At 39.1% G+C, this 72,089-nt stretch overlaps 3 protein-coding genes across 3 annotated transcripts; all 3 read right to left on the bottom strand.

Moving 5' to 3' along the window:
- Window positions 1–27,190: 27,190 nt before the first annotated feature.
- LOC110887836 lies at window positions 27,191–27,739 on the bottom strand. The gene has a single exon (XM_022135402.1). The coding sequence runs from the start codon at window positions 27,737–27,739 to the stop codon at window positions 27,191–27,193; it is 549 nt and encodes a 182-aa protein (XP_021991094.1).
- Window positions 27,740–37,530: 9,791 nt separating this feature from the next.
- On the bottom strand, window positions 37,531–38,834 carry LOC110887835. Its single transcript, XM_022135401.1, has 2 exons — window positions 38,671–38,834; window positions 37,531–38,596 (listed from the first exon to the last, which is right to left on the bottom strand). Exons 1-2 carry the CDS (start codon window positions 38,832–38,834, stop codon window positions 37,531–37,533), a joined length of 1,230 nt encoding a protein of 409 aa, XP_021991093.1.
- Window positions 38,835–42,002: 3,168 nt separating this feature from the next.
- LOC110889702 (probable serine/threonine-protein kinase PBL8) lies at window positions 42,003–48,108 on the bottom strand. The gene is made up of 6 exons (XM_022137262.2): window positions 47,565–48,108; window positions 46,230–46,573; window positions 45,987–46,122; window positions 44,726–44,862; window positions 44,494–44,617; window positions 42,003–42,684 (listed from the first exon to the last, which is right to left on the bottom strand). Exons 1-6 carry the CDS (start codon window positions 47,617–47,619, stop codon window positions 42,191–42,193), a joined length of 1,290 nt encoding a protein of 429 aa, XP_021992954.1. The 5' UTR covers window positions 47,620–48,108; the 3' UTR covers window positions 42,003–42,190.
- Between the last annotated feature and the right edge of the window lie 23,981 nt (window positions 48,109–72,089).

The following is a 72,089-nucleotide window of genomic DNA, read 5'->3' as shown; positions in this document are numbered from 1 at the left end:
AATAGGCTTTGTTCTTGGTTTAATGAAGTTACACGTAACATCTAGTTATATTCAGATTTAAACAATGCCCGCCTCAACTGAGATAACGGACATCCATCAAGCTCAAAAAGAAAACTTGTGTTTCCCATAGTCACAAAAGATTACGGTTTGTATTTCGCATAGCCACCGTTTCCGTAGTAAAAAACGGTTGCGGTTTGTATTTCGCATAGCCACTGTTTCCGTAGTAAAAAGCGGTTGGGTTTGCACATTCAATCTTCAATACTTCATTAAAATACCACTAGTAGAAGAACCCGACACGTCTTCATGTTACGGAGAATGTTCTAGAAATTGAAGGAAAAGGAAAAGATTTGTTGAAATCGAATTTGACAATTATGACAGCTTATTAAAAGTAGCAATCACCTCCAATCATTTCCTGGTCAAATCACACACTATAAAGTTTAAAGTTATCGTGTGTTGTAGTTTGGAAAGATGACCGAATAGAGATATGAATAACAAACTGTGGAGAACTTGTTTGTGTCGGGTTCTTCTGCTAGTTACTCGATCAACAGACTGATCGGTAACGTTACTCTACTTGTGCTCCGATTTAAGCGGCGTGTTCCGATCAACGTTGTTAAAGGTGATGAAGAGTTTAGAACCCTAGAATGATGGTGTTTTTACTGGAAAAAACGTGATACTTGAAAAAACATGCTTATATACGGCTCGTATACAGTTATACGGCCCGTATACATTTGGTAACATCAAAAACCTACCAAAATAATTCCATTGAGCCGTATACGTTTTACAAATCGTATAAACATGTATACGGCTCGTATACGGCCCGTATATTCCTATTCAAAAACATTCTATACGGGCCGTATATTTTGTATACGGCCCGTATACACTAGGGATGTGAAAATAAGATATAGGGTATGTGGGAACAAAGGGAGCCATATTTAATTGAGGGAATATATTCAGTTTTCTATTTAAACTATTTTAGAAAAATAGGACCACACTATTTGCGTGGGGAGTGACTTTTGATTATAACGTCAAGTCTCTTTAAAGAAAGAAGTTACCTTAATCACCTTCTTTCCTTCAACAATCTAAACTTATTATGGAAGTTATCTGTAACAGATACTCTCTTATAGTACAAGTTTCAGTTTACATACATGACTCATTTTCAAAAAGTTTTTAACTTGAAATGGTTTTTTAAGTTTTAAAGTCTACTTTGTGATTTTCAAGTTTTGGTTTTTGCCTAGAAAGTTGTAACCTTATAGTTTGTGGTCATGATTCTTATGATCACCATGACTCTCTACGTTAGTGACATTTCACCCACCTTTAATTCACCATTCAAAACCACTACTCTAAGGGTGTGATCTTGACCCAAACTACAATCCCCTTATTTATCTTTATTTAAAGGAAAAGGAAATGATTTCTTGAAAAAATGGAAATGAGGACCATGGTTGCCATGGTTTAATCTATGCAAAACATGATGGATGAGGCAAGGGGATGATTTAGCCTTTCATTCATGTTCTTAGATGACAAATTCTCAATCATGATTCCCACACCCTTTAGTCTTGTGAATTTATATACCGACTATTTGAAATATCTTTAATTTTTATTTCAATGATTGTTTAATAAACTTGTTAGTTATTAGACTATAGGGTGTGATCATGACCCTTATGACCCTCCAGGTTAGTGTCATGTATCTCACATCTAATCCATCATCTAAAACCACTACCCTAAGGGTGTGGTCATGACGCAAACCACTAGCCCCTTATTTATTTTAATATAACTTTGTCTAAAGAAAAAGGAAATGATTTGTTAAAAAATGGAAAGGAGGTCCATGGCTGCCATGGTTTAATCCATGCAAACCATGGTGGATCAAGCAAGGAGATTATGTAGCATTCCATTCATGTTCCTAGTTAGCGAATCATGTCCAGTGAAAGTCTTATGTAATCTATATCTATAAAAATACTTCTTTGTCTATATCTGTCTGTTCTATATATCTATACTCTATACGAACTAATAAATAACTAAATTTTATGTTGCCACATGGCACCCTAAACAATCTATTATTTTGAACGGAAGCTTTTCTACAATTTAGAGATTTATTAAATATAATGATAACTAATTAACTAAAGGGTGTTGCTAAATGCACTTCTTTTTTTTAATCTTTACTGATTACACTCTCCCTTTGAAGTTTTCAGATAAATAAAATCGAACATTTTATTTTGTATTTTTAAAATTGTTTCCACTTTAAGTTTTTAAGCAATTTACAAAAGATAACTATAATATAGGGGTAACTTTGTAGAATAGTAACCAAGTTTCAGAAGTGTTCCAATTAGGTCACTCAAGTTTCAAAAGTGTTCCAATCAGGTCACTCAACATTCATTCTTCCTTAAAATTAAGGGTTTTTTCATCCATCTCATAGGTACTTGTGGTTATGTGGATTTTTGTTTCTTTTTTCTCTTTTATTTGATGCTAACGTCGAGTGATGACGTGGATTGTAACTTGTTTTTTTAATTTTTAATGTAATTAAATGGTTTTTATTTTTAATAAATATAAATTCATATATTAAAATAATTCGACCCCAGCATCTTATGCTTCATTTTTTTCTTGACACGTGGAAAAAAAGACATGGCTTGATTTGAATGTTAAGTTATCTAATTGTGACAAAAACGACACCAGTGACCTAATTAGAACACTTTTAAAACTTGGTTACTATTCTGTGAAAACAATTTTAAAAAATACACTTTTAAAAATTGTGACAAAAACGACACCAGTGACCTAGATTACACATTTATACCTGATTAGCCGACGCGAGGTTGGGAACGCTACCGAAGTTGAATGATATGAGTATGGTCCCACGCGTGACCTGAAAGATTGGGAGAATGATTATAACTAGGAACAGTTTGCTCATAAGTGATCACAAGCACGAACCGAAATGGTCAAATATGTGTAAACGCAAACCGGGTAACGGGAGCGTGGATAATAATAAAAATAATGAAGCCCGGGTAATGGGTGATAGTTAAATGTGAGCACAACCGGGTAACAGGAGCGTGAATCATAAAACGATAAACCCGGTAATAGGCTGTAGTTGAAAAGTGAACAATTTCATGAAGGGAACGTGGATGATTCAAGTTTAAGTACTTGAACATCAAACGGGTTGAATAAGTGTTCACGCAAACCGGGTAATGGGAGCGTAGAGCACAATATCAATAAGCACGGGCAATGGTTTATAATCGTAGGAGAATAATCCTACGAAAGATTGCATATGATTTAAGCTTAGAGCTTAAACATCGCAATGGGTCAAATAAATATAAGCGCAAACCGGGTAACAGGTACGTGAAACATCGAAATTAAGAATCTGGGTTAGATATGTTAATATACGATTTACAAATGATTAAAACCAAGTTTGGATTGATTCGGATGAGTTTTGGCCGAGTTTGGCTGCAAAATGGTGAAAATGGCAAAGCTGGGAATACCCAGCTCAAAGAAACAAACTTTCTGGAAAAATTGACGTGTCGTGTCCCATGATAGGCATGACAGATATCGCTCGCGTGACGTGACGCTCCGATCAACTTAAGCTCGTCGCGTCGTGCGAGAAGAGTAAAACTTGCAAAAAAAAAATTAAATTTTATTATTTTGTTGTGTAGGATCGTTTAACAGGTTTATTCCTTGCATATATAAATGTTTTGATTGATTAACATGTTATAGGTATTTCGAATCAATACACTTGGTGAAGCCGTGAAGGTCAAGTCACAAGAAGAACCAAACACAATCAAGATGCTCGCTTCGGTTTTGTTAAATTAAACATTGATGATGATGACTTAGGTCTTTTGTTAAGTTTTGATGTATTTTTAAAATCAAAGTTTTTAAGTATTCACATTTTGGATAAATTGTGGAGATATGAAGGTATGACTAGTACGGTCTTAGAAAGGGTTGGTTTGGTTTAATCGAACCAATACCACTAGATGTGTTCTAAAACCATTATACCCCTTTTAAGTTTTAAATACTGTTACATTTCATTTAGTTAATAATGTTAAATGTTAAATTTTAAATTAATTAATTAATAAGTTTCAAAAGTAAGGGGCTGTTTGGTAGCCTCTTAATGACCATTCAGATGCTACCTCTTAATGCTTTAAAACCTCTGAATGAATAAGAGGTAACCTCAAGTCTGAATGGTTAAGAGGTAACCTCTGAATGGTAAATCATCACATGTCACATTCTTCTACTTTCTCATTGGTAAAATTCTTAATGGTTCCATTAAGAGGCAGCCTCTTAATGATCCTTCAGAGGCTACTAAACAGCCCCTAAATGTACGTGATGAATTTGTTACATTTGTATTTGTACGCTAAAATTTTGCTACACATTTACACAATTGTATCTGTACAATAAGATGTGGATAAACAAATTAATATTCTCGTCATATAAAATATTCTTTTGATTCATCACCAACAGGATGCTCGTTAGGCGCCCATAGGTGAGATGGAAGAGAGAGTGGGGGAGGAGAAAAGAAGGGAGGCTCCTGTGCCTCTCTCAACTCGTCCGAAAGGCTAGCAAGTTTGTTTATGTTCAATACCGAAAAATGAAAATTGAGACTAATAAAATTCATGGGTAATTAACATAAAATCCAAAATGTAAATTAAATTTTATAAATATTGGAATCTCATCCAGAACAATGAATATGTATTAATTAAGTTTTTTTATTGTCACATGACAAATCTAGGAAAATTGAGCATATGCCATATATATCTGTCATTCACATGCACTAAATAACATATATGAGTTACTAAAAAGTGAACGTTAAGAAGAAGCACAATTGTTACAGTTGCAGCTCGTGGGGACAAAAGCACAAGTGCCAAAGGGTTTGTTTGGAATATTGCAATTTATTTTATAACAGCAAGGCATGTCTGAGCATGTTGTGGGATCGGAAGGCACGAGACAGCACTTGCAGGTAGAGCATGTCTGAAATGGACTAAGCCTCCTCCTCCCCGCCAACATTGCGTATAATTCGCTCCTCCCCAATGGCACCTGCACTGGCACTGGCAGTGGCATCACATCTTCACTCATGTTTACTCCTGTGACACATGATGCATGTATATTATGTATATAAAACATGTATTATGTATCACATAATCAAAGTGTAGAAAAGAAAGATTAATTAAAGAAGGTGTGGTGACTTGCCTGAACCTGATTTGCAGATGAAAAGGATCAGCACCAGCAAAAGAAAATGTTTGGTTGAAATGTGCTTTATGGCTGCCATGCCAACAATTATCAAACACAAAGGGAGATAGAGATGAAGAAAAAAATATGAATGAGTTTAATTTTGTGGGAGATACATATTTATATGTAAAAATAGGTAAAAACTTTTGAAATAAAAATGGTCATTAATGTGTGTAGGAATTTAAAATAGTTATTAAAGATGAGACCAAATGAGTCAAAAACCTAATTTAGATGATACGTGATGCTGTTACTCTTTTGAAAATTGTTATTGAATTTATTTATTTAAATGAGTCATTAAACGTATAATTACTTATGAGCATTAAACGTATAATTACTTATGAGTCATTAAACGTATAATTGCATCAAAACGCGTTTTGACTCCACTCGTAATTTTGCATGTAAGAATTTCCGAATTTAAACGATAAGAATGGTTCGGTGTTCGATTTGTAAAAGATGTCTAGATTCAATGTTGGAACAAGAATGGAAACTATAAATCATTGACAATCTCGCACAAAAGGAAACACAGCAAGCAATCAGCAAGGAAAAATCGAAGGTGTTGAGGTGTTCACGCGTGGTTTTTGGGCGGCAAACTCAATTCAAAAGATAATGCTTATCGTACTGAGAATATACATTGCATAAAACCCTGAGTCTTGCAGTAAATCTGCTGGTGGTGCAGTGGTGTGCGTGGACTTGATAACCTGGTAGACCCGGGTTTCACCCCTGGGTTCTATAGGTTTTTGGTTATTTATTTTTTTTTTCTTTTTTTCATTTGAATTGAAAAGTTACAAACTCAGTCCCTATAAATATACTAACCGGACTAACTAAGTTATAATTAAAAACTTATTTAAAACAACTAACTAGTTTAAATTAAATGTTAGTTTTAAATTTGCAAATAATTATTTAAATCAGCATGCCTTTGTCCCCCTTGCGTTTGACACGTTCGGCTCCTTGGCGCCGGAGGCGGTCCGATTCTTGGCTAGAGTTCAGCGTGTTGTCCACAACAACTTTTCGACCCCTCAGGGGTGGGGTTTTGTTTTTAGTAGATTAGGATTTTCTATTCAAAAGGGGATGGCGGCGCAGTTTGTTGCCCGTCTACCTGCTATCCTTATGTAAATTTGACTTGGTGATTGGAATGAAAATTTATTCATACGTTTAAGATAAAAAAATTATTTAAATTAACTAATTAACTAAATAAATAAATACATATATAAGTAACATCTTTCGAAGGTATTCGCAAAAATTTTCGAGGTTACAAAGGTGAGGATCCGGATTTTAAAAACGGGTCGGATTTTGTGAGCCCATTTTGACAGATGTTACATGTACAGAAAAACCATGATAGAACTTTGTGATTGATTGTTGGCAAGTTTACATGCCGTAGAATTGAGCTATGAGTTCTTAATATTGGGTTGAACTTTATAGGCAAATCGAGTGAATCTTCAGAAAGTCAAGCAAGGATGAACGCACGTTTGAAGGGAAAGCTCTAGGGTGCGTGGCTATATACTTCGTTATTTCTTTTATTAGTTATTGTTACTAATTGAAAGGAAAGATTGTGAGAATGATTATAACTAGGAACAGTTTGCTCATAAGTGATGATATTCACAAGAACGAACCGAAAGGGTCAAATATGTGTAAACGCAAACCGGGTAACGCGAGCGTGGATAATAATAAAAATAATGAAGCCTGGGTAATGGGTGATAGTTAAACGTGAGCGCAAACCAGGTAACGGGAGCGTGAATCACAAAACGATAAACCCGATAATAGGCTATAGTTGAAAAGTGAACAATTTCATGAAGGGAACGTGGATGATTCAAGTTTAAGTACTTGAACATCAAATGGGTCGAATAAGTGTTCACGCAAACCAGGTAATGGGAGTGTGGAGCACAAGATCAATAAGCCTGGGTAATGGTTTATAATCGTAGGAGAATAATCCTACGAAAGATTGCCGATGATTTAAGCTTAGAGCTTAAACATCGAAATGGGTCGAATAAACATAAGCGCAAACTGGGTAACAGGTACATGTAACATCGAAATTAGGAATCTGGGTTAGATATGTTAATATACGATTTACAGGTGATTAAAAACAAGTTCGGATTGATTCGGATGAGTTTTGGCCGAGTTTGGCTGCAAAAGGGTGAAAATGGCAAAGCTGGGAATACCCAGCTCAAAGAAACAAACTTTCTGGAAATATTTACCTGTCGCGTCCCGCGACAGGCATGATAGATGTCCCTCCCGTGACGTGACGCGAGGGAGGGAGATCAAAGCCTCCGGTCAACTTAAGCTCGTCGCGTCGTGCGAGAAGAGTAAAACTTGCAAAAAAAATTAAATTTTATTAATTTTTTGTGTGGGATCGTTTAACACGTTTATTCCTTGCATATATTAATGTTTTGATTGGCTAACGTGTTATAGGTATTTCGAATCAATGCATCGGGTGAAGCCGTGAATGTCAAGTCACAAGAAGAACCAAACACAATCAGGATGCTCGCTTCGGTTTTGTTAAATTAAACATTGATGATGATGATGATGATGATGATGATGATGAGTTTTGATGTAATTTTAAAATCAAAGTTGTTAAGGATTCACATTTTGGATAAATTGTGGAGATATGAACGTATGACTAGTACGTCTCAGAAAGGGTTGGTTTGGTTTAATTGAACCGATACCACTAGTATATAAAAAAATGGAGCCCGGTGTCCAAAGCTCTTGTTTTTCTTTAAATCTCAAAACCCATGAGCCGGCCTAGATACAACATGCATACACCTTTCAAAAAAAAAAAAAAAAAAATACATCATGCATACGTGTCAATGTAATAGAATTAGAAGATGTGTTCTAAAACCATTATACCCCTTTTAAGTTTTAAATATTGTTACATTTAATTTAGTTAATAATGTTAAATTACATTTAATTTAGTTAATAATGTTAAATTTTAAATTAATTAATAAGTTTCAAAAGTAAATGTACTTCTTGAATTTATTACATTTGTATTTGTACGCTAAAATTTTGCCCGTCATAAAAAAATATTCTTTTGATTCATCACTAACAGGATGCCCGTTAGACGTCCATAGGTGAGATGGAAGAGAGAGTGGAGACTCCTCTGCCTCTCTCAACTCGTCCGAACGGCTAGCAAGTTTGTTTATGTTCAATACCGAAAAATGAAAATTGAGACTAATATAATTCATGGGTAATTAACATAAAATCCAAAAAAGTAAATTAAATTTTATAAATATTGGAATCTCATCCAGAACAATGACTATGTAATGATTAAGTTTTTTATTGTCACATGACAAATCTAGGAAAATTGAACATATGCCATATGGTATCTCATATCTGTGACATGTACTAAATAACATATATGAGTTACTAAAAAGTGAATCGTTAAGAAGAAGCACAATTGTTACAGTTGCAGCTCGTGGGGACAAAAGCACAAGTGCCAAAGGGTTTGTTTGGAATATTGCAATTTATTTTATAACAGCAAGGCATGTCTGAGCATGTTGTCGGATCGGAAGGCACGCGACAGCACTTGCAGGTAGAGCATGTCTGAAATGGACTAAGCCTCCTCCTCCCCGCCAACATTGCGTATTCGCTCCTCCCCAATGGCACCTGCACTGGCACTGGCAGTGGCATCACATCTTCACTCATGTTTACTCCTGTGACACATGCATGCATGTATATTAGTTAGAAACACACCTACAGTTTTATATATATATGCATATAAAACATGTACTAATTAAAGTGTAGAAAAGAAAGATTAATTAACAAGGGTGAGGTGACTTGCCTGAACTTGATTTGCAGATGAAAAGGATCAGCACCAGCAAAAGGAAATGTTTGGTTGAAATGTGATTTATGGCTGCCATGCCAACAATTATCAAACACAAAGGGAGATGGAGATGAAAAAAATATGAATGAGTTTAATTATGTGGGAGATACATATTTATATGTAAAAAGTGGTAAAAACTTTTCAAATAAAAATGGTCATTAATGTGTCTAGGAATTTAAAATAGTTATTAATCGATCTAAAAAATTAAAGATGAGACCAAATGAGTCAAAAAAACTTAAATTAGATGATACGTGATGCTGTTATTCTTTTGAAAATAGTTATTGACTTTATTTATGTAAATGAGTAATTAAACGTATAATTACTTATGAGCATTAAACGTGTTATTTTTTTATTTTTTGAAAGGTAAACTTCATTAACAACCAAGTTGTGTCAAACCGAGGCAACAAAAAAAAAAACAAAACAGGCTACAAATTTACAAATTTACACCAATCGTCCCAAGACGTGACAATTCCTTTGTTCCTAGACGTATACCACAAAAAACTAATCTTCTTAACCTCACCCAAAATATCAGTGGCGGATCTAGAAAACTTTCATAGGGGTAACGTCTTAAAAGAAAGGGGTAACGAAATCGAAAAAACGTTAAAAAAATGTCGACTTTTTCCAAAATTTACACTACCGCCGGATCGCCAAGGGGTAGCGGAGGCTACCCCTTCTTATATGGTACATCCGCCCCTGCAAAATATACTCTAACTTTACCTCCTTTGAAGAAACACTGGTTAAATGACCGGAATCAGATAAACCAGGGGGTTAGGTTCTGCATAAAAGGGGTGGTTTCTACTCGTTCGGTTCAAGGAAAATAGATCTTCTCCTCTTCTCGATAGCTGCAAAACAGACACCGTTAGACTCACCACGGGGAGAATGGGGGTTCTCTCCATGACCACCCTCCGACGTGAGAAGAAGTATCGGTATATGAAGAAGAAGAAGAAGAAGAAGAAGACGACGTATAAGTGAAGTGAATGTAACTTGAAGATTGTACCTGAATTATTCTTCTATTTATAGCCGGGGTTTTGGCGGGAAAACCTGTTATTGAAATACTGACGGAAAATGCTAACTCCGTAAGTGGTTATTTTTCCCTCCGTTAATATTTTAATCGAGTGTGAGAGCACACGGATGGCGATCTTGATCAACGGTTGGGGTATTGCCACGTGGAAAGTGGGCAAGTGGAGGTTTCTCTTCAATTCCATGCCATCATCGTGACTTCAAGAGAGCCTGGGATGATGACACGTGGCCAGACGGTTATAGCCGTCTGGTGGTGCACGATTGAGCCTTCTAGAAGATTACAGCTGTAATCTGGTGTGGCTTCTTATGGTATGGCATCAGCAAAGTAAACAATACCCAAGTTTGGGTATTATTTATGTGGGAGTGCTTATTGGGATTTTTATCCTTTCCTGTTATGGAGAGAGGCGCAAGGATTCATTAGTTTCCTTTTGGCGCGCAGGCGTTGCTTGTTGTTTTCCTTCTGAGTTCTCTTTGTTGGACCAGTGCGCGGCCGCGCAAGGTCTAAAGAAGGCTAAAAGGATGAAGTTGTGGTATGGTCCAAGTACTCGAAACGAGGTTTTTGGGACCTTACCCCTTCAAGTCCCCCTAGTCTAGTGTTGCTCTTATGCAAATAAGTTGAGCACTGGACTATGAGAGAGATGTGCTTTTTGCTGTAGAGTTTTTGGCGCGAAAAATGGACTATGAGAGAGAGTTGCTCACTATTCTTATTTTTGAAAACCTTGACTTTTGACAAAAATATAAATCGTTGTGAAGAAGTTTGAATTATATTTTTTTCTCTAAACTGTTTACCTGAGGAGTGTTGTAATCATGAGCTGACTGTTGCTCACGTCATTCGAGAGTGGAAATATATTTTGTATTACCGCTTCGTCTTCTCGTTAAACAGTGGTTCTGAAAGATTGTGCCGATTGTGTCAGAAGGGTTTTAATGTGATGTGACGTTTGCAGTGGCAACGCCGTTTCTGAGTCAACTGATTGGACACTTAATCATCACACTTCTTCTTCCAATGCTGACACCATCTTTCTCCAGCCTATATATTCGTTGTAGTTATGCATATATTTTTCAATTTGGGAAAAATGAAGGTAAGCGACAGATCTGATGGCGAAGAATTTCCGAAGTCTTGAGGACCATCGAAGCTGCTGACGCTCTGCTTCTTCTTTCTGGCTCAACGGTTGATCCTTCCTTTGGTAATGGAGGTTTTCATGGTGCCATCCTTCCTGATTTTTCAAGGGATCGGAACCTCTCCGACCTTGTAAGTGACAATGATGTATTGCAAAATATATCCTTTATTCGTGTATATTTTGTATATTTTATCGTTATTTATAGTTTCTTTTCATTTAGAATTGCGTACGATTGATCAAAGTTCGATTTTCCAGGTCTCGATGCATGAAGTTGCTAAAAAAAGAGCTAAAACGAGCTGAAATGCTGAAACATTAAGTCTTGGAACAAATCTAAAAGTGTTAGAATTATTTTGAAGAGTTTTGGGGTGTTAGAGCTGGATTTTGAAGGCAACATTCTGTGAAAATATGGATGTGGCGTCGCGCCATGGCTAAATGGAGTCCCAGTCGCGTAGCGCTACCATGTAACAAGAAAAATCTGAATATTGGTTCACTCGCGCTGCATGACCACTAAAGAAAGTCCCCGTCGCGTAGCGCGACGGGGTGGCAGTTCGAAAATTATTTGTTTATTATTAGGGTTTTGGTATTTATGGGAAAAGAATCATCATTAATCAAGGACTGACGAACGAAAAAACCCTAAGGCAACTTTTGGAGCAGATTTTACATCTTTCGGAGTGATTTAGCTTGCGGGAATCATATGGTTGAAGCTTGGAGCGTGGAAGTGAAGATTGTTCGGGTTTTATCTCCCGGTTTTCTTTAATTTCGTGTTTTCGATACTTTTTCCAATGAATTCTTGTGTTGAACTTGATTTGTTTATTATAGATAACATGTTTCTTGGCTAAAACCTTTGTTACTACCTAGAAAAGATGATAGTTTGATGAAGTTTGGATATTTTAACGGTTATTATTGTTTGTTTATGGATTGATCTTTAAAAGTAAAGTGTTCTAGAATTTCTGATTTGGTGCGTATGCGTATTTACTTTTGATTGTTGATTATTTACTGTTTCACATATATTTTGGTGAATGTCTTTCACATAATAAATTTGTGTTGATTATTTGCATCCTTGCGGGTTCGGGTGATCTTTGGGTAAATCGACCGATAACCTTAGAAACAGTAATTAAAATACGATTAGAATTAAATATTCTGCTTAACTTGTCGCTGAGAGGCTCGAGTTAGTTATTAGGTCTCAGTGCAATATATAGCTAGGATAGATTTTGAGAAAAGTTGGTTTTAGTTCCCTAATTGCATTTGTGTCTAGTAAACCAAGTTAGAACCTAGAATTGCCTTAGATTGTCGCGCTGAGAGGTAGATAGTCGTATTAGGGCGCTTTTAGAGTCATTAGAGGACTGAGAGGAAGTCTAACAGTCGGTGTTCATAACAGCCTTATAGGGTTTCCTAGGTTTCTTCCTGAGAAGGGTCGGGAAGTCTTAGCATTGAAATACCTTAAGGTTTAGTATTTTACGATCCCGGCTCCATACAACAATAATACCGTTAGAAGTCCATTCCTAGTTATTCTGGATTCAAGTCTAGGTAGTCGTTAATCTCATCTGAATCAAACCTTAGTCTTCGTTCGTGTTTTAGTTTAATTTCATTTAATTTCAATTTTAGGATTTTAGTAACCCCCCCCCCTTTAAAACACAACAATTGTTAAGTCGTGTCAGTGTCTAGTCTAAATAGAGTCGGTAACGTAATTAATTAGAGTCCTTGTGGGTTCGACATCCAGACTTACTTTTCTTTGCTAGAGTCGACCGGTTCACTTGCCGGTGAGTAGTTTAGTCAAGTTAGGGAGTCTAGATTATTATTACTTGAGTCTAAATAAGGGTTATTTTAGTTTATTTAGTTGAATTACTTTTTCCACATCAGACAACAATGGAGGAGTTACTAGGTCGTCAGCACATATTGTAACTCGATCGTTTCCGGCTGATCGGAGGGGGAGTTGTTCAATTGTATACCAGCGGCGTTGCCATGTGGTTTTTCCGGCTGAAGCTCCGACCTGTGAGAATGTGGCTGTTGTTGCTAATGTTGACGGGGGAAATGTTAACCCTTGGATTATCGATCCTCACCCTCTGTCTAAGTATGGTGAAGTTCTTCATACTCCGTTTGGGGTATTAGATATGTTCCCCGGTGTTTAGCTTTTTTAGTTTGTAACTAATACTTTTGATGCACTGCTGTGCTTTGTAAATGTTTGTTAAAGTGCTTTGTTGCACTAGTAACTTTTTGATGCAATGTGATGCATATATGTTTGATTTTTGTTGCGCTTGGCGTGCTGGTTATAAGTAATGTTTGAATTACAATATGTTGCATGTGTATAATTACTTTGTTTAGGTAAAGCGAATGAGAATGGTATTGATCTCACGTAGGTCTGGGCTGTGCGCGGGGTTTATGCCCGTTAGACCGTTTATGAGGTTTTCAATGTTTCACCATGTTGTTTTCGCGCGTACTAAAAGGAATTATATGCAATTTGTAATAAACAATAAAATGTGTAAAGATAATCTTTGTATTAATAAGGTGCAGGGGCCGATGGATACAAAGTAGAATAGAAAAAATACATTGCCTGTTCAAGTTTGGTCTTCGTGGCATATAGCGTTGTCTTGATTATATGTAGCACCTGCGCAGCTGCTGCGCGTTCCATGTGCGGGGGACGGGTGTTCCGTCGATTCTTTTCAGGGTGTATGCCCCTTTGCCCAGGACCTCATTTATAATGTACGGCCCTTCCCATTTTGGCGCTAACTTGCCCGACTTTTCTGCATTGGAAGCTTCGTTCTCGCGCAAGACCAAGTCCCCTGGAACGAAAGTACACACGCGTACGCGCGCGTTGTAGTACTTTTCAAGTTTGGATTTATATCTTGCTTCTGCAATAGCGGCGTTTTCACGCCTTTCTTCGAGAAGGTTTAAATCCATTCTTCGTTCGTTTTCATTGTTTTGTTTCTCCATGGCAAGCATGCGCAGCGATAGAAGGCCGATTTCAGCTGGGATTACCACCTCTGATCCGTATACAAGACTAAATGGGGTTTCTCCCGTACTGGTTTTTGGCATGGTACGATGAGCCCACAAGATGCTAGGGAATTCATCGACCCATCCTCTGCGCGCCGTCCCCAGTCTCGCCTTTATGCCATCAACAATTTGCTTATTTATACTTTCGACCTGCCCATTTGCTTGTGGGTGCGCCACAGAAGAAAAGTTGTGCTCGATCTTCATTTCTTTGAACCACTTCTGTAGGTCTTCTGAGGCGAAATTTGTTCCGTTATCTGAAATGATGCGCAAGGGCAATCCGAACCGACAGATGATATGTTCCCATATAAATTTGCGGATTACCATCGCTGTGGTTGATGCCAATGCCTTAGCTTCTACCCACTTAGTGAAGTATTCAACTGTTACAATAATGAATTTCACTGCGCCAGGCGCGTCAGGGAATGGACCAACGAGGTCGATGCCCCATTGCTGGAAAGGCCAGGCGGATGTGACTGGAACTAACGGGTTTTTTGGTCGTAAAGTTTTTGGCGCGTGACGCTGACAAGATGCGCATTTGCGTAACAATTCCACCGCATCCACGTGCATTCCGGGCCAATAATAGCCGGTACTCATTATCTTTTCTACCACCATGCGCGGTCCGGTGTGTATTCCGCAAAGTCCTTCATGGATTTCTCTTACCAAGTACTGTGCATCTGTTTTGTCTATGCAGCGTAGAAGCGGACCCATGAATGACTTCCGGTATAAAATACCATCCGCCATTTCGTAATTGATTGCTTTGTTTTGGATCTTTCTAGCTTCCGCTTTCCCTTCCGGTAGTTTGCCATGCTGTAGGTACATGATGATTGGAGACATCCAGGATGGGTTGCCGACCTCGATAACATTTACTTGTCTGAGAGGGACGGATGGATTGGACAATACCTCGATGCGTACCTCTTTTGCTAGATGTTTAAAGCTGGTGGCAGCCAACTTGCTCAGTGCATCCGCATGCTTATTTTCACTTCTGTTAATGTGAATTATCTTGAACGTTTGAAATTGACTGATAAGCATTCGGGCTTACTCTAGATATAGGATCATAGACTCGCCCTTTGCATCATAGTGACCATTAACTTTCTCGGCCACTAATTTTGAATTAACGTGAGCTTCAAGGTTTTTAGCTCCCATTTTAAGTGCTAAACGGAGGCCTGCGAGAAATGCTTCATATTCTGCCTCGTTATTTGTACTCTTGAAATCTAAGCGTATTGCATACGTGAGCTCATGATCGTCTGGGCTAACTAATCGAAGGCCTGCGCCCGCTCCGTCATCGTTTGAAGCTCCGTCGGTGTGCAATGTCCAAACCCTATCGTCAAAGACTGGAATAGGGTTTTGGATCGCCTTGCATTCTTGTACTTTGTCTATGGGAACTTCTGTGGCGAAGTTTGCTAGCACTTGCCCCTTGATTACTGGTCGAGGTTTATATAAGATATTGTACCCTCCCAGCTCGATGGCCCATTTAGCCAATCTCCCCGCAACGTCGGGTTTCGACAGAATTTGGCCTAGATGATAATTAGTGAGAACCGTAATAACATGACCAGAGAAGTACCAGCGTAATCTTCGTGAAGCATGTACTAGCGCGAGGACTAGTTTCTCTATCATCGAGTAGCGCGTCTCTGGGCCGGTTAGCATCTTGCTTATGTAGTATATTGGGGTCCGAACACCCTCTCTTTCCACCATTAATACCGCGCTAACCGCTACCTCTGCTACGAATAAATACAAGATTAGCGGCTCTTTTTCTCGCGAAGCTGTCAACGTTGGTAGCTGGATTAGACATTCCTTCATTTGCTTGAAGGCTGCCTCCGCTTTTGGCATCCACTGAAAATGGCATTTCTTGGCGCAATTGCGCAATGTGCTGATGAACGGGTAAGACTTCGCCGCGTGATTTGCCAAGAATCTGTTCAGCGCTGCTAATCGTCCTGCGAGTCTTTGCATTTCTTTCACTGTTGCAGGTGACGGCATCAGCTGGATGGCCTGTACTTTCTCCGGGTTGACTTTAAAACCGTCTCTGGTTACAATGAAACCCAAAAATTTTCCCTTTTCCATTCCGAAGGAGCACTTTGTTGGGTTGAGTTTTAGATTGACGCTGCGCAAAGAATCGAACGTGCGCTGAATGTTTGCGAGCATGGTCTCTTCTTCTTGGCGCATGATAACGTGGTCATCCATATAGACTTCTACCGTTTTACCAATGTCTTCCCCGAAGACTGTATCCATTAAGCGCCGGTAGGTAGCTCCTGCATTGCGAAGACCAAAGGGCATTTTCTTATAGCAAAAGATGCCTTTGTCTGTTCGGAAGGCTGTCTTGTCTTCGTCTTCCTCTTTCATCTGGACTTGGTGGTAGCCCTTATAACAATCCAGAAAACACTTCCAGCGGAAGGACATTAGAGAGTCAACTTTCTTGTCGATTTCGGGTAGCGCATAACAATCGTTAGGGCAGGCTTTGTTGAGGTCTTTGAAGTCAACACACATACGCCATCCACCATTGTGTTTTTGAACCATTGCTGGGTTGGCAACCCAGGTCTGGTATTGTGCTTCGTGCAGGATCCCGGCGTTGAGTAACTCGGTTACCTGCTCGGTCATTGCTTCTGCCTTTTCTGCGCTCAGATTGCGTCTTCCCTGCGCGACGGGTTTCGCTGAAGGGCAGACGTTCAAACAGTGTTGCGCTATTTCTCGAGGAACCCCAGTCATGTCTGTTGGGCACCAGACGAAGATGTCTTTATTGTTTGAAAGTAATTCCTTCAATTGTATCTGTATTACCGGTGAAATGGCGTGCCCTAGTAAGATGGTCTGCTCTGGGTACTCTTCATTGAGAACACATTTTTCCGGTTCGCTTGATGTTGAGGGTTTGGCAACCTTTGCTGGTGGTTCATCATCCACGTACATGACTTCCTTGCTGGGATACAGAATTGCTACTCCGGTTTCCGTTGGAAAGCCGCAAGCAGCGTGTGGTATGGAAGTAATCATGCTGAATTCTCTCTGCGATCGTCTTCCCAGCAGTACATCGTGGCGTGATGTTGCTGGCATAAACATGAAATTTACTGTGACGGTACGCGAATGCTCGCCATCTGAGAGTGTCACAGGAAAAGTGTCCCAGGGGAAAAACAGCTTCGTTGCAGAAACCAGTAAGAGGGAAATCAACTGGTTCTAAGCGTTCTTTATCCTCTGGATCTAGCTGTTTGAAACACTGTTCATAGAGTGACGGTACCCCTTCATCCTTGTTCTTGAATCTAGCATCATTTCTCGCACTCCAAATCGCCTAGCATCCAATTCTAATAAGACCTTTAAGGATCTCCTTTTTCTTTCCTTCCACTCCCACATGGTTATGAATATCAATAAGATCCCTGAAGGAAAAAATCACCATATTTTGACACTTGCACCACAAAGTAATATGCGTCCACAACATCGACGCAAAATAACACGATGTAAAAAAATGATCCACGCACTCATCGCCTTCTTCACATAACCCGCAAGTTGAGATACCGTTACCAATGTGTCGCCTTTTCAGAGCATCTAGCGTAGCAATTTTGTTCATATCCGCCCTCCAAATAAAAATGTTACACTTTTTAGGAATCTATTTACACCTCTCGGGAACAAACGTATCAGTCCGAATCCTGCATTTGTCAAGAAGTCTTCTAACCGAATGAACACTGAACTCTTCCGCACCACCATCTATGGCCCCATACCACTTCCATTGGTCATGATTTCGATTCACACTAAAATTAAGCAAAAAAGTGCATAAGTCCACCAACTCATTTATCTCTGTTTTCGTAGAAATAGGTCTCCTCCATCTCCAAGAAAGACGGTACCCATCAGCCTCATTTCCCACACAGGTACTAACTTTACAACTTTTACTTTCCTCAAGCTTAAAAAGGTTAGGAAATACCTCTTTGATAGGCCCTGCTACCAATCTATTGGTCCGACCAAAAGTCAGTGTTGTCGCCATTGCCAACCGAAACTTTAAAAAAATTCCTTAATTGAATGTAACGCCCTGCTTTTTCATACTTTCCATAATTAGAAAGCTCGACTTGTAATGCTATTTTTGGAAATCTTGTATTATTGTAGTCGTCTTTTCGTTGTAAAATCCGAGACTTGGATCATAAATAAAATTCGTATTTCTTTAGATTCACCATCTACATATTCATACATGTTTATACGTTCGAATTCATTGTACATCGAATCCTTATTTGTAATTCATACTTATACGATACTTATTCACGATGCATGTCCATGCTTGTCCTTAAATTTTTGATACCTAAAAACCCCTAATAATATGCTTATTTATACAACGGTTAATCATCTAATATGTGACATATACTTGTCACTTACAAACATGTTACATACTTGTACATTACACTCTTTACCTAGTTAAATCATGTTTTATTTCATATTTCACCTTGTTACAAGTTAGGGGAAACATTGTTGCATATTATTACACAACTTAATTAACAAAATTACTCATTATAATGTTTTTTAAAAAAATAAAAGAAATATGGCAGCCCCAATTCAGCAAAATTCAGCCCCATATAGTTGGGTTTTGTGGGCTAGTTTCAAGGTGTAACCCCTTCTAAACACTTCCAAAGCCCAACCCATTGAAACCCTAATCCTTCCCCCTATAAATACCACTTATAACCAGCCTCCCTACCACTTTTGCAACACTAAAAACTCTCAAAACATCCTCCAAACCGTAGCTGAAAGCAAGGGTTCGAGCAGATTGACACCCCTTCACGAAAATGAGCATAACTCACTCAATTCTTATCCGATTCACTCGATTCTTTTTCCTACTACTTTGTATTGACCTTATCTACGTTTCCATGGGTTTTTCACAGTAAATAAGTCCCTGGAACTCCGGCAAAAAGGCTCCAAAGTCCACTGATTGTTTTTGTTTTCATGAAATCCTTGTTATTTCTTACCAAACTTGAGTCTATCTCATCTCAAACCTATGTCCTAATGCTTACAACCTCACTTATGGTTGGTTAAGCTTAAAAACAAGGTTGAGGCACTATAAATCAGAGGTTAAAACCTCAAATACTTTCTGTTTTGTTAGGGTATTTAACCCACAAATCATGTCAAGCTTAGATCTTGATGAATGAGTGATTATGGAACAACTTGGGTTGTCCTACATACAATCCTCACATGATTTGATGATTTCCCTATAGTTAGGTTGTTTATGTTATTGTGCTAATCCTAGTTCGTGACCCTCCTTGGTTGTTTTTACATCAAGTGAAGTGGTGAACATTCAAGGGGTTCCTAAATGGAAGCATGTTCTTCCTACCCCATACATGACATCTATGATAACACGAGGTGCCTAAATGAAGATCCTAATCTTCTACCTCCTACTGGAATTATTGGACTAAATAATATGTAGTACTTAACCTAGATATATATATACACTCATCCGAACCTTTGATGTTGAACTTGTGTTTATATGTTAAAGTAGTAGAACATCACCTAAGACCTAAACCTTGTTGTGATTCTTATGGGTGCTCAACTCATGAAAACATTATCATAATCCTTGTGGTTACCAAGTGTCATACAAGTGTTAAGTGTTGAAGATAATTATTTTCACATGCTATTCACATATCTTACTTTTATGTTGTTTTAAATACCGAATCTCGACTCTAAGCATACTTGAACTTTAACCCTACACATTCAATCTTCTAACCTCATCAACTCGTCAATAATTGGATAATTGGAAAGCATATGCAAACTTTGTGAGTATACTCGTATTCCCCCTTTTTACTTTTATCACTTTTGGGGTGTAACATGTTTTATCTATCAACAAACTTACACATGAACATTTTGCTTAAACACATGAACATTCCTATAACATGCTTGTATATGTGATGGCTTGATGCTTTAAACTTGGATTAATCTTATGTGTCGAATTTATCATTAACTTCGTACGAGCCAAACCGTGACATATGTAGCGCTATAGGATTAACGACCCGCCTCTTTATCTTCGGTTATGTCATGAGCATATTGCGTTTCCTTGGTTTGATATGTTAGACACATACCATGTTTAGATGTTTATCTTGAATCACATGCTTGCTATGAGGAATTGTTTAAAGCTTAGCTCTTGCTATGTATGTATCAAACTTGTATACTCGCCTTTGCTTTTGCATTGAATTGTATTTTTAAACTTGTTACAGGTTGATGATGACGATGCTATGAAAAGAAGTAGCGTTGATGCCTAGATACACATATAGACGTTTAGGTTTAATATGTTGTATCAATTTTGCTTATGTTGTTATGTATTACTTTTGGAACTTGTTGTATTTTGAATTTCTTGTAATGTTGACAATTTATCTTATGAAATGAAATCGGATTATTTAAATACTTGTCACAATTATTAGCGTTATGATGTCTCGAGCAATCTTCACACTTCGTCTCATCCCGATGTTTCCGCCATTGGTTGGGGTGTGACAGATTGGTATCAGAGCCATAACTATAGGGAATTAGGAAAAGTAGGAATGCTTTAACCTAGTCTATAGTTCTAGAGCCTTATTCGTACGCTTTGCTTGAAACTACTTGTAAGCATATGTGTCACTTATGTGTTAACACTTAACATGCTATACTTATTTTTATTATGTGTTAATACTTGTTTCATCGTTTTATCCTTTATGTGTGTTCTTGACATACTTTTTATGCGTTAATATTCGTTTCATCAATTCACTTTTATTGTGATATTCTTGACATGTTATACTTGTTTGTTTAATCTTTAATATACACTTCCCTCATGCATTTTACTCGATTTTTTTTCTTAAACTCGAAGACACTCATATTATACGAACGAGACGAGTTTACCAAAATAGGCGTGAAACCCACAATTTGGTAAACGACTCTCACCCCGCTTGATTCTATTTTTCGCACGAAATTCACCATTAAGTTAGGAGTGAAATCCACATCTTAACGGAAATTTCAAATTTAAATTCTAGTGGACGCTCGTCAAAGTGTTGAAATTAAATTTTGACCCGACGAGTACCAACCACACTTAGGATACGAAATCGCCAAGTTAGGGGTGAAACCCGCACCTTGTCGACTAGTTCCACTCCTTGATTTTTTTAATCTCTCCAAGTCTCGAAATTTCGATTGATTTGGGACATGTAGTTACCGGAAGGGTAAATACCATTAATCGACTTGTCGGCGAGAGTATTCCACCTATTAGGCCAAAGCATGCTCCCCAAACTCAAAAGATTTTTCGACCACTTTGGTTAGTCAAAGTTCCATTTTGGAACACTCCAAACTTTGGTCAAACATGTGTTCCTATTGTTCATTTTATACGATGCAATCTTTCAACCTCGAGTTACCTTCGATTTCTCTTTTCACACGCACAACATATTGAACCTTTTCGATACATTTATATATGCATGATTTTCATATAATTTAAATTCATATTCCTTGTAACAACTAGTGGAGACGTATCATCGAGATTGGAGTGATTTCCTTACCTTGACGATTAACTCCACTCCCCTTTCTAAAAAAAAAACGACCTCACCAACGAGTTAGGGGTGATTCCCTTACCTAGGTGATCGTTACCAAAACGTCTCTTCAAAATATCTTATTATGCAAACTCGACCATATTTTATACCCAAATTGTTTAATGTTATTCAAAATACCCACTCATACCGATTTCAAAATACATTGTTTTATCAAACGTACTTCTTATTCTACAATCTATTTTCACTCAACTCATATACGCGAGATTCATAATCATGTCTTAAAACGTTTTATTGCTCGAACTTCAAAACCTTACGAAATGCTACCTATCAATTTAATCGGCTCAATGAAACTCTTGCCCATGAACTTCATATTCGACTTAATCACTAAAACATGCTCACCTTCTACTTTTAATCAAAATCCAACCAACCTTTCTCAAATACTTATAAGATCTTATAGAAGTTATATGATTGTTTTACCAAATACCCTTTTTAACATCAACAAATCATTTGTTAATTTTTTTTTATCACTAAGTGCTTTTGCTAAATTTCCCTTCTAAGTCTAATTTTGATTCGACAAACTCAACGTTTTGTTTAAACAACTATACATGTACATCGTCATACACGTTTTAGTCAATATCTCGCGATAACACCATTTATATCGTTCGTATCTACATACTTAGCCCTTCTAATCCGCAATGTCTCAACGTACACCATACACGCAATATTTATTTTTCATACCTACACCTATGTTCATACGTTTTATGCTTGTACTTATACACATACTACTTATACGTTTTACGTTTCTGCTTGTACACATACTACTTACATGTTTTGTGTTTATGCTCATACATACATGCGTATTCGTACTTAAACTTATGCTCATACTTTCATCCTTACTCATGATTCATACATTCGTACCTATACGCGAGCGTAACCCGAGGGATTCGCTTGCGTGGGTCCCACACATACTTAAGCATGGACCTGCTTATATACTATATCCTTGTACGTGCACATTCTAAATTTTTTTTTTGTATACCCCGATTCATACACAACTAGTACAAGCTATGCGGATCATGCAACGATCAAAATAATCACGGGTGCACACGGGGTTATAGTGATGGGCGTATGAGAACCATAGAGTGTGCTACTGCGTATGGTAATACACAGAACGTGACATGACCCCGAAGACGAAACGGATGTAACATGGTCAAAACATGGTGGATACGCCGCTGGTACTTCCTATATATAAGTGTTTTCACCATGTTACCAAACTTTCGTAAAACGTGCCATGAGAAATTCAGTGTTTTACAGACCTCTTGGACCTAATACAAGCTTTAAACAACTCACAAACGCATTACGTCCGATTATCCATGACGAGACTTCATCTTTAACATGCAACTTTCATCTATCAAATACCCATATCATTCATATACTTGCATTCATTTAGTGTCAATTGTTCACCCCATACTCCTATTATTCTCCATTATCCTTTCTTTCATATGAACCCCGTTCGCAATCACGCTTGTTTAAACATTCAAATCCTAACTTATCTCATTACCTTTAAAACCGTCTTCCTATTCTTTACTCTTATGTAAATGTACTTAGTATACCTTTAACAAATCTTTTCGTTACTCTCAATAAACAATTTTTACGAAAATGTGATTTTTATACTATCCTTTAGACTCCCCATGCAAACTACCACACTTTTCATCAAAATACTAAACGCATTATACGAAAGTTATACTTCTTGGATATCATATTTTAAAGATACCTCTCCATTCTGAGACATTCAAACTTATTTAAACTCCTTTGCCTATGCGCACGCATACACGTTTTACCTATGCTTAAATGCCTCAACTCATTTTAGTCAAACAAATTCCTATCCTATCGTTCTTCAAAATTCCGTACTTTTCTAAACGTTTCAAAACTCCCAAGTCTCGATTCTTTTAGCCAAAATGCTTTTTCTCCAAGGTCTTCCTCTTGAATAAATTTCGGGACGAAATTTCCTAAAGGAGGGGAGACTGTAACGCCCTGCTTTTTCATACTTTCCATAATTAGAAAGCTCGACTTGTAACGCTATTTTTGGAAATCTTGTATTATTGTAGTCGTCTTTTCGTTGTAAAATCCGAGACTTGGATCATAAATAAAATTCGTATTTCTTTAAATTCACCATCTACATATTCATACATGTTCATACGTTCGAATTCATTGTACATCGAATCCTTATTTGTAATTCATACTTATACGATACTTATTCACGATGCATGTCCATGCTTGTCCTTAAATTTTTGATACCTAAAAACCCCTAATAATATGCTTATTTATACAACTGTTAATCATCTAATATGTGACATATACTTGTCACTTACAAACATGTTACATACTTGTACATTACACTCTTTACCTAGTTAAATCATGTTTTATTTCATATTTCACCTTGTTACAAGTTAGGGGAAACATTGTTGCATATTATTACACAACTTAATTAACAAAATTACTCATTATAATGTTTTTTAAAAAAATAAAAGAAATATGGCAGCCCCAATTCAGCAAAATTCAGCCCCATATAGTTGGGTTTTGTGGGCTAGTTTCAAGGTGTAACCCCTTCTAAACACTTCCAAAGCCCAACCCATTGAAACCCTAATCCTTCCCCCTATAAATACCACTTATAACCAGCCTCCCTACCACTTTTGCAACACTAAAAACTCTCAAAACATCCTCCAAACCGTAGCTGAAAGCAAGGGTTCGAGCAGATTGACACCCCTTCACGAAAATGAGCATAACTCACTCAATTCTTATCCGATTCACTCGATTCTTTTTCCTACTACTTTGTATTGACCTTATCTACGTTTCCATGGGTTTTTCACAGTAAATAAGTCCCTGGAACTCCGGCAAAAAGGCTCCAAAGTCCACTGATTGTTTTTGTTTTCATGAAATCCTTGTTATTTCTTACCAAACTTGAGTCTATCTCATCTCAAACCTATGTCCTAATGCTTACAACCTCACTTATGGTTGGTTAAGCTTAAAAACAAGGTTGAGACACTATAAATCAGAGGTTAAAACCTCAAATACTTTCTGTTTTGTTAGGGTATTTAACCCACAAATCATGTCAAGCTTAGATCTTGATAAATGAGTGATTATGGAACAACTTGGGTTGTCCTACATACAATCCTCACATGATTTGATGATTTCTCTATAGTTAGGTTGTTTATGTTATTGTGCTAATCCTAGTTCGTGACCCTCCTTGGTTGTTTTTACATCAAGGGAAGTGGTGAACATTCAAGGGGTTCCTAAATGGAAGCATGTTCTTCCTACCCCATACATGACATCTATGATAACACGAGGTGCCTAAATGAAGATCCTAATCTTCTACCTCCTACTTGAATTATTGGACTAAATAATATGTAGTACTTAACCTAGATATATATATATACACTCATCTGAACCTTTGATGTTGAACTTGTGTTTATATGTTAAAGTAGTAGAACATCACCTAAGACCTAAACCTTGTTGTGATTCTTATGGGTGTTCAACTCATGAAAACATTATCATAACCCTTGTGGTTACCAAGTGTCATACAAGTGTTAAGTGTTGAAGATAATTATTTTCACATGCTATTCACATATCTTACTTTTATGTTGTTTTAAATACCGAATCTCGACTCTAAGCATACTTGAACTTTAACCCTACACATTCAAGCTTCTAACCTCATCAACTCGTCAATAATTGGATAATTGGAAAGCATATGCAAACTTTGTGAGTATACTCGTATTCCCCCTTTTTACTTTTATCACTTTTGGGGTGTAACATGTTTTATCTATCAACAAACTTACACATGAACATTTTGCTTAAACACATGAACATTCCTATAACATGCTTGTATACGTGATGGCTTGATGCTTTAAACTTGGATTAATCTTATGTGTCGAATTTATCATTAACTTCGTACGAGCCAAACCGTGACATATGTAGCGCTATAGGATTAACGACCCGCCTCTTTATCTTCGGTTATGTCATGAGCATATTGCGTTTCCTTGGTTTGATATGTTAGACACATACCATGTTTAGATGTTTATCTTGAATCACATGCTTGCTATGAGGAATTGTTTAAAACTTAGCTCTTGCTATGTATGTATCAAACTTGTATACTCGCCTTTGCTTTTGCATTGAATTGTATTTTTAAACATGTTACAGGTTGATGATGACGATGCTATGAAAAGAAGTAGCGTTGATGCCTAGATACACATATAGACGTTTAGGTTTAATATGTTGTATCAATTTTGCTTATGTTGTTATGTATTACTTTTGGAACTTGTTGTATTTTGAATTGCTTGTAATGTTGACAATTTATCTTATGAAATGAAATCGGATTATTTAAATACTTGTCACAATTATTAGCGTTATGATGTCTCGAGCAATCTTCACACTTCGTCTCATCCCGATGTTTCCGCCATTGGTTGGGGTGTGACATTGAATGCCATCAATTATCCTCTTATCGAGAACCTGCACAATGTTGTTCCACACGCCACCAAGCGATTTTTTAACAGGAAAGGAATCTCCGCAACTCCTATTGCCGTGAAGAGCCTCAATAATATTATTCCATAACTTGTTTTTCTTAATAAGGAATCTCCATCCCCATTTTGGCCAAAAGAGCCGTATTTATGTTTTTTTAACTTACTTAAACCAAGACCACCGTTCTTGATAGGAAGAGAGACTCTATCCCAAGCAACCCAATGTATTTTCTTCACTGAACCGTAACCACCCCAAAGGAAATTCCTTATCTTTGCTTCTAAATCACTGATAACTTTAATCGGGGCTTTATACAAAGAAAAGTAATAATTGGGGAGGCTTTCCAAAACAGCTTTGATGAGAGTAATTCTACCACCGATCGACAACATATTCGTTTTCCATTTAGCAAGCCGAGCGTAAAAAATATCGTAATTCGGTTTCCAGTTGTTAATTCTATTCATGTTGGCCCCCACCATGAGGCCAAGATATTTAAAAGGGAAAACTCCTGCCTGACAACCCACAATCTCCGCCATACTAGATAACACATCCAAATGAACACCGATAGCATAAATGTTAGACTCATTGATATTAATCTTAAGCCCCGAACAGATATGAAAAACCCGGAGGATACGCACCACATTCTTAATATTTATATCTGACCATTCCCCAAGAATTATAGCATCGTCCGCATATAGTAAATGAGTCACACTAAGGCCATTCGGAATTTGAATCCCCGTGAAGATATTTAGACTTCTAGCTTTGTCAAACATGCAAGAAAACATCTCCATAACTAAGATAAAAAGAAAAGGAGAGATAGGATCCCCCTGTCTTAACCCTTTATGGCACTGAAATTCGAAAGTCGGGGATCCGTTCACCAACACCGATGATCTAGCCGATTCCAGAATCCCTTTAATCCAGAAACACCACTTGTTCGGAAAACCCATCTGACCCATAGCTGAGATAAGGAAGTTCCAATTAACATTGCCATATGCTTTCTCGAAATCAATCTTCAAAAAGAACGCTTTCTTCTTATTTTTCTTACCCCAATTAGTGATTTCATTTATAAGAAGCAGACCGTCGAGAATTTAATTGTCTTTGATGAAAGCCGACTGAACTTCGGAGATCATAGAACCAATAACCTTTTTAAGCCGGTTGGCAAGGACTTTAGACACCACTTTACTTATAATACCAATAAGATTGATAGCACTGTAGTTGTTTAGCTCAACAGGATCTTTTATTTTTGAGACCAGAGTTATAAACGAATGTCCGCCTCCGACACTAATCTTCCCACAGTCAAAGAACTCATCCATAATATCTTTGAAGTCTTTGTCGAATAAATACCAGAATTTCTTAATAAACTTCACATTAAAACCATCAGGGTCGGGCGCTTTATCATCCCCACAATCATTAACCGCATCTTTTATTTCGGCCATCAAAAAAGGCATGGTTAGCAACTCCTTCTCCTCTTGCTTAAATTCCTTAGTGTTTTCACATAACAGGTTAGGCCTAACCCGATATCCGTCACTAAAGCGCTCTCGAAAGAATCTCATCACCTCACTTTTAATTTTATTCGGTTTAGTGATCCAGCTACCATTTGATTTCAGACCTGGGATCTTATTGGAAGCCCTCCTCATATTAACATGAGTGTGAAAAAATTTGGTGTTTTTGTAGCCCTCAAGCACCCATTGATGTCTGTCGTTATGGACATGCAAAAACCTAATTAACCTAGGTAGCTAGGGTAAGCAGGGTATCGAATCCAGATGAGTCTGTGGTTAATGCTAATTATTATTTGTTTGTAAATATTTGAATTACTTTGAGAATTTGCTAGAAAACCATAAACAATAACTTTGAGATTGTAAAAACAATTATAGAAAAAACGTGGTCACTCCGGGATTTTGATTCTGTAATTACTAATAACCTATTTTGATTTTATTAGATGCTGTTGATTAAATAGTAAATCTATCACCTGTTCCAATTACCTATGCAGTTCAAAATCTTAATATTAATTGATCAGATAAATACTAAAACAAACATACATAGAAATCATTCAATCAACAAAAGCATAATTGGATTCAAAACATAATTATAACTCTGACTGTCACTCAGGATTTGTCTATCACACAAATAATATAATCATGTAAATAGTCGGTTGTCACCCGACTACAAATCCAAATCTCAATACAAAACAGAAACTAGAATTAAAAGTGTCTCACAAGAATCATTCACCCGAAGTGTCCACAAGAGATTTAGCTGCTCATGATAGGTTGTTGATCTTCAATAGCTTCGTCGAAAGTTGAACTCCTTGTCGTCAAAGATCTGATGAACATCTTTTTCGTTTGTGAATTAATTTCCCCCAAAATCTGCCCAGCCGCCAACTATCTCAAAAGGTCGGCCCACATGAATTGATGTTAAAGCCCATGTGATGTTGGCCCATGTGATGTTGGCCCATGTGAGAATGATAATGTATTTGACTTTGTTTCCAATCGGCCCCCAAAGACTTCACGTGTGCATGTGCGAGTCCCAATCCTCTTTTGCGATGAGGTGATGATGATGTATGATTTGTTGACTAAAGAGATGATTTCCTTCAATCCAACTCCTTTTTTTCTCCCTAGGCTCGTTGACGTGTCTGCTATCAAAACCCAAGATTCACATGTGCGGCCCAACAACCCTCTATTGTTGTGATGATGTGTGTTGGCTGCCCCCTATTCGGCCCAACATGGATGCATGTGCTTAGAAGTCCAACAACAATGATGATGTTCTCCAAAGCCCAAATGGCCCTTGCACGTGAGTATTGGCTCCCAATGTTGTCTCAAAGTCTTGTCTGCATGTATAACAAGAAGTCCACCGTCAAAAGATGATGATGATGTTCGCTAATGTTGATGATGAATTGATATTATGGCTGCCAAGATGTCACGTGAATCCTTTAGTTCAATCTTGGATATCAGTTGCCACCTTGTATTAATGATACCCATTCAATATATATTATATTCCCCTTTTATGGTTAGGGTATTAAACCCTTTAAATGCTGCTCACAGCTCAATCCATGCACTGACGTATATTGTCTACCATAAGCTACGTTCTCAAACGTAAGCTACGCTTTATATCTTCTGTGAAGATGACGGCTCCCTCAATTTCTTCAATTTCATCTTTCATTTAATTACCACTCACCCCTTGAACTTCATTCATGCACCTTTTTCTTGTATATTCAAGTTATTTCTCAACCCGAACAAGTCCCGAATGATGTGATTCACTTGATTATTATTCCTGGTTGTTTCACTTCATCACCAAACGTTATAACTTCACCGAATTATGTGATTCACCTGTAAAACCACATACTTGCATAGTAAACATATTCAACGCGTATAATCACGTAAAACACATTAAAACACGTTATCTAATACACATTAAGGCTCGTGTTTCACACTCTCCATCACATCCCCACACTTATCATTGATTGTCCTCAAGCAACCATTACAAACATTACTCACCTTATTAACAAATCACCATTAAATTCCTTACCGAACTAACAATTTAAGGTCCCAAGTCATACCCATCCCATAGACTGACACAATCGAGATTGACAATCTGACAGATAAGTGATTCGCATTTAAACAATCTAAGACTTGCCTAACTAACACTAACATGCTTATATTACTACACACATGCCACACGCCCCTCACAATAATCACTCCTCTCGGTTTTAATCAAGACTAGCGTGTAATGTGCTAGTATAAATTTCACTCAAAACCAAATATGCTACTTTGTAATCATAAGCTTGTATAGCAATCACACCTCCACTGTATCAAATAATGTAACACATATCAAAAGGACTTTCGGGTTTTGGGTTAAAGGTAAAGGTAGGAGTATATTTTTGGGTTTTTATATTTATTTGGCGAACACAAAAGAATACCAAACCATGGCAACTTATTCACAATAACACTAACACATGGGTTATTTTCGACCCATTTATATAACACAACATAATAATACTTTTATTTTTTTCTTTTTCTTTCTATTCTCTTTTTTTTTTTTTCATTTCATTTTTTTTATTTTTTTTAAACAAATATCTAACACATAATTGTCATTCATGGTTAGTAATCAAACGGGTCAAACGAGGTGTACCAAACGAAAGGTATAAGGCTCAACATAGTTAACTAAGGTGGGTGGAATCAACAGTAAACAAATAACACAATAGAAGGGATCCTAATGCCTTTATCATTTATGTGTAAACGTTTAAGCACAGTCTCGATACGTATCACAAGTTCTAACACAAAGCAACATATGGCCTACTCTCAACAAATGAACATGTATAGTAATTCAATTAACAATCTAGTAGGCTCAAATATCTCACCGAACAAAAGGAATATAGGTTGCCGACACGTAGCATGTGTAATTCCTAAAGCATGTTACCCCTAGTTAGGCATCTCTTTTTAATTATTCTCTAAAACAACTGTCAGATATACTCTCATGAAACTTAAAGGGACAACCATGACTAGGGATCTAAGTTAGTTTAATATCAGTAGGAACCCTTTAGCAATTGAAAGTGTCAGTTTTCATGAATTTCAAGCATACTCGAGACAAAAATTTTCAATTTTTACCAATTTCAACCAATTCAAGCATTTAAGATCATCAATCCTACCAACCCTCTCTCGAGTTACCGCATCCCCACACTTGGGATACATTGTCCCCAATGTATGGTGCAATTTATAGTCATAACCCGAGAGATACCACCCTACAAACAATGAACGGCTAACACCTATACGACTCGACACATAAAACCACTCCTAACACAAAGAAGTTCACACCGCCAAATACACAAAAACAAATAAAACACAGGATAGATAAACACATGCACCTGATCATGTGTCTGTAATGATGCAGTTGTTGTGCTTTAACTAGAACATACGCATCCAGGGATTCTCTGATATCTCACTGAGGATGTTGCCAAACATCCCCCAACATCCCCACACTTGATTCATTGCATCCATGAAGATGGAACGTAGAAACCTGTCAAAACACAAACACACCAAAACGAAACCAAACCAAAATACAATACTCTACATCCTCGGGCTGCCTCCCAAGAGCGCTAAGTTTAATGGTCTTCAGCCAGATCGTACCTGATATGCTCAAGGTGGTTCAAATGGCATCGTTCGTGCAAAGCACACTTGTGCTGGTGAATGGTTAGTATCCCACTGCCATCCTTCACTCCATATGGCATCCAAATGATCCGGGTTATTGAAATCTATCGACTGTGAGAATTCACCCTTAATTTTCCTCGTGGGCTTCTTCTTTTCCTCCAACTGTGAGAACTCACCCATATTCACCTCAAGTGGTCTCTTCTTGGATTTGGTTGCATCCTTTGGTGACTCCTTTTCTAACTTGACTGAACGCTTTTTGTTTCTCATCTTGAGCCACCACGGTGATTTGACCACTTTATCCTTCACAACCTTTTCATCTTTAGACCTGTCAATCATAGCAACACTCTCTTTTGGGACATCCTCATTAATTGGAGGATGACACTTATTAGCAATATTAGAATAAGCACAAGTGTGAGACATAAAGTTTAAGGAAAACTTACGTGACCCGAAGACCATATTTACTGTATTAGCATTGCAATCAATGATAGCCTTCGCAGTTTCCAAAAATGGCCGACCTAAGATAACTGGCGGTTGTCCTTCAACATTGGATGGCGTGTGGTCCACAACTAGGAAATCTTCAGGGTAATAACAATCGCCTACTCTTATAGCAATTCCTCTCAGCATCCCCCTAGATGGTTTCCTTGACCCGTCTGCAAGCAAAATCGTGGTGTCCACCTCTTCAAGCTCACCAAAATCATATTCATCAAACACTCGACCTGCCAATATGCTTATGCTTGCCCCATGATCCATCAATGTCCTATCAGTCTTGAACTCACCCAACTGGACTGGGATCATAGGCCCATTCTCCTCTTCATCTTCAACACTTGTAACCAAACGGATTGCACCACTTGTCATATTTAAACGGACGGGTGAATCATTATCATCAACTATTACCCGTGCAGGAGTTACTGCCTCTACATCTGATTCTTCAATGCAAACCTCATCTTGGGACTCCGCGATTGACTCGGATATTTGAGATTGTGAGTCCACTTGATTGTTGCTTCCTAACCTCTCGGACTCTCTTTTAACCCGCTCATTGCATAGTGCATTTATTACTTCACCTAACTTGACTACATCTTCATAAATCTGATATATATCAGGGATGTCTTGGGCGTAACTTGATGAGTCATATTCATTAAAATGACCATTGCCTCCATAACCAGAGTCCTCAAAATATTTTGATTTTCCATTACAACTCCAATCTGGCTTGTACCGGTGACCATCATCCATCTCATAACCACTGTACTCCCAATTTGGATCATGATTGTAGTCCATATCATCGATCTCTTCTTGATATCTATGTTGATAAGAATAACCCTGGTAACCCTCATCTTTTTTGTTTTTGCATGCGTTGGGACCATACCCACTCATCAAGTTCAGCCTTACTCTCGAACATTGGGCATATGAATGCCCAATGTCCTTGGCACCCACACCTTGTGCATGAAACATATTCTTTATATTCCCAACTCATATTTCCTGCACAAGTAGCAAACGAAAAGCAGTACCGAACAAAAAGAAAACAAAGACAAAAGTGAAAGAAAAAAAAAACAAACTAACTAGAAAAGGCAAATACTTTTTGGATTTTTTTTTGTAAAACGAAAGCAAACAAATAAAACTAAACTAAACTAGCACTAAGCGCACGACTCCCCGGCAACGGCGCCATTTTGATGTCTGTCGTTATGGACATGCAAAAACCTAATTAACCTAGGTAGCTGAGGTAAGCAGGGTATCGAATCCAGAGGAGTCTGTGGTTAATGCTAATTATTATTTGTTTGTAAATATTTGAATTACTTTGAGAATTTTCTAGAAAACCATAAACAATAACTTTGAGATTGTAAAAACAATGATAGAAAAAATGTGATCCCTCTGGGATTTTGATTCTGTAATTACTAATAACCTAGTCTTGATTTTATTGGATGTTGTTGATTAAACAGTAAATCTATCACATCTACCAATTACCTACGTAGTTCAAAATCTTAATATTAATTGATCAGATAAATATTAAAACAAACATACATAGAAATCATTCAATCAACAAAAGCATAATTGGATTCAAAACATAATTATAACTCTGACTGTCACTCAGGATTTGTCTGTCACACAAATAATATAATCATGTAAATAGTCGGCTGTCACCCGACTACAAATCCAAATCTCAATACAAAACAGAAACTAGAATTAAAAGTGTCTCACAGAATCATTCACCCGTAGTGTCCACAAGAGATTTAGCTGCTTATGATAGGTTGTTGATCTTCAATAGCTTGGTCGAAAGTTGAACTCCCTGTCGTCAAAGATCTGATGAACATCTTTTTCGTTTGTGAATTAATTTCCCCCAAAAATTTGCCCAGCCGCCAACTATCTCAAAAGGTCGGCCCACATGAATTGATGTTAAAGCCCATGTGAGAATGATAATGTATTTGACTTTGTTTCCAATCGGCCCCCAAAGACTTCACGTGTGCATGTGCGAGTCCCAATCCTCTTTTGCGATGAGGTGATAATGATGTGTCACACCCTAACCGATGGCGGAATCATCGGGGCATGGCACTGAGCGAAACAGATTGTCCAGAAGTTTCTATAACAATTATCATCACTATTCAGTTTAAATAACATGTCCCATACCGTGTCCCAAATAACAAACAAATTATTACAGATAACAACCAGTCAAATACCCTGTTCCGACAACTCAGATTTAAATAAAAACGAATAAATATTGTTCAAATGCTCCTAAAGACCCAGCCTGACAAGATCTACAGGCAACTATACTCTAGTTGCTTTTTCCTTACAGACAACTATTTGTTGGGGGCCTCTAAAGCTTTATTCTAGCCTCGCTTTCCTAGCAAGCAAACATCTTAAACACCTGTCACATACGTTAAAATAAAGTCAGTACATAAAATGTAAAGGTGAGCATACAAGTTTAATAATAGCATATAGAGTTCGAATAGTTTACGCATAACCAGCACGTACACAGAGGAAAACGAAGCATGTTAATTATCGACATGGATCTATCGATACCAATGACTGCGGGTTGACTGTCCGAGACAGTTCACAATACATGATTACCACCGTAATCCATGCAAGTAATTGTCCTTAACAACCCCCGTGTGAACGGGTGCTGAGTCCAAACTATAGTACTACGTCGTTAAGGCAGGTAGACAGCATTCCACGTGTAAACACAATCAACAAGCATTCATTTAGTCACGTAATACATGCATATTGGTTAGCGTTCAAATAACTTGAGTAGTGTGATCGGATGTGTTTTGATATAAGTAACGTATGTAACACCCAAAAGTGCTAAAAGCAAGAAGGGATCGAGTATACTCACAGCGATTGATTGATGGATTGAAGGGAGCGCTTGAGAGTAGGGTTAGCCTGAACAGTTCGATAGCGTAACGATGAATACACGTAAAATGGAAACAAACGTAAGTGGGTCGAACAGCCTGGTCGATCGAACAGCAGGTTCGATCGAACAGGTTGTTCGTTCGGCTGGACAGTCCGTTCGGACAGTCTGTTCGATCGGCCGGTAGGCTCGATCGGCTGGACTGTTCATGTGGATTGTTTCTTCCTTTGAGTAGGATGTGTTTGTGTATGATGGTTTGACCTTTTGAAGTTTTCGCTGTAGTATTTGAGAACATTGAAGTGTTCTTACCTTTCAGGTCGATCGATCAAACGGTCTGTTCGATCGGCCGGCTTAACCGATCGGTCAGGAACTTCAGTAGTAGTCCTCAGCAGGATGTCACTCGATCGAACAGCATACTCGATCGAACAACATGCTCGATTGGGTGGCATTCCAATACGTCGAACGAATTGTAAATCGATTAAGGGTTGAAGCATAGTATCTCATGATCGGATGAGTAATGTTATCAAACAGTTCGTTCGATCGAAGATCACCTCGTTCAATACTATACTTCATAGAATTGTCAAATTGTGGGACCATATACTAGCCGATCGGCTGGCCTGGTTGATCGGCTGACATGTCCGATCGGTTGGGCTGTTCATTCGAACATCCTAACCGTTCGGTCAGCATCCTGACCTGGTCGGCCTGCTCGTCTAACACTTGACTGTTCTGTTGATTTGACGTTATATTGAGGTAGTTTGTCAACGAGCTAAACCATGGAACTTTCATTCTTACTTGTCTCTCCTGCTCGGACAGGAATCACCCAAGTCTGGCCGGTAAACTGTTCGGAACGATAGTTTGATGTTTATCCCAAAGACGGTGAACCTCGTAGATAGAATCCGAATCTTGAACCACTCATCCACTAGAATGATCGGTGAGTTGACTCAAGCTCCGTTTCTACCGGTTTGAAGGCATTGAGTGTAAAAGAGTTGAAAGAAAGTTGGAAATCTTCCTTTCAATCCTTTACATCATGTGAATGTTTAGATCCGTGATAGATCTTAGCTTGTTTATGTGGAAATCGGTTAGATCCGAGCTATTCATGGTAGATTAAGGCCAAAACATGATGTTCTTGAAGAACACCATGATGACATCATCCTAGAATGCTTAGATCTTGATGATTTCATGGTTAGAAATCAAGATTCGAAAGACAAAAAGGTGTAGGAGTGTGCATTGATCAAGGAAGTACAAGATTTAGGATGAAAAGTTACCGAAATTGGAAGAAATCTGAGAAAAGGTGAGGAGCACGAGCTGGTCGGTCAGAGAGTTTCCAAAAGTGGAAAGAATGACAATGACAGCCCTATTTATAGGCTCCAAAAGAGGAAAGGGCTGGCCGATCGACCAGGCATCCCGATCGGACAGCCTGCTCGATCGGACAGTTCGTCCGATCGGCTGGGCTGTTCGATCGGCTGACAGCCTGCTGTTCGATCGGCTGACAGCCTGATCAATCAACAGCCTGGTTTGAGTGCTCGGTGCAACGATTTTCGATATTTCGATTTCGATTTCGATTGGAGACGATACGAGTATGATAGAGTTTCCTATTCAAATTACTTTCAGTCCTAACTACTATATCTAACATACAATCATCTATATTTCGCCCTATCCTTACGTTACCATTCGCCATAATTCGATTTCGATTGCATTCGATTTGAGTTCCGAGTTTCGATTCGAGTTTCGATTGATTCGATTGATCACCACACAAAACGTAAAGTAACACGCACAGGTAACACATAAGGCACACACACACACACACGTATAATAACAACCAAAGTTCGCGTAATTCGAGATTCGAGTTCAATGATGGTTAGATCGGTTTGATTACTGATTAGTTAACTTTATCGCATTGTTACTTCCTACTATTCACATTCGTAAATCGGTTCGCGTTAATTAAACATTCGATTACTTCGATTCCTTAGATTAACAACACTTACTCCACATAATACAAATAAAACATAAAATAGACTACTTACAGTCAAAGAAGTCAAAGTTGACTTGGACTTTGAGTTTGACTTTGATATTCGAAAACACGGGGTGTTACATGATGTATGATTTGTTGACTAAAGATGATGATTTCCTTCAATCCAACTCCTTTTTTTCTCCCTAGGCTCGTTGACGTGTCTGCTATCAAAACCCAAGATTCACATGTGCGGCCCAACAACCCTCTATTGTTGTGATGATGTGTGTTGGCTGCCCCCTATTCGGCCCAATATGGATGCATGTGCTTAGAAGTCCAACAACAATGATGATGTTCTCCAAAGCCCAAATGGCCCTTGCACGTGAGTATTGGCTCCCAATGTTGTCTCAAAGTCTTGTCTGCATGTATGACAAGAAGTCCACCATCAAAAGATGATGATGATGTTCGCTAATGTTGATGATGAATTGATATTATGGCTGCCAAGATGTCACATGAATCCTTTAATTCAATCTTGGATGTCAGTTGCCACCTTGTATTAATGATACCCTTTCAATATATATTATATTCCCCTTTTATGGTTAGGGTATTAAACCCTTTAAATGCTGCTCACAACTCAATCCATGCACTGCCGTATATTGTCTACCATAAGCTACGTTCTCATACGTAAGCTACGCTTTATATCTTCTGTGAAGATCACGGCTCCCTCAATTTCTTCAATTTCATCTTTCATTTAATTACCACTCACCCCTTGAACTTCATTCATGCACCTTTTTCTTGTATATTCAAGTTATTTCTCAACCCGAACAAGTCCCGAATGATGTGATTCACTTGATTATTATTCCCGGTTGTTTCACTTCATCACCAAACGTTGTAACTTCACCGAATTATGCGATTCACCTGTAAAACCACATACTTGCATAGTAAACATATTCAAAGCGTATAATCTCGTAAAACACATTAAAACACGTTATCTAATACACATTAAGGCTCGTGTTTCACACTCTCCATCACCCATCTTGTTCTCGACTTTTGTTTCATATCCTCCCACTTATTTGCCCCGTGGTTCATCACTACTTTATTATTTTCCACATACGCCCATTCCTCTACCTCGTTCAAGTCCTGATCCTCCATAATGATTTCTAAATCTTCTAACTCTTCTTCCGCTTTTATAACCATTTCACTTTCTTTTTTCATAAGATCAGCTCTCCAAAATTTGAGAGCATTCCTAATCGCACCGAATTTCCTCATTAACTTAATATCCACAGGCCCACTACTAACCTCCTGCAGATCAACCACTCTCTCAGCCGTCTCCTGGAAACCAACTTTCCTCATCCATGAGTTAAACACTCTAAAAGGCTTGGCCCCAAAATTCTTATTGACAATAGTGAGAACCAATGGACAATGATCAGAATGTTTGAAAGAGAGGCCTCTCAAACAAGCTTCAGGCCATTTGTGAAAAAAGTTCGGGCACACCAAGAAACGATCAATCTTGCTTAATTTCCTACCATTGTCTCTGATGCATGTGAATCTTCTCCCTTTTAAATCATACACCACAAGCCCAGCAGCGTGTATAAATTCATTAAAATTCCTAGCACACGTGTTCTTAAAACTCGAATTTTTACACTCCTCATGCCACCGCACAGCATTAAAATCACCAGCAATAACCCACAATCCTGCAAAACCGTCCATCGCCCCTCTAATCTTATTCCATAGGATCAACTTATCCGAAGTTTTTTGAGGGGCATACATGTTTATTATGTTTATCATCTCCTGACTCCCTTTAATTCTCCCATTCACAAGCAAAAAATTCCTGTCCTTAACAGAGCTAATCATCTCAAAAATCCCTTTATCCCAAACACAAAGAAGACCTCCCGATAGACCCGACGCCTCGACACCTTCGACACCACACTCCTGATTTCCCCAAAGTTTAGCACAATTTAAATTCGACATATTCTCCTGTTTAGTTTCTTGAATAAGAAAAAAATCAACCTTGTTTCTCACTTTTAACTCCTTAATCCATCCTTCCTTTACAGACCCCTCGATCCCTCTAACGTTTAAAGACAGGAAATTCATTAACTAACCACATTGATGCCTTCTTCAATCAGAGCCTCCTTAACCAACCTGATGTGATCGTTGAGATCCGCACCGACCAAATTCCTGATTTTGATAGTTTCTTCATGCTCATTTGGAACCACCTCAACCTTGTGTAAATTTTCCTGTGTATCGCCAACAAGGGTATCCCCAGAGCTGCTTTCGAGATCATCAGTATTTGAAACCACCTTCATATTAAGGTCAAAAAGATTATTAAAGTCTAGTGACCTTCCCACTGAGTTACCATTTTCGATACAAACATTGTTGATAACAACATTTTGGGCCGGGACATTAAAAGTGTCAAAAGTTTCATCCAGATCCAATCTAGAGCGTTTTTCGGGCCTAGTGCAACTGTCTGGGTTTATTTGTTTGGGCCCCTTCCTATGTTTGTCCTTCAATAAATCAAAATGATTTTTCTTTATTCTAAGATGTTGTGCCTTGGAACCAACATTAATATTGCAGCCGTTATACTCTTGGAAATTAATCCCCACTATTTTCCCTAGTAAATTCAAAAGATCCATCTTCCCCATTAACACCAGCCTTTTTTCGAGACACAAAAGGAATGTCAGCCGCCTCATTCACTTCTCTTTCCTCATGATTCTCCTCCTCGTGATCCGAGTCCACATGCATGCCCACGCTGTTCCTTGACTTTTCAACTTCTTGGTCATTTTCTGACTCATCTGACGACGATGAATCAACTTCCCCCTCACCGTCTCCGGTAGCCGGATCCGACCGCACATCTTCGAAAAAACAGTCCGGAACCCAGTTGTCCATTTCCATTACCCAAACTTTAAACTTCCTATTTTTCCAACTGAGAGTAGCCGAACTTGAAATTCTTGAGCCCTCATCCACAAGGATTCCGACACATGTTGTCGAAAGATCCCAGTCATTTGGGGACAATTGAGCCCCCTTAACGACTTTCCGAACAAAGACGCCACGTCGTCGAAAACCTTATTTTCAGCCAGGTGTAACGGTATGCCATGAAATTTTAGCCAAGCCAATCTCTCATACGCCATTGTTTGTCCAGCCCATAAGTCAAGCGATACGAACTACTCCTTCCACAGATTAACATTAAGAATAAGATTCGAAGCCTCAATCTCGTCTTCGAATACAAGCAACAAATTCAGTCCCCCCAAGTAAAAAAGTCTGTAACCTTCGATACCCGCCACCTTAAGTTTCTCCTTCAAGCTAATTAAAACCTCAACGTCTTTAGCCCTACCCACCACCGATCTACCTTGTAAATCGAAGAAAGCACTCGTCTCCCCATGAACTTCAACCACCTTATCAGTGTCCATAGATTCCTCCTCCTTCCTCTTTAAGTCATGCTTTTTGTTCATGAGAACCGAACTGTATGAACAACCATTCCTGATGAAAGCCTCCTTCCGAAAATTATAGATTAAGATTGTTGGTAACCTTCTCATCCTTCCGAGGCAATGGCTGGACGTTGTCAGTCTGAAATTTTCTCTCCTCATCCACACCGTTTTCTCTAGCGAACCTCGCCCGATTAATCTTGAGTTTGCAGCCCCTGAGCTTAATACCTTGAAGTCCCCTTTCTAACTCTTTCCAGTCTTTAACCCCTTTAAAACTAACGAATCCAAACTTGAGACCATCTTTACTCTTCTTCCTCGCAATATATGAACCAGCTAAATCCCCATAGTTGCTGAGAATAGATTCCAAATCCCACGGTCTGCAACCGTCAGGAATATTCGCAACGTAAAATTTTGTAACAGCCGCCGCCATGACCAAGGACCAAAGAAAAGCAAAGCGAGAAAACAGACCGACCCCCCATGAAACCCAGGCCGCGAATGGATAAATCAAGGAGCCGGCTAGAAAGGAAGGATAAATCAAGAGACGCTAACAACAGCGAAACGATTAAACCTCACCCCTAGATAGATCCCATCTTCATCGAAGAGCAAACCCAGCGTTCCGGCGAGCCAAAAGAGACTGAGTGTTGCCTATGTTAACTACACATGCTCTATCCCAGCACCTTTAATTATTAGTTGATCTTTTCTTGTAGAAGGTCTTTGGGTATACTTTAACCTAACTTAACTCTACCTAAGTGACACGTCAACTTTTTTTCCTCATTTCACTTTGTCTCACTCTAAGGAAATGGTTTAACATGTTAACACATAACTCATTTAATGCACTTTAGCATTGGGTTTGTCTAAAAAAAAGAAAATAATAATCAATTTAATCTTTTAACATTGGGTTAACATGTTAACACATAACTTATTTAATGCACTTTAACACAAGGAGGAAGTGGTTTGCAATGTTAGTTAACATGTCATGTCATTGTTAACATTCTAGATGTTAGAGTACACCCTATGGCCTAATTACTTATGAGCATTAAACGTATAATTACTTATGAGTCATTAAAGGTATAGTTATGGACTTTATTTATTTAAATGAGTCATTAAACGTATAATTACTTATGAGCATAAAAAGTTAATTTGAGTGCCTAGCTGTTAACATTTTCCATTAACGTGTTGCATAAACCTCAATTAGGGTGTTGCCCGTCAATTCAATATATTATGAGGTTTGTAAATACTTTGATGATCTTGCAAATGGTAATTTTCAACTGATATTCTTAATTTGTTACGTTGCTTGATTGATGTTTTTTTTCCCTAGTGGTTATTGTTTTTCATTTTCAGATATTTATAAACTATTGAATTTTATAAAAAGAAATTATTTTTTAAAATATAAGAATACTACATTTCATAAATAAACAATTTATAAGTTCTTTAATTCTTTTAATTCTGTCTTTACTAATCTCAAACATTATTATTTCTTACACACATAATATGTAAAGGCCACTATTTACAAGTGTGATTTATGTGATGGACCCAATGTTGTGAAAAATCGAGTCTACTCTAAATCGCTTTTGAACACATGAGCTCTTGTTTACTCCTACATATTCTTTGGGAGTGCCTAGACGATTAAGGAAATGTGTGTACTAGAAGCGCTTGCACTTCTCAGTGCCACATTGGTCCGGAGTTGGGGCCACTACCCTAATGAGTCCATAGCAAGGACAAAGAGATCATATGCGAAATGTAATGGCTTGTCCATGTAGAATTAAGGACATTGTCCATGTAGTGGGCAAGATCATTATCCGTGAAGTGTTAAACCAGGTAAAATGTAGTAGCAAGGAGTTTGGAAGCGTAATAGCTTTTTTGTGTTTTACCCAATATTTTTCTAGACTGACAGCGGCTGCAGTTGCACCGCTGCGAATATTGCAGGGAAGAAACATGGAAAAAGCAAAATGTAGATGAGAATAAATGAGAAAATGAATGAAGATGTCCATATGTAAAGTACATGTTAGAGGTATAACCAGATTCTATAGGTCAATAGCTAAAACAGAAGACTAAAATGATAAAAGACAAGTGAGCCTTTCACACAATAACTTGAAAGCCATTTAAAACAAAACATGACCTACATCATCTTACCATCAACATGTACAAGCATCATCTCAAGTACCAATCAGTAAACAAACACACACTTAAAACAAAATTTACAAACTACTTGCACGTTAACAATATTTCACATCTTTTTCTCATCTGACCCGACAAGCAGTCGATGGTCCAGGAGAACAGCTCGGGTTTGCGGATCTACACCCCGCACCTGCCCCAACAGTTTGAACAAACTTGTGATGCATCTGATAAGCCCGATGATTGCCCACGACTAACGGTCGCCCCACACCAATTAACGAAGAGGCTAACGAGACTTCATTTGAACAACTGCTGCCGCTTTGTAAAGGCTCTAAGGTCTCCACCACATCGCTCATTAACGGTCTTGCTTTTGGATTCTGGCTTAAACAGTAGTATGCTAAGCTGCAAGCTTTTTGGGCTCCCCGGACAGAATACTCGCTTTCTAATCTTGGGTCAATGATTTGGAGTAACTTCCGTTTGTCGTTAAGTTTGGGCCGGGCCCAGTCCACTAAGCTCTGTTCTTTGCTTGGTCTTGTTTTGTCTACGGACTTCTTTCCTGTTAATAACTCTAGAAGAACGACTCCAAAGCTGTATACATCACTCCTCGCGGTAAGATGTCCTGCTCAATGTGTCAAATACGATCACAAAAACTGTATAATTTTAACAATAAGATCATATATGTTTATAACATGACTTAAGACACCGTAAGCATTTGAATACATTATAGGCGATTTTTAACCAAATTAACCGGTTCGGCCCATTTTTAACCCATATCATGTTTGACTAACTTTCTACATTTGACCCGTTAACTACATAGAGAATACAACCCAAATTGACCCATTTCTATATCAACGGGTTGAAATTGTCAGTTCTGCTCTAAGGTGGTTAACTTTATACTTGTTTTGCAAGGAACTAAGGTGGTTAACTTTATACACTGTCCATTTGTATTAAGAACTATTCTAAATTGAAACATATTCTACGATTCTAAATAGGGCGATTTAAAAACAATGTTATTAGCAGTAACCTTTATGACTGTGCAAGTCTAAAATGTTGTCTCACCCCCTTATAGTCTTCTTAAGTAACATATATTCCAAAAGAATCATGACTAGGTCATATGTGAATAAGATATCTTAACTATTCAAAATCAATTTAGCCGATAATAATCCCAACTTAGTTATTGGCCGATAATAATCCGAACTGGTCCACTTTTGGCCGATAATAGTCCACCGTTAAAAATAGCTTAACGGAGTTAAGCTTTTTTCCGAATTACAAACCGATGTTTTATGGATTTTGATCAGAACAAGGATACGGTTCGATTTATGTAAACTTACCTCGAAACGGTGCTTCAAACGACTTAATTTTTGTTAATTGGAAGTTTAAACACCCGAATTGAAGCACCGTTTTCGTCGTTAGGGGCAGTATTTCGAGGTAAATTTTATATCAATCAACTCGTATTCTCGTTCTGATCAAAATCCATAAAACATCGGTTTGTAATTCGGAAAAAAGCTCAACTCCATTAAGCTACCTCTAACGGCGGACTATTATCGGCCAAAAGTGGAACAGTTGGGATTATTATCGGCCAATAACTGAGTTAGGGTTATTATCGGCCAAATTGAGCAAGTTGGGATTATTTAAATCCAATTTGCCAATCAAAATTAACACCAGATGATGCCCTGCTTCCCGATTGTATGTTCCCATTTATGTAATAACTAGGCAGTTTTCAATAGGTCTTTCATAAACGACCGACCCTAGTTGATTTCACGAACGTTAGGTAACAAACCCAAATTGTAAAAAATCCATTCAGACAAGAACTGAACCCCAAGGCCATCTGTTATACCCATCACTCACCAATCACCATTCATGCCACCTTAGTGCCATGTCATTCATCATTCCCTGTTTTCTTTATACTTTTTTAGATACAACTAATTCTTATTAATTTTTAAAGTTTTAGTGACTATCTATCGATAAAATATATATAAAAATAACTGAACTTTTCTTATTAAATAGAGATAATTGTGTTTAAAAAACAGATTTTTAAAAGTTATGAACGAAAAGGGGTTCACGCAGAGGAACAAATTTTGCAGGATGAGAGGGGCGACACGGGGTTCACTGCTGCCCCACTATGCCACGTCAGCCCCCACCCCTTCTCTTGCTAGTGTAACATATGACCCAATGACGTTTGGATTACTAAAAAACTTGTTAAATAAATGACTACCAGACGGCCAGCGTAAATATTATATTATATTAACTTACGACTATCAAATAGTAATAAGAGTTTCTAACATCCAATGACAGCACCAGTGACTAGTATTTCATTCTTTATCTTGATTTGAATGTATATGTATGTATTTAGTTAGCTTTTCAAGTTACACAAGAATCTCAAGTTAACCGATGAACTGAAGCTATCATAAGATATAAATATTCATACCAGTCATAACATATTCAGGAGCAGCATAACCATAAGTACCCATAACCCTCGTTGATACATGGGTCTCGTCCCCTTGTGGGCCAGCTTTTGCAAGACCAAAATCAGATAGCTTAGCCGTATAATCCTGCACGTACATACTATTATTAGTTGTTATTACCCATGAAGCAACTATTTTAAATATTTGAAATACATAAGGGCTAGAGAAATGAGAATATGCGTGTAAACCACTTACTGAGTCTAACAAAATGTTAGAAGTCTTGAAGTCCCTATATATCACCGGTCGTTCGGCATTGTGAAGGAAGGCAAGGCCTTTTGCTGCACCTAGAGCGATCCTCATTCTTGTTGACCATGATAACGGTGTGCTTGTTTCTGTGTATCTCAATAAAGTACTCCAATTAAGTTAAGAAAATACAAAATTTACGCAAGAAGAGACAATGAATTACTAACTCTCTAGCATAATTTGGCTCGCCTTTTAACTTTGAACTTTGTCAAGAACGACAATTAAAGAGTTTGAACAGAATCCACTACGTGGCTCTTTGATGCCTTTATTTTACTTTGCATATCTTAATATACGGTACACACTATCCCTACTCACCAAACCATCAAGAACCTTAATTTCATAAAAAAAAAAAAAAAAGTTTTAAACTAAGCAAAAAATCATATTATCGTGTCATACTTGTAGATGGACTACATAAATGTGAAAATCATATCCACACTCAAAATCATAGTCTAGAAGGTAAACATTAGGAACTTAGTGTCTATGCAGTTAATATCGGTGACATATCGGTTATCGGTACCCATGTAAACTATCGATGTCATATCTCGGTCAGAATATCGGTACCGATATTATCGGCGATATTGAACGATATTTCACCAATATCTAACCGATACATCACCAATTTTCCCGATATCAGCACCTTTCTTCTTAGTTCTAACATTCGTCTTTCTTCTTATTGTTGCTATTAGTGTTTTAAGTCTTAATTGTTAATTGTTCGCATTAAATGTTAGTGTTTTAAGTCTAATCAGTTCCTACTTGCTACAATTGTAAATGTTATACTGAATTGTTAGTGTTAAATTGCTACATATAAAGATCTACATTATATTAAAATTACCAATATCCCACCGCGATAACGTATATCTCAAATATCGGTCCGATATTCGATTTTTTACCGCATTAACTGATTAGGCGATATAGATTAGAACTTGATGTACCATTACAAATTGACTTGCACTACAGCAAGAGCATTAGGTGGGTGGCAGCAACACACAAATAAACTGTTTGAACTGAAAGAAAGACCGAAAAATCAAATATAACTGAACGTTTTGACTCTTTCAATTTAATTAGCTACTAAATGCTAATGGTTCATACTTCATACTACTCTTGGCAAGCAAGGCATGTTACAATCACATTAAGTATTCAAGCCATGTTAACAAATATAAATTAAAAGAAAAACTTTTATCAAAGTAAAAATTCAAGGAAGGAGGGCGCATACTTCGAAAAAGATGATTTTCAAGGCTTCCACGAAACATAAATTCATAAACAAGCAATCTGTGATCATCTTCACAGCAATATCCAATCAATTTCACCAAATTCGGATGCCTAAGCTGACCGAGAAAATTAACTTCTGTCTGCCACACAAAACACCATCATTCATATCAATTAAAACCGCTTTCATCTTCAAATATACATAACCAAACACAAACAGTTGGTTGTTAAAATAATAAATATAACTTACAAGCCATTCTCTGTGGCCTTGAAGACCCTCTTTATTCAAAACCTTAACCGCAACAGGCAGCGATTTAAGTCCAACTCTAACATTCTCATCAATGTAGCCCTTGTAAACCGTCCCGAAACCCCCTTCACCAAGTATGTAATCAGACCTAAAGCTCTTGGTGATGGTTTCAAGCTCGAATAATGTGAAGGCAATAACATGAGTATATAGCAGCGAGTTATTTCTCAAATCCTCAATAACGTTTACATTGTTACGAGGCGTTGAAGCATCACTCAGATCCGAAATCGACCGACTATGCTTCTTCTCTAAACCCGGGTTTTTACCGGATATCACTTGTAGCTGATTGGCTGTTGATAATCATTTGAAAAACAAGTTATTATTAATAACAAATGCGCGTGAAAGTTGGCTTATATTTGAAGCAACAATGATTCAGTTTTACACAACGATAAAAAAGTAGCCAATATCGGAAACAAAATGTGTAATGAAAAATGTCATCTGATTTTTACCAGACATCACTCAAATCGATCGTTGATAATTTGTGTATAACAAGTTATTATTAATAACAGATGCGCGTTCAAACTGGCTTGAAATTGAAACAACAATGATTTAATTTTACGCAAAACAATAAAAAGGTGACCTAGATCTGTAACAAAATATGTAATGAAAAATGTTTAACTGACTGTTAATAATCATGTGTATAATAGTTTATTATTAATATCAGATACGTGTTAAAACTGGCTTGACAACAACAATGATTCAATTTTACAAAACAATAAAAAGGGGACCTAAATCGAAACAGAAACAAAATGTGCAATGAAAAATCACCAGATATCACTTGTAGCTGATTGACTATTGATAATCATGTGTATAACAAGTTATTATTAATAATAACAAATGCGAGTTGGAATTGGCTTTGAATGAAGCAACAATGAGTGGATTTTACGCAAAGGTGACTAGACTAGATCTGAAACAAAATGTGTAATGAAAAATGTCAACTGATTTTTAACAAATATAACTCAAATCGACTGTTGATAATTTGTGAACAACAAGTTACTATTAATAACAAATACAAGTTGAAACTGGCTTAAAATTGAAGCAACAATGATTGAATTTTATGCAACAACAAAAAGGTAACCTAGATCTGAAACAAAATGTGCAATGAAAAATCACCAGATATCACTTAAGCTGATTGACTATTGATAATCATCATGTATATAACAAGTTATTATCATTATTATTATTAACAAATTCGCGTTGAAATTAGATTGAATTTTACGCAACAACAAAAAGGTGAGCTAGATCTGAAAACAAATAATGAAAAGAGTCAAACAAAACGACCTTGATGAGCGTCTGAAACGACGGCAGATTCTTCGCGAGTGCCGCAATTACCCATACCGTTTGAATTCGGAAGATGTGGCTGATTGAATCACACAGTATAACATTATTAGCCGGAGCTCCTCCGATCGTGATCTCCGCCGCCGCCGGTGCCGGACCACCGCGTGCTAGGGTTTCAGTGGTGGTTGATGGTGGTGGTGTGATTCCGGAAAGGAAACACGGTGTCGGCTGGTTTCAGTCGCACCACTGACTCTGAAGTCACTCGCTTACACCTCCTTCCTTCGTTATCATCGACAAGTTACATATTAAGCCCCTTTAGTTTTTGTATATTATCTTACAAAGGGGGTGGTTTGGTTTTGTTATCGTTGTCAATTTTGCTAATAAAAGGTTAAAGAGTTTTATGTTGTAGCAAAACTCGGCTTGGGCAAGGTCGGGGATTTTAGTCTAGCGGTCATGATTGCAAGTCGCGAGTATGCATGAGTTCGGTTATCCAAACCATTCAGACTGAAATTTGTGTGTGTAGTAGGTGTGAGAGTAAAAGCGGAGGAAGGTGTTTGTCGCTCATTTCTTTCAAGTTTATTCATATACACGTGCAGGATAACTTCCGCTCGTCTCGTACCCTTTGAGTTTCATTTGAGGGTTCTTGGGTTTAGTACCCTGCTAGTAGCGGAAGCGTATTGTATGTGACGTAAGAAAGGTAATCATTGCATCCAAATGTGTAGACATATAAACTAACAACGACGCCATAGATATAATGATTTCAACAAAAGATTACAAGTTTTCCAACATAGTTTTAAGTTCACCAACGTTCACAACGTTAAACATGACATGGTTTAAGTTATATTACACAACACAAAAGTTTGTTATTAACATAAACATATTGAGGTTTTGTCCCCTATATGCCCATACGAGGTTGGGATATAGAAGGCAAATCCTCCAAAAGTGGCTATCGTTGTCATTGACTTTCCCGTTTCCCGTAGTGTATCACCGGCTCAAGACTTGTTTCCTGAAATACATATAGTTTTAAAAAGTCAACAGAAGTTGAGCGAGTTCATGCAGTTATTGTTGTCATATGAAATCTTTGTATTCTTGTAATGTAATCATGGTATGTTATTAGCATTCATGGAGTTTAAGGATCTATCAGTGGGTAGCGAGCTCCCTGACATTATGTACCATAAGTACGTAACCAAATCGAGACAACTTTGACATTTCTAGGATCACAAAAGCACTCCTATGGCACCAACCAGGAGTGGAGCGCGTCTCAAGCTCTATAGATCTACACCTTTTGCACCTTGGTCACTAAGTGATTAATGGTTACTATGTCATCGTCCTACTTACGTACATTTATCGTGTTATCATCTAAACCCATAGGTAACATACCCATAGTTTTAACATGTATTTCCCCTCGATTGTTTTAAAAACAAAACATTAAAATCATTGAAAGGAGGGACATGAACTCACAATTTTACGTTCCTTGTATGTAATACTGTAAGTGAGCGTTCGTACGTATGCGTGATTAACCTACATGTGTACTAACTTTATTAGACACTAGGTCTTATCGGACCTCGTACAAGTTGTTCATCTTGAATTCTTATTATGTTTTCTTTTGTCGTATTTGGAACAACTTGGTATTCTAGAGTGTTGGTAGTTTGTTCGATTGTTATATGTATTTATTTTATAAGTGTATACACATATTTTGTATGTATTGAATCATATGTGAACGGGCTTCGCCCTTCACATGTCATCGTGCTTCGCACGCGTGTCATTGCGCCGAACCCATGTCATTGGGCTTATCCCACGTTTCTATGTCATTGGGCTTAACCCACGTTCTTATGTCATTGAGCCTTTGCCCACGTTTTAATGTCATTGGGCCTTGGTCCACGTTTTTATGTCATTGGGCCTTTGCCCACGTACTAATGTCATTGGGCCCTAGCCCATGTATCTTGTCATTGGGCCCTAGCCCATTTATCTTGTCATTGGGCCCTAGCCCATGTATTTTAGTAATTTGGGCCTAGCCCAACTTGATTTTTAGGAGTCCATATGTTTAATAGCATTTTGTAAAAATTACATACTATGTAATTTTTACAATGCTCATTCTTCTTATAAAGAATACTTAGAATTTTTTGTATTTTTCAACTTTCCGGATTTGTTATCTGTGAACACCCCCCACTGTTCACATTGTTCTGTTTGTTTTATCCACGGCGAAGAACCAGTTGGCGAACTATCATTCTTCGTCGACCATGAGTGTGACGAAGAATCACCATGACGAACTATCATTCTTCGCCAGAAAGGGGCTTTGGCGAAGATCCTGGTGTTTCGTCGAAGGACAGCCAACGGAGGATTGTGTTCTTCGTCGCTGCACATTCACAGATGGTGATGGTTCCCTACAAACCCTAATCATGGCAATTGCACGTATCATCATACATTTGTTAAACGATTTCCTATTGAGACTAGCTCATCGAACATAATCAGCAAACCACATAATGAATGTAAACGTACACAGATCATCGAACACCTATCATACATGTTTAATTCCTCAGATTCAGTATCAAGATATCAAAACCCTTTTTAACGACTAACCCTACTCATACTCTCACCGTTCGAACCTAATCAGTTTGTAATTGCTAGTCATTCATCAAGACCTGTTATCATGCAACCCTAATTATTAATCATCATTCGTATCGAATTACCAACTAAACATTAGATCTTGCAATCATTCTCCTTCACCACAATAACAAATCAAGTACATATGAACAAGGATCACATAGATGTTTATTCAAATCCTGAGAGTGTTACTAACCGTACAATGGTTTGTGCTCAAGGAAAGATCGATTGAAGACTCCAAACCAAGGAGAATGGCTGTCGTCTAACAGAGAGAGAACAGTAGGGTTTCTGTGTTTACGATTATGATTATGAGAGGTTATACAATCCGAAAGTTATGGGCCACAAGTGGACCTAGGCCAAAGGTCTTGGACGAAGGACCTTCTTCGTCGCGTAGGGTGATGACAAAGATTCTAAGTTTTGTCGAGAATAGCAATGACGAAGGATCTATACTTCGTCGGGTTTGATGTCGACGAAGAACCATCTTTTGAAAGGGTTTATGACGAAGAATCTTAGTTATGAAACATGCACAATACAATCATACATAACAACACAGTAATCATTTATCAAACATGCAACATTAATCAGTTATCAAAACAGAGTTGTGAAACAAGTAATTGCGTAGGGGCAAGACCTTGAAATCTCGGGTTGTCACATCATCCCCAACTTGAAAGAAATTTCGTACCGAAATTTGATAAGCAATCCAAAACAGTACGTTGTTAGGTTAGGATGATTGTGGATCTTCCCAGGTGCCACATTATCCCCAACTTGAAAGGGAATTTCGTCCTGAAATTCACCAGTTGTAACAGGATTAGTTTGGTCAGTTGGGAATAGATGAGGATACTTGAGCTTCATCTGATCTTCGCGTTCCCATGTGAACTCCGGTCCACGTCTTGAGTTCCAACGAACTCTCACGATCGGAATTCGACTATGCTTATGGACCTTGACCTCCCGGTCCATAATTTCTATTGGTTCTTCGACAAACTGCAACTTGTCGTCAGTTTTCAGCTCTCGAAATGGTACCACAAGTGTTTCATCGGACAAACACTTCTTTAGTTGCGACACGTGGAAGACATCATGAACGTTACCCATCTCAGCAGGTAACTCGAGCTTGTAGGCCACTTTACCGATTCGCTCCAGAATTTTGAATGGCCCGACATAACGCGGATTAAGCTTGCCACGTTTTCCAAAACGCACCACACCCTTCCAGGGTGAGACTTTCAACATAACACGATCGCCTACAGCAAGCTCCAAGGGTTTCCTACGCTTGTCAGCGTAGCTTTTCTGCCAGTCAGGCGCTGCTGCCATACGATTTCTAATCTGAACAATCTTTTCTGAAGTTTCAAGCACAAGTTCTGGACCTGTGATCTGGCTGTCACCCACCTCAGCCCAACAGAGAGGTGAACGACATTTCCGTCCGTACAATGCTTCGAATGGAGCTGCCTGGATGCTGGTATGGTAGCTATTGTTATAAGAGAACTCTATCAACGACAAGTGTTTCTCCCAACCCTTGCCAAAATCAATCACGCACGCTCGCAGCATATCTTCAAGTGTCTGGATAGTTCGTTCACTTTGACCATCCGTCTGTGGGTGATAAGCAGTGCTCATCTCGAGACTTGAGCCAAACGATTTGTGCATCGATTGCCACAAATCTAAAATGAAACGCGGGTCACGATCAGAAATGATAGAGGTTGGCACCCCGTGCCTAGAAACCACCTCCTTCAGATAGATAGTAGCAAGTTGCGAGAACTTATCCGTTTCCTTGATTGCTAAGAAGTGCACTGACTTCGTGAGACGACCAACGATCACCCAGATGGTATCGTTTTCGTTTTGAGTTCTTGGCAACCCTGTGATGAAATCCATTGCAATTTGCTCCCATTTCCACATGGGTATTTCTAGTTACTGGAGCAGGCCTGAGGGTCTCTGATACTCTACCTTGACCTTCGTGCAAGTCAAACACTTACTCACATAAGTCGCGATGTGAGCCTTCATCTTCGGCCACCAGTACAAAATCTTGAGGTCCTGATACATCTTATCCGAACCCGGATGAACAGAGTATCGAGACTTGTGCGCTTCGTCCATCACAAGCTCTCTGAGATCACCAAACAAAGGGATCCATACGCGTTCCATGAAATAGAGAATACCATCAGATCTCTCTACAAGTCCTTTTTCCATGCCCCTCAAGTACTCATCCTCAATGTTTTCCTCTTTCAACGCTTCCGTTTGTGCAGAACGGATCTGGTCAAGTAGGTTAGAATGGATGGTGAGCTGCAAGGCGCGAACACGCTTGGGTTTCGTTTCCTTTCGACTAAGGGCATCAGCTACTACGTTAGCTTTTCCTAGATGATACTTGATAGCACAGTCATAGTCATTTAAGAGTTCTATCCAGCGACGCTGTCGCATATTTAATTCCTTCTGATCAAAAATATGCTGAAGGCTCTTGTGGTCGGTATAAATAGTGCATTTAGTACCGTACAAGTAATGCCTCCAGATTTTGAGCGCAAATACCATGGCTCCCACTCCAAGTCGTGAGTCGTGTAATTCTTCTCATGAACTTTTAACTGCTGAGAAACGTAAGCTATCACCTTTTCACGTTGCATTAGCACACAACCGAGACCCTGAATAGAAGCATCACAATACACCACAAAATCCTCGGTACCTTCTGGTAAACACAAGATCGGTGCGCTGCAGAGTTTTTGCTTCAACGACTGGAAAGTATCTTCTTGCTTTGTTCCCCAAGAGTACGCAGCTCCTTTCTATGTTAGTGCGGTGAGGGGATGAGCGATCTTTGAGAAGTCTTTAATAAATCTACGATAATACCCAGCGAGACTAAGAAATTGTCGCACCTCGGAAGGATTCTTTGGTGCCGCCCAGTTTCTGATAGCATCAATCTTTGCAGGATCCACGTGTATTCCCGATTCATTCACTATATGGCCAAGGAAGTGTACATCCCGAATCCAGAAGTCACGCTTAGAGAATTTCGCGTAGAGTTGCTCCTTCCTCAGAAGCTCCAAGATAAGACGCAGGTGCCGCTCGTGATCCTCCTTGCTCTTTGAATAGATCAAAATGTCGTTGATAAACACGATAACGAAATCGTTAAGATACGGCTTACACACACGGTTCATGAGGTCCATGAAGACCGCTGGTGCGTTCGTCAACCCAAATGGCATAACTAGAAACTCATAATGCCCATACCATGTTCGAAAAGTCGTTTTAGGGACATCCTCCTCTCGGTCTCTCATCTGATGGTAGCCCGATCTTAAATCAATCTTCGAGTAAAAACTTGACCCTTGCAACTGATCAAACAGACCGTCGATGCATGGTAAAGGATAGCAGTTCTTGACAGTCACCTTGTTGAGTTCTCGATAGTCAATACACATACGAAAGGACCCGTCTTTCTTCCTCACAAACAGAACTGGGGCTCCCCAAGGCGAAGAACTGGGTCGGATAAAGCCTATATCCAACAGTTCTTGAAGTTGATTAGATAACTCTTGCAACTCCCCAGGTGCAAGACGATAAGGAGCTTGAGCAATTGGGGCCGCTCCTGGTGTTAGATCAATCTGAAATTCCACTTGACGATGAGGAGGTAAACCAGGAAGTTCCTCAGGAAACACATCAGAAAATTCACGGACAACTGGCAGGTCTTCGATCTTCCTCTCTTCAGGCGGAGGATCAGAAACAAGTGCTAAAATAGCATGATACCCCTTTCGTAGACACTTATGAGCTTTCATAGCTGAGATGATACCAACAATCGCCCCACTGCGATGCCCTTGAACCGACAAAGATTCTCCACTGGGGAGAGGAATACGTACGATTTTCTCTTTACAAAGGATGTCAGCACGGTGCTTGGACAACCAGTCCATACCAACCACTACGTCGAAACTACCGAGGATAACAGGAAAGAGATCAATGTCAAACACTTGACCCACAAGATCAAGTTTGCATCCCATGATGATGTGTGAGGCTTCAGTCGTCTTACCGTCATCTATCTCTACTACATGCTTAGTTTCTAGAGGTGTTGGAGTTAACCCTAATCGTTGGCTGAACTCTAAGGACACATAACTCCAATCGGCACCGGAATCAACCAACACAGAAGCAAAGAGATTGTTCATAGAAAACGTACCCGTCACGTCATTGTCGTCATTCCTAGCATCACCAGCTCCAATCGTAAATACCCTTCCACAAGCACCATTGCCCCCATTGTTGCCATTATTGTTATTCCCAGCATTGTGATTGTTATTCTGACCGTTGTTGTTATCATTGGCATTCTGATTCAGTTGAGGGCAATCCCGTTTAATGTGACCCTCGTCCCCACACTGGAAACACCCCTTCTTATTGCCTTGATTCTGATGGGGTTGCTGCCTCTGCTGTTGCTGATGCTGCTGCTATGGGAACGGAGCTCTACAGTCTTTTACCATATGGCCCACCTTATCACACCTATGGCAAGCCTGGACACACAGTCCATGATGATGATAACCACACTTTTTGCACTTTGGCTTCCTACCAACATAGGAGCCTTGGCTCGGATTGCTGCTCTGGCCTTGGTTAACTGAGGACGACTGACTGAAACTACGATTATTGTTGTTGTCAGGCCTTTTCTGCGATTGGCTTGCACTAGTTACTTTGTCAGCATCATTCCATTTACGCTTGTTATCACTAGCAGGTGTGGTAGCTGTAGCAGTGGGGGTAGTAGCAGAAACACGTGGCGGTAGCAAACCACGCTCGACCTCTTGGTCGGTAATCTTGTGTGCTAAACGGATGATCTGAGGCAGGTTGTTAAGATTTGCAGCAGTGACCAAACTCTTTACTGTGTGTGCTAGGCCCTTGATGTATAATTCGATTCTTCGAGGTGGGGGTCTAGACAAGTTAGGGCACATATTCGCTAGCTCATGAGTTCGTTTTGTATATGCCTCGATCTCAGACCCCTCCATCTTCAGATTGTAGTATTCATTCTCGAGTTTCTGAATCTCGTCACGAGGGCAGTACTCCTCTCGCATCAACTCTTTAAAATCATCCCAAGTAGTTGCATTAGCCATTTCGATGCGCAACATTTGCACCTGGGCATTCCACTAAGTTAAGGCACCATCCTCCAAAGTGCCTATAGCATACTTCACCCGGTACCCCACGGGACAGTTACACACAGTGAACACTGACTCAGCCTTCTCAAACCAACTTAGTAACCCCACAGCCCCTTCAGTCCCACTGAATGTCTGTGGCTTACAATCCATGAACGTCTTGAACGTGCAAGCAGGCGGATTGTTTTGATTCTGATTCGCTTGCTGACCTAATGGACGAAAGAAAAATACAGCACACAGGTAAGAGTTGTGTACGCGACACAAGAATAAAGAGTATTTGGTACATTTCATACCCGCTTGATAGGCTGCCAAAGCCTCAGCCACACGTGTGTTAATCAAGTTTGTCAACTCGGCCTGAGTCATCGCAATGTGACCACGTCTATGGCCTCGTCCGCTCATGATTATATATAAGAAAAGGGAAAAGGTTAAGGGTCGAGATAAGGTAGGAGTCAAACCTCACAATGACTTCTACAGACTATTGAGTTTACATCAGACAACAGAGTGGAACCCCTTTCACACTCGTTAAGCCTCACTGGGACTCACATGCACCCCACATTATTATTATGTGTGCACCCATCATAGCAATGCAATTTGCATGTTTATCTCAGCTCCTCCCAACTCGTGCTAAAAGGTTCCTCACAAAACATGAATCATGAAGTCTAGCGAAATATCGCATTGTGGCTCTATCATCCACTTAACATAGGCAAGTAACACAATGAATTCAGTCTGTAATGCTAGGTGTGCAATCACATGCAACATCATACTCAAGTGTACATTAGATATGCTATAAAATAAGTAAACGAGATACGAACCTTGCAATCTGGAGCTGAGTGTCATGGTCGATTTCGAAGCTATTCGGTTATAGTCTGGTTTTATAAAAGCATTTTAAAACCTAGTTCAATATAACCAGTCGCTCTGATACCAAACTGTCACACCCCTAAAATACCACATGCGGAAACACCGCGGGACGTGTGACGTACCAGGATCCAGCCACCAATCATATTGAACCACAACATAGTATTAAATAAAAGTTCCCATTTATTTCATAAAATAATACCAAAACACAATCTAAAACAAGTACGTTCAGCGGAAGCATAATGTGAATAGTTATGCAAGTATTTCAAACAATTGTGCAAAACCAGTAAACATGTATCCAAGAGCTACGACCCATGACCACTCCAGCACTCCCAGATAGCAAGTTCCATTCATGAATTTAACGACCTGCAAGCATGCAGACAAGTGTGTCAGACGACGCTGGTGAGTTCAAAGTTTGCTAACACGTTTTAGTTACCAGATATAAATATAAAACATTTCAGAGATTAGATGTTGTTAATAACTCGATTACCACAGATGGCTCCAAATTATTTGCCCTTCCCCAATGCTCTATCAAATATTAGTCAAGTGGTTAAGGTAATTAGTTCACGCCCGTCCTCCCCGGTACGGTGTGAGGGTGCCAAACCTAATAGCGCTATCAACTAATAACCCCGTTGCCTCCCCGGAAACCAATTCGGTATATGATGGGACTTAATGATAGATATGAGTGTACTAACCAACATCCCAGGTTTAACATTCCAGTCAAAACCATTACACGACATTCCTCCCCGAAATATTTACCCGATGTCCCTCCCCGGGACGCATGCTTGGAAAAAGAGCAGTGAACTCACCTTAGGTTTGCTCGGTATTTATCAAGTTACCCATTCCAATTAATCAACCAACCTTACCGTGGTTACCAACCAAGATCAGTTTCATAATCAACCAGACCACACATTTTCACAGTTCACATTCATAGTAAAGATCATCATATATCACTTAGTAGTTACTCAATCCCATACAAGCCCACACTCATGTACTTGACATTTAATAGCAGTTAATAGATGGGTTTGTTATTCACATAAGTCAGTTCACGTTCCTCATTTCTCACTAAGGTTGTTAACATTTAACAAACGTAATCGTATGGCAAACACTTTCATCATTATAAGCATCATGAACTATTTAAACTCTATGTTCTGTGAACACCCCCCACTGTTCACATTGTTCTGTTTGTTTAATCCACGGTGAAGAACCATTTGGAAAACTATCATTCTTCGTCGATCATGAGTGTGACGAAGAATCACCATGACGAACTATCATTCTTCGCCAGAAAGGGGCTTTGACGAAGAATCCTGGTTTTTCGTCGAAAGCCAGCTAACGGAAGATTGTGTTCTTCGTCGCTGCACATTCACAGATGATGATGGTTCCCTACAAACCCTAATCATGGCAATTGCACGTATCATCATACATTTGTTAAACGATTTCCTATTGAGCCTATCTCATCGAACAGAATCAGCAAACCACATAATGAATGTAAACGTACACAGATCATCGAACACCTATCATACATGTTCTAATTCCTCAAATTCAGTATCAAGATATCAAAACCCTTTTTAACGACTAACCATATACTCATACTCTCACCGTTCGAACCTAATCAGTTTGTTATTGCAAGTCATTCATCAAGACCTGTTATCATGCAACCCTAATTATTAATCATCATTCGTATCGAATTACCAACTAAACATTAGATCGTGCATTCATTCTTGAAGGGGTATGGTCCCAAAAAGACACGCAGACCTTCCTCCAGGTCGCGCGCAGGACCATACTCCTTAATCAGAAACATGTTCAATTCGAACCGCGCGCGGATTACTTAAGCATTTTTTGACCTCACGCAGGGTCTAAACAAGAGAAAATACTAAGTTCAACACTTAACATCCTGAAGACGAGCCTCCAACCGCCCATACCACGCGCAGGCCAGTTCCATGTGCAACAAGGGTCACGCAGGGATATGGCAAAAGGGCACTTCAGAATACACACAAGGTACAAGTGGCAGAAGAAAGGGCCAATCCGCGTCCTTCAGGCTCTGCTCAATCGTGCTTCACGATCGTCTGACGTACAGGAGACAGAAAGTACTGAAGGACGATTACGTGGCACCAATCATAGGACAGAGACACCTGTCCCACGATCTCCACTTACCTGCTGATGGCAGGGGGACAACGAGGCCGACAACAGAGACACGTGGCTTCAATCACGGTGCGCCAGCACCAGAAAACTTCTAGAAGCAACTAACGGTCGACACCAGTGAGACAAAGGGCATATCCGCTATGTTGTCGTCTTCCGGCCCAAGGCCCATCAGCCCACATCCTCTACACCTCTCCGGCTATAAATAGAACCCTTCATTCACAGGTTGATTCTATTCTATTCCATCTACTCTCACTCTTTACTCACTTTAATCTCCTCAAAGCAGATATTTATTCTCATGCCAGAGTCTGGTTAAGAGGGAAACCCCCATATTCCCCTCTTAACGAGCTAACGGTGTTTTTGTTTTGTAGGATTATCCGGTCATTAAGGAGCTCAGGAAACCCAAAGAAGATTAACCCTTATGGTTGAAACATAAACCAAACTAATTAATAATAAATTAGTTACGTGTTTCTTCATTGGCGCCCACCGGTTTTCTACAAAATCACTTTCATCTTCTTTTTTCTGAACTTTCGTTGTTTTTTCCTTCGATCATGACTGGTCAAGGAATCGTTCATGAGTTTGGTTTTGGAGCAAACTCTAATGCAGTGTTGGGGTAAGACAATCAAAACGTCCAAGCCCAACATGTGGAAGAAATCGATGAAATCGAAGTAGTCAACACTGGGGGACCCCGCGCGAGCATCACTCGCATCACTCAGACGGTAACCCCAGGAAACAATGGTGCTGGACCCTCGAATCTAGCTCCACCTCAGAATATTTTGGCGCTACTAGGGCTACCTGAAAGCGAAACTCCAGTCTCGTGGTACGCCAAGCAAATTGCCACCATCAATGCGGCGTATCAATCTTTGAGCGCACAACAGGCAGTTTTAACGGCAGAACCGTCCTTGGTTACACCTCAGGGCCAGAGTCAGGGGGCGCGCCAGATACCCCCACAGCAAAATCTCCAAGGAAGAATCAACAGACCTCCCCCCCCCCTAGAGAAGACTAAGCGTGCATGACACGCGCGATACACAGGGAGAAACGGAAAGCTATTATGACTACCCGTCTAATGTCCAGACAGGACCAGTTCATAGCCGGCTCACGCCGTGCAACATGAACAACGAGTGGGATGATACAGACCCAAATGACCCAACATGGTAAGATGACGAGGGTTCCTCAGTTTTCAATCGCTTGCAAAGAAATCATGAATACTACAGGCCAAGGCAGCACGTCGGATATAGTGAAGAGGCAGAGCGAGACTTTCGCCTCGCCTATCGACCAGCTGAAGCTACAGGACACTCAAAGTTCATCCCGAAGATCGCCCTGGCGCCATTGTCAAAGGAAAAATTGCCTCCAACGGTTGGAAAGTTTAACGGGCTGACTGATCCTGATGATCACGTCAGAGTATTCACAAGCGCTGGTTGCATGGGGGGATGGAATATGCCCATGTGGTGCCATCTGTTTATCCAAATTTCACGGGAGCTGCTCGCGCCTGGTTCGACAGCCTCCCACCAGGAAAGATCAAGTCATGGGTTGATTTCAGAACACAGTTTGTGAACCACTTCAGTCAGCAGAGACGTTACCAGCGCGACACAGCTGAGGTAACGGACATTTAGCGCAGAGAGAACGAAGGTTTAGAAGATTTCATCACTTGCTTTAACAAAGAGTGCTTGGAAATTGGTGGTGTAAGTGAGCAACTCATGCGCGCTCACTTCAAGAAAACCATTCGCTGTGATAGCCTTATCAGGACTATCACAGGAAAAGATGGAATGCCCAAGGAGTGGGATAAACTCATGGAAGCTGCGAAAATTGTTGCGCAAACTGAAGAATCACTGGCCGGTAGTAAGAACGCTTATACTGAAGATCGATTTTCCAAGGGAAGCTCACGCGACAACAACAGACGGAACAATGGAAAAAAACCTGGATGAAAAGCCCACCACTCCAGCGGTTATGATGAACGACCTCGTTACAGGGAAGATGCGCGAGACACTATCGATCGCATTGGGTACAGGAAGGCAGTCAGGAATGAGAATCAAGAAAAGCACTGGACTCCGCTCATAAAGACACCTAATGAGGTGCTCATGACGGAGAACCATGATTTTAAGGCGCCAAGGCATATGACCAACAAGAAGGGGCAAGACCCCAACCTGTACTGTGACTTCCATAAAGATACAGGCCATCTGACAGATGACTGTATCAGCTTGAGGCAAGAAATTGAGAAAGCTTTGAAAAGTGGGAAACTGGGTCATCTAGTAAAGAACGTGCGTAAAGAGACACGTCAGATTCAGCGCAACGATGACGGAAGAGACAGAAAGGTTCGACGCTTGGAAACACATATGGTCAACGGACCAAGATATAGCGCGCGAGATAAAGGTAAGCGACCTTTCGAACCAGCATGGCAAGAGCAACAGGCTATCTTCCCGGTAGTGCGCGGGGGTCCACGCGCAACACGCCCCATCGTCATTACCGGCATTACCGGTCATTACGAGACAGAGTACGTATTCATTGACCCAGGAAGTACAGGAGATATCATCTATGAGCAATGCTTTAATCAGTTCGACGATGAAGATAAAGCAAGATTTGAGCCAGTCGATTACCCTTTGTCAGGATTCTGCAATGAAATGGTCTTCCCACTAGGCCAAATCAGCTTCCCCCTCACGCATTCTGACGGGAAGCACTCAAGAACAACAACGGTCAACTTCATGGTGATGCTTGTCAAATCAAGGCATGATGTTTTGATTGGGAGAGAAACCCAAGGAGAGCTCAACATGGTAACTTCCACGCCCCACTCAGCAATCGGGTTTCCAACCGAGATGGGGGTGGCAATTATCTATGCAAAAAAGGAAGTGATGTCAACAGATGATATGCGCCCAACCAAAGCAGCAAAGGTTTCCACGACAGAGCCAGAAAAATGGGTCTTAAATCGCAAATACCTAGAACAAACGGTGACGATAGGCCACGCAGCATGGTTGCAAAAGTCGCTAGGCGCTCCCTAGTCGGTCGACCGGGGAGTTGAGAGTACTCGGTCTAGGCGGAGAGTACTCGGGGAGTACTCGGACATGTTAAATTATAAAGAAATTACTTTTTGGAGATTAAATATCTGTCAGATAACATAAATTTACTAATATTTATAACAAAATACGTGAAAATGATATTCATTCTTTAATATGATAGGCATAAAAAATATGTTTTATTATTATTTAAGTCAAACTAGGCCCGAATTGACCTACCAGATCCAATTCTGGCCGAGGTTGACCGCGTTTGATCGACTGCTCGATGGAAATGCTCGGTGAGTACTCGGCCTTGGTAACCTTGTTTTACAACCATGGCCACGCTATCTCGCCAAACATCAGAACGCACCTCAAACAGCTCTTGTTTAGGAACATGGATATTTTCGCCTGGACTCCGGCAGACATGACCGGTGTCCCGCGCGACGTTACTGAGCGCTGTCTGAACGCTTATCCCTCCGTTGAACCAAAAGTACAAAGAAGGCGCAGTTTAGGGGCAAATAAGACCAAAGCAATGAACGAGCAAGTCTGTGAGTTGTTAAAAGCATGAATCTTAAGAGAGGTGCGCTATCAGAGTTGGGTAGCAAACCCCGTAATGGTGGAGAAGTCAAACGGATGATGGAGAATGTGCGTCGATTATACCGATCTCAACAAGGCATGCCCTAAAGATTGTTACTCTTTGCTTGAGATCGACAAAAAGATAGACTCTCTCGCACCATACAGATGGAAATGCTTCTTAGACTGTTACAAGGGGTATCACCAGGTTCAAATGAAGCTCGAAGATGAAGACAAGACAGCTTTCAGAACCGATCTCGGCATCTTCTGTTATACAAAGATGTCGTTCGGCCTCAAGAATACCGGCGCGACATACCAGCTCCTGATGGATAAAATCTTCACTGATGATATTGGAAAACACATCGAGGTTTACATCGATGATCTGGTAATCAAGAGCCCCGAAGAGGACCAAATGCTAAAAGTTATTGAGAAAACGTTCAACTCGTTGAGAAGTGTGAACATGAAATTGAACCCTGCCAAATGTTCCTTTGGTATGGAAGAAGGGAAATTCTTAGGCTTCATAGTCACAAATGGCGGCTTTAAGGTTAACCCAGAAAAAGTTCAAGCCATAAAGCGGATGCCGTCGCCTCGAACTGTGACAACTCGAGTTTCCGAGATTCCACTTTCGCATTTATTGCACGTTGACTACTTGGTTGTTTACTTAATTAACTTGTTTGCTTTGTAACTATACACGCTGTGTTATGACAAAACGCATTGTGATTATTACATATTTATGTGCTTGGTGATATAATATGGAACTTGTTGAAGGACTTAACTATTTAAACTATAAAATGACCCGACGAAACAAGATATGTTTCGCCATTAACCACCCGACGAAACAGGGCGTTTCGCCATCAGCTAACTCGACAAAACAGATTGTGTTTCGCCATTTGCCTCTCGATGAAACAGGCTGTTTCGCCGGCCCAGTGTTACGCGAAGCCCATTAAGGGCCCAGAACGCTGTTTCGTGTATATTTACGGGAAATGAGTTCAGTTTCACATGTTTAACAATCTGAAACCCTAAAACTCTCTCCCAAGTGTGACGGCAGCTGTATGTGTTTCCCCAAGCCCTTTAGCGATCAACTCATCGTTCCTTTCATCTCGGTTAGTGCGTGTGCGTTAACTCGGTTTCAATGATGCTTTGATTATTCATTATATGTTTGTGTATATGCTTGTTTGATTTCTGGAATGGATGTGAATACTATAGGATCGGATTCTGACCCGAACGAGTCAATCAGAGGAGTTTGATCAGATACAGGTGCGGAAAACAAGTACCTGACGAAGAAACAGCTAGATATCCTTTTAATTCTCTTTACTGATTAATTTGACACTTTTTACACGCAATTCTCACACCGGCAGCACCTCGGTATGGAAATCTCAAAGTTACAAATGTGGACCTCTCATATGGTATTTATAGATGAGGTGGACCTCTTATTCGGCATGTCCGTATAAGCGGTCCAGGTAGGTGTGAGGTGGACCTCTTATTCGGCATGTCCGTATAAGCGGTCCAGGACTCTAAAATACCTAAACTCTCCAGTTTTCTCGTAAAACGCGCCCTAATCTATACAATACAATGAAAAACTCGATCTAAGACGAAATCAACAGATGTAGTGCACCAACAGATTCCCCCTCAGATGTTGATGGAGTCGACTATCGAGTCACAACAATGCTGTGTCTTCACATCTTCAGTCTTGATCAGTCTCTGGGCTTTCTTTCTGTCTATCTTCAGACTCCCCTTCTCGATTTACTGGCATTCCTTTGTTCTTCAGTAATATCTTCAGGATCGTTGTCTGTCTTTTCATCAACTTCTCATCTTATCCTGCACATTCTCTACCCAAAACATAAGTTTTACAATTTTAGAATAAAGATGTATGCACTACAACAAACTCTTCTTCAAATCAAACTGAAACGTTATCAGTGACAATCTTGATGAACCACTTGAAAGGTTAGATTATGAAAACATTTAATTCCAAACAAACACTCCCCCTCAAATATTGCTCATCATGTTTAGCACTCGGAATTTTGAAAATCAGCTTTCCAATATCAGTTGTCGGAAATCTTTTTGACTTTTTCAAAATTTTATGCTAAAACACACTGAAAATCTTTTTGAATTTTGGAATAGAGAAACATGTAATGCAGTAAAGAAATATTTACAAACGATATTTTTGTGAGTTCGTGTAAGAGGATCATATCAGTTTATGAGACATGTCACCAACACCGTTAAGCTTCATTTCATTTTAAGTTCTAAACAATTCACCTAGATTGTCAGTATGTTTGTCCACTTAAATTTTCACACAAGTTTCAACTGATCCGAGATACGATATTAATGTCTTAAGAACTTAAACTTATCCGTGTGTCCCACTACTTGAATATACTCCCGTATCCAGATCCCAATATTCAGTCTTACAGGTGAGTATACCACAGATGATATCTGTTCAGGGGTTAAATGCGAGGGCCGTGAGAGATCAGGTCGATACTTCCGTATACGCAGAGAGATGACGGCTTCGACTTTTCGGTGTGTCCCCTTTAGAGGATCTTTTAATTTCAACAGCAGCGACTATCAATTTTATTGTTTCATCAGCTTGCTGAGGGCGACGCTTATGTTTCAAAGCGTTTGCGGAAAGCATTATCCGGGGACTAGGTCAGTACTTCCATAGAGCAGAAGTCCCGGGATAATACCCCAGATATCACTGAGCATAAAGACCTAGTATCTCAGAATAAGGGACCTTTCAAACAAGATTTCAGGGGTTACCTATATATCCAAGTTTGCGTTAACCCACAGAACAAGCAAGTTTGAATTTTAGGTTTATATCTCGTCACAATCTACTAAATGTGTAAAAACCTACTGGCACATCCTCAGTGAGATTGTTTATCACATTTTATCTTTACATTTCTTTAGCATGTTGTGACAGCCTACTGATGTACTATCATTTCCCCTTTTCACAACGAAACTCATTTTTCATTTTATCATGTTTTTGTATTTTTCAAATTTTCTAATGTTTTTGGATTTTCTGAAATTTCCCTACTCCCCCTAAAATGCAAACACATTTCAAAGGAAATTTGAAAATAACTAGATTCTTAACCCACTTGAAAAGTAAAAAAAAACAACACAAACTGTACAGAAACATGACAACTAATATCAAATCGCCTCAATTCGCCATTCACTAGGCATAAACAATTTGAACTCCCCCTATCACAAACCATTTTCTCATTTAGATTTCAAAACACTAAAGTTTGTTTTAATCAAAATGATTTTTCCGGAAAATGAGTTTGTTAAGATAAAAACCACTTGTAGATTTACCACTTGTTTAAAATCGGGGATATGGTTCATCATCTTGTTCTTTGTAATATCATGAGTTAGTAAATCAAGTACAACTTAATGTCCCTGCTTTACTATTTTGCAATTAAGCAACCTGTACCACTTGTAAAATAACCATACAATACCACTTGTATGTATGTACAAAATGCCGATTCCTGCTTCACACTTACCAACCTGGAAGCTCCGGCGTAGTCATTCAACCTGTAAAGTTTTAACAATTTTAAGAATTTTTCATACAAACTCAAAATACATGAATAATGCCGATTCCTGATCCACGATTACAAACTTGGGATCTCCGGCAAGTCAGGTTTTTCAAGCAAAGAAAATGTCCACCCAAGCCTGACCAGCCTTGGGTGATTTCAATTCAGATTTTGTTGGGGTGTAAGTTGCTTTCTTTGTAGCGTAGAAGTCTTTTACCCCTTTCACCTTCCTATCAACCATTTTTCCGAAAATTTTCTTTACATTCCCATTAAAAGCTTTCTCAACATCAAAATTATCCTTTTCAGAATAATCCTGATTTGAGACTTCAGTCTTTCCAACTTTTCTTTTAAAATTCTCAGTCCTCAATGGTGGAAAGTTCTCGTCATCCATTGAAGGAACTGAGTTTTCATCACTCTCATCAAACTGTGGCTCCTCTGATTTTGTGGAATCAGATTCATCGCCAGATTTTACCTCAGATTTCTTAACAACCCATTTTTGGTTGTCAAGTTTCACACTACGCCTGTAAAATCTCTTCGAACACTCACCAACTTCAAATGTTGAATTTTTGAAAACTTTAAATTGTTCAGTTGGTGGTTCGGTTTTATCAACAACAATTTGTTTCAATTTTCCAGAAACTCCCTGTTTTGTATTCGTCGCTTTCGGACAGTTCCATGCAATGTGACCGGCTTCATTGCATTGGAAACAGGTTCTGGTTTCTTTCTTCACATAAGCTCCATTCTTTCTCTTCTCGACAAGAAACTCTTGGTTAGATTGTTTCCAGAATGTGCTTTTTGCTTCCTTTTCCGAGCTTGTACCTGAAACGAATTGTATATTTGTTTTAGAAAATTTTTCATTTTTATAGTTTTCTGGTGGAGTAAAACCAAGACCTTTCTTTTTGTAGCTATGATTGTGGTTTGGTTTCTTTTGAAAACCCGAACCAGAATTGTAACCTTTTTTCTTGTTTAGTCGTTGTTGAACTCTTGAGGTGTAAAATTTAGGTTTTACAATAAGATTTTCATCTTTTATTTCAGAAATATTGATTTCTGTTAGTTTGAAAACCTTTTTAATCATTTCTGGTTTAACACCTCTTATTGGAAATTCTTTATCAAAATATAATTTGTCAGAACCATTCAAAGTATATGCAACTTCAAACGTTTCGTCATTCAAATTAGATTTTGACAATAAAAACTCTTTACTGTAAACCCGTTTTCCTGATGATTTAGAACTCTTTTCAGACGAACTCGAACTCCTGACTGACTGACACGAACTTTCGGACTTGGACTTTGACTCTGACTCCTCATCCTTATCCAACACCTGATCAACCACTCGTTTTATCAGTTCGGACTCATGATCTGTGTCGGACGCTGTGAACGTGACGTCAATATTGTCTGGTAAAACATCGGTTATCTCGGATTCTAACTTAATATTGACCGCCTGTTTTAGTTCTTCCTCGTTAGGTTTTCTAGGCGAGTACCCTTCCCAAATCGGAGGCGGACACTTATTATAACAGACACCCTGTTTCTTACCAGTATCCTTTCTCTTCGTTGGTTGTTCATCTTTAAATGCCTCAAAACCTTCAACTGTTGGATAAATTCTGTCGATTACGTAGTCATAACCTTTGTAACTTTGCAGCAATCTTCTGATTCTTTCATTCTCAGCTGCTTCACTATCCAACTCTTTCTTCAACTTTGCACATTCTTCTATATACATGTTGATCTCTTTCTGCTTTGTCATCATGGTAGCATTCAACATCTTCAAAGCTTTCTCTCTTTCAGAGTTAGTCTTCTCCAGACCATTCACATGCCTATTCAATACATCATACGACTTTTTCAAGTTCTTTACATCAAACAACAACTGTTCTTTCAACTTTTCTAACTCACTAAACCTCTCGTCTTTCTCTATACATTGTTTACAAGACTCTAAACATGTGAGACAGGGTTTTGTGACTTCAAGTATCTTCTCGACTTCAACTCTCTTTTCAACTTCCACAATCTTCTCAATCACTTTGACTTCTTTTATCTCCTTTGCAGCTTTCTTCTCTTTCAGTTTCTTCAGTTTTTCTGCAAAATAAAATTCAAAGCTATCAGAAGATAAGTGAGTTTTTCCAATATTAATCTGTTCAATCTCTTCATCATTATCACTTGTTTCTGATGAACTGTTTTCAGAAGAAACAGATCCTTCATCTTCACTCTTCTCTTCATCAGATAACACTTCTATCCATTCCTTCAGCATTTCTGGCTTTTGAATGATATGTGCAATGAACGCTTTAACATTTGAATCAGCTGGAATATATTTGTCCCAGCTAAATCCTTCAGCCACTTTCTCATTATCTTGATCAGCGATGCCAAAATAAGCTTTCCTGTTTGCATCCTCGATCATTCTTCCATGTGCCGTTTGAGGTTCCTTTTGTTGATGCGGTTGATGAGTGATTTGCTGATAAATGGTTTTCCTGTAATAATCATCTTTCCCAGACGATTCCTTTTCTCCTCTCGGCTGCTGATTCTTGCATTCTATTTTAAAGTGACCTTTCTCCCTGCAACGAAAACAAACAACTTTAGATTTATCAAATCCTAAGTTAGAAAGGTTTGCATCCAAGAAATCAGTTCTCCCTGTAACCAATCTAAACTTTTCAGCTCTCCTCAAAACACTCGCTAAAGCCCACTTGATGTCCATCAATTCTAGCTCCTCTGCATCGATCTGGTCATAATCTTCTTTTGTCAACATTGGATTGCCAATTTTTCCTGCAATCAACCCTTCATATGCTTCCAATGCAGTGACCAGTAATCCCATATGACTCTTTACAATTTCTTCATTATAATTCTGTCCATTTTGAAGATGTAGAGGCACATTGCACTGAATCGAATGTCCATTTCCAGCAGATGCACTTTGAACACTTGGAGGATTCACTATTGAGAATCCACTAGTGTTGACTGATCCTTGACTGCTAGGCGGAGACTGATTTCCAGCACTAAATGCAGTTTGTATCTTTGGACTGGCTTCAGCAGTTTGAACATTTCCTTTATAATACAGTTTGATATCTTGTTGATGAGTAGAACTGTTCATTCTGGCAATTTTCTGCTGCTCCAGATCCTGTGCCTCCAACTTCTCTATAAACTGTGCAATCAACAACCTGCTAAACTGTCCGGAATTCTTCAATATCATCAGATACGTGCCCCATTCCTTTTGCGGTAACGCATCAGCAAGTTTTTCAACCCATTCAGCTGGAGTTTTTGTAATTTTCAACTGTGACATAGTGCGAACCAAATGACAGTATCTTTCAATAAGAGTCTTGGTCGTTTCACCAGGCATACACGCAAACAATTCAAACTCCTTTTTCAGCAATGCTGCTTTACTCTGTAGCATCTCGGTACTTCCTTCAAACTTCTTTTTAAGAGCTTCCCAGATAGAGTAAGCATTGTCATCATGTTGGAGTAACACAAAAATATCCTCTTTTACTGCTTGTTGTAACAGATTGATCATCATTTTCTCTCCTTTATAACTCTCTTTCTCTTGCTCACTGAATTCAGAAATGATCTTATCAACTCTCATAGCGTTTTGTGGTCTAACGTATTCAGTTTCGATGCTCTCCCAAGCTTTTAGATGATTCGCCTGTACCCAATTCTCAAACCGTTTCTTCCATCCGTGATAATCTTCAATTCCCATGAGTTTCGGGGGCTTTTGCATTGTTCCAGTTTCATTCTCCATGTTGAAATTCTTAGCAATATCGGATGGACTAGCAGGAGTTGTAGCAAACGCGTTGTAAAACTCAGAATCCATGCTTCAAGAATCAGATGATGCTTTGGAAAATACCTGAATGCACACAAATAAAACAAAACACGATCAGTTTAACAATTATCGAATAACAGAAACGAACTGATACTCGAACCGGTGAATATTCTGTGCGGACTGAATGTTGACAAACTGTACAGACTGAAATTGACGCGAACTGAGATTTTGTCAAAACACTCGAACTACTGTGACCCGGATTAAATTCAAACGACCGGATTCACTACGAACGAACTGATAGACTTTTGACAATTGTGAACCGTACGAACTAGAACAAACTTCCGAGCGAAATGATTTCTTTCAAATGAATTGGATCTTTTCACGCGATCTGAACACACTTCAAATTGTTTTTGACCACTAATTCCACTAAGCCTTTTTGTTATTGGGCCAACTAACTAAGCCAATAGATATAAAAGTGGTCGGCACCTTTTGATTGAATTGACGGCAACTTTGATTTACTATCACATGCATAGTTATAATGATGTCTGACAAACATTAATATCAAAACATTTTTTTCTTTAAAACATGCATATGGGCGGCAATGTTGATTGAACGATTATTGGGCCAAAAAGATAATGGGCGGCAATTATAAATCTGATTTATCCTATAGGGCCTCACACTTAGTTGATTGTTGAGTTTTGGGCGGCAACTGTCACTTATTTGCATATGGATATGGGCTGCACATGGGTTATCGATTCGAGACACAAATGGGGCGGTGTAAAAGTTGGTCTTTTAAATTCAAGTTGCCGACAAACCTGCTGTGATTCAATCCTATTGGGCCGATTTTGAGTTAATGGGGCGGTGATGTAATGGGGGGCGGTCACATGTACTTTGGGTTAAACAAGGAACCAGCCGACATTCTTTAGTGATCAGGGAATTATGTGAAGAAGATGACACAAAAGCGATTCATGAACTGTCTTATCAGCGGTCCAGAAAATTATTATGAGCAATTCAAAAGTGTATTATGAGCGGACCACCAATTGTTTGAAAAAGCGAACCAACTGTTACACAATAAGCGGACCAAGTCTTGTTCAAATAAGCGATCCTCAACTGTTACACCTATGAGCGATCCACCATATGTTCGAAAAAGCGATCTAAACAACTAATTTGGAGCGATCCTGAAACTTTGACCAAAAAGCGGTTCAAATCTGTTCAAATAAGCGGTCCAGACCTGCAACTTTGACGCGAATTCGAACGAAAAAAATCTTGATTTCTCCTAAACGGTTTGGAGTTTCGATCTGAAACTTGGTAGGGTTTTAGATCAGGTATAGGCGCACAACATATCCGAAAATCAGCCGAAACGGACCGTGAAATCTTGGTCTGACGAAGAAAAAGGTGTAGAAGAAGAAAAAGTGATGAAATCCAGCAAATCTATGTAGAACTCCTCCTCCTGAAGCTCTGATACCACTTGTAGGATCGGATTCTGACCCGAACGAGTCAATCAGAGGAGTTTGATCAGATACAGGTGCGGAAAACAGGTACCTGATGAAGAAACAGCTAGATATCCTTTTAATTCTCTTTACTGATTAATTTGACACTTTTTACACGCAATTCTCACACCGGCAGCACCTCGGTATGGAAATCTCAAAGTTACAAATGTGGACCTCTCATATGGTATTTATAGATGAGGTGGACCTCTTATTCGGCATGTCCGTATAAGCGGTCCAGGTAGGTGTGAGGTGGACCTCTTATTCGACATGTCCGTATAAGCTGCTTGGTCCAGGACTCTAAAATACCTAAACTCTCCAGTTTTCTCGTAAAACGCGCCCTAATCTATACAATACAATGAAAAACTCGATCTAAGACGAAATCAACAGATGTAGTGCACCAACAAATACGTGACTATCATGACTTCTTGTTAACTGTTTAGTATAGAATAGGGTTCGTCGGCGATGATTAACGATGGATGTTATGATCTTGACGAATTGATTAATGTTTAAGCATGATGCATGTTGTTGTCAAACCGAATAAAATGTTGACCGATGAAATAAAATTAACTGATGATGCTGAATCTAATACCGTGATTTTATGTGAACGGGTTCGATGTTCTTGTCGGTCGTATGTTAAGTATGGGAACCGTGCTTTTGACTCAATGATTACTGTATGCTTCTGTATGATGCTTGCTGTATGATGATGATTGTATGATTGCCGGATAATGAACTGATGATTAGGGTTTCTGTGTTAGTTTTTGTAACTGATATGTTGACGACGTAACTGACATTTGTAGATGAAACGCATATCCTGGCGAAACGAGTACGACGAGACAAAAGGGTGTTTCGTCGAGGCCAGTCATGACGAAACGAATGTGTGTTTCGCCAAGGGTTATAACGACGAAACAGTGGTGTTTCGTCAAAGGGGATTCACGGCGAAACAGGGGTGTTCCGCCGAATGGGTAAACAGCATGCCTAACTTAGTTTAAGTCCGATAAAAGTTAACCTGGTTAGTTAACTGCCGTTAAGTGTTGTGCATGACTTGTATGATTATGAATACGTATATTGTGCTACTCAGTGATCATTGATGCATTATCCACTGTGAATGTACTTATATGCGTACTTCGTGAATACAAACTGATTACGTATACGTGCGCACTTTAGGACTTGATTGATTATTTACAAGCACATACCTTAGCATACCGAGCAAACCAAGGTGAGTTCACACTCTTACCAAGGCATGGGATTCCCGGGGTAGGGAATGGGGTTTGAATGATTACTTGCACTTACATTGTTATTGGGGATTATGGATCACTGACCTTGTTAGGGGAAGGTCACTTATTGATACTGCTAGACTAGTGATACGAATACGAATCTTCGCACACATGCCTGGAATGGCCGTGATATGAATACGAATCTTCGCACACATGCCTGGAATGGCCGCGATACTAATACTAAGCTTCGCACACATGCCTGGAGGGCCGCGATACAAATAATAACTAGTCTACGATTCATGGGATACTCCCACTAATCTTCGCAAACATGCCTGGAGGGCCGCGATAC

This window comes from Helianthus annuus, chromosome 11 (assembly GCF_002127325.2).
Source record: "Helianthus annuus cultivar XRQ/B chromosome 11, HanXRQr2.0-SUNRISE, whole genome shotgun sequence".
NCBI lineage: Eukaryota > Viridiplantae > Streptophyta > Magnoliopsida > Asterales > Asteraceae > Helianthus > Helianthus annuus.
This window is presented reverse-complemented; position numbering and strand designations above follow the sequence as displayed.

What these genes read in the sequence shown, in the direction of transcription:
- LOC110887836 (XM_022135402.1), bottom strand. Translation starts at nt 27,739, where the DNA reads ATGAGGAGGGCTTCCAATAAGATCCCAGGTCTGAAATCAAATGGTAGC.
- LOC110887835 (XM_022135401.1), bottom strand. Translation starts at nt 38,834, where the DNA reads ATGAAGGTGGTTTCAAATACTGATGATCTCGAAAGCAGCTCTGGGGAT. An exon ending in GATCTCAACGATCACATCAG is followed by an intron (nt 38,597 to 38,670) that starts GTTGGTTAAGGA and finishes TTTAAACGTTAG; the next exon opens with AGGGATCGAGGGGTCTGTAA.
- LOC110889702 (XM_022137262.2), bottom strand. Translation starts at nt 47,619, where the DNA reads ATGGGTAATTGCGGCACTCGCGAAGAATCTGCCGTCGTTTCAGACGCT. An exon ending in AAGGCCACAGAGAATGGCTT is followed by an intron (nt 46,123 to 46,229) that starts GTAAGTTATATT and finishes TTTGTGTGGCAG; the next exon opens with ACAGAAGTTAATTTTCTCGG. An exon ending in CTAACATTTTGTTAGACTCA is followed by an intron (nt 44,618 to 44,725) that starts GTAAGTGGTTTA and finishes ATGTACGTGCAG; the next exon opens with GATTATACGGCTAAGCTATC.